This window comes from Tenrec ecaudatus, chromosome 1 (assembly GCF_050624435.1).
Source record: "Tenrec ecaudatus isolate mTenEca1 chromosome 1, mTenEca1.hap1, whole genome shotgun sequence".
Lineage (NCBI taxonomy): Eukaryota > Metazoa > Chordata > Mammalia > Afrosoricida > Tenrecidae > Tenrec > Tenrec ecaudatus.
In genome coordinates, this window is record NC_134530.1 from 166,990,699 (window position 1) to 167,062,787 (window position 72,089).

The 72,089-nt window shown below is 47.6% G+C and overlaps 1 long non-coding RNA gene across 1 annotated transcript; it reads right to left on the reverse strand.

Moving 5' to 3' along the window:
- Positions 1-18,967: 18,967 nt before the first annotated feature.
- LOC142437108 (uncharacterized) lies at positions 18,968-32,671 on the reverse strand. Its single transcript, XR_012782184.1, has 4 exons — positions 32,502-32,671; positions 32,235-32,299; positions 31,238-31,325; positions 18,968-22,248 (listed from the first exon to the last, which is right to left on the reverse strand). It is a non-coding gene; the product is annotated as an uncharacterized LOC142437108 (long non-coding RNA).
- Positions 32,672-72,089: the final 39,418 nt, after the last annotated feature.

Genomic DNA, 72,089 nt, shown 5'->3' on the forward strand with positions numbered 1-72,089 from the left:
TCCAGTGGCGGTGGAAGCCTCTCACCACTGATGCGAGTCTCCACAGGACTCCTCCAGCCCCAGGACTCTGGTTCCATCAGCGTGGCTCCATCGGTGTAGCTCCATGTGGCTTGTCAACAGGAATGTGTAGCAGAGAGAGTGTCTCTGGCCTCCAGTGAACTATTGATCTGCTTCAAGCCTCCAAATTGAGCCATCAGGCTGCGACCTGGTTGGCTAGACTACACCATTCGCAAGTTGACAGCAGGGTATGTAACTGCCACACCTGGGAAAGGCAATTGACTACAACTCACCTCACTCCTAGAAGGGTGGACTCTATGCGTCGAACTTTTGGGTCGAGGGGAGAACTTTGGAAAACCATTGAGCTTCGAAAGAGAGTGGGAGACACCAGAGCTGGAAGAACTGGGGTCAGGGACAGAGAACACAGTTTCTAGAACTTGACAGTTTCTCTGAGGACCAGCGCTGTTTGCCTTCCATCATTAGGGGACCCAAGTCACAACGAGGGTCTGGGGACATGTGGACACGGCTTCCAATACACAGAACTCCAAATCAGGAAAACCGAGTCCTGGTGAAGGGATTGGCTCAGGTCATCTGATGTGCTGGTGGTGGAAACTGAATTCAGGTCGTCCCTCCCCTAGACTCTTTTTCTGAGGTGTTTTTTAAAAAATGCTTATTGTCCATTCCTTTCCCGGTGGCTACTTCCCATCACTCTGGGAGAAAGGGCAGTACAGCAGCGTGATCTTTAGACAAAGGGGGGAAACTGGGCATGCACGGACCGCCTAGCTCTCAGAGGCAGTCTGATGGGGTGGGAGCATTTCAAAGGGATCAGGTGTCTGTCCAGGGCACTTACATTCAACAACAGATGAGGGTTTGGCATCTGCTTCCTCCAAAGTGGGTGGGGGAAGGCAGAGAGCGATGACTAAGCAGGATCTGAGCAATTCTAGCACAATGCTGTTCAAGGAACCAGCGAGACAGAGTGGAAGAGGCTTCTTGGTGGAGGTGATAGGCACGCATTGCGAAGGAGGGGTGAGAGAGGGTACCCTAGATGCAGTGTCTTATGCAAAACTTCAGAGGCAGAGACAAGCACTGTTCCTGTTCAAGGCACGATAAGAAAATGGCTGAGGAGGCCGGAGAGGTCTGATTAGGAAAGTGGAGGGAGGGAAGGTGTAATTAATAAGAGAGTCTGGCCAGACTCTCAGGGACTGTTTCCTTTTCTGAGCCTGAGTCCTCTGATCCCAGGACCAAGTCTCCAGCTCCTCCCAGTTCCACCCTTACATTATCCACTCCCATCTGCTCCTCCGGCTCCTGTAAGGATCCTCGCAGCCCTCACCATAGCTGCCATTTGCTGGTGGTTACTATGTGCCAGGAATTACACGCAGCGGTCTGTGTGCATGCTCTGGTCGGAGCTTCCAGGCAACACTAGGAGGGTGGTCTGCACTTTAAAGGCGAGCAAATTGTGAGACAGAGCCCGGGACCGGGGGCAGGTTGGAAGAGGTTTGGTCCTTGGCCCGGGGAGTCCCCCGGCCCTCCTGAGGCACCTCGGGAAGGAGGCCAGGCTGTTTGGATACCAGGCTGATGTTTTCACCCTCTTTACTGGCGGCCGCCTCGTGGAAGGGATTAGCTGCATGACTGGCAGGGCCCAGGGCCAAATGGAAGGGCGGGCCTCATGCTAGAAAAGGGATGGTGGGTTTCAAGATGGAGACCACATAGCAGGAAACCAAGGGCGGGGCCTTTCAGAGATTGGGATCATGTGTGAGCTGCACAGCTGCCCCACCACCACCCCACAGCTGGGCCTGGCTGTGGGGGCACCGCAGAGACTCGGGAAGGTCACACACCCTGAGCTTCACTGCAGCCAGCAGGCTCTCCCTTTCTGCACCTTTCCCTTCCCACTCCCCCGGGATCAATCTCTTAGGAAGCGTATTCAGGGAGGACAGGGAGGGAAAGGCAGCAGGATTGGCACTGCCAATGTGAAGGCCGGGTAAAGCTGCCCCTGGGCTAATCTATCTTCAAAGGAGCCCACCTGCCCAGCGCCCCCTAAATCCAGGGAGGAGCTCCTTGCAGGTGCAGTTTATGTGGGCCCCCTGGCTAACAGCAGGAGGCTCTACATCATCAGGACTCTTTCAGGCCTTCCTTTACTGTGTGGCCAGCACTCCGTGAGGTCCTGAGGGCAGGAAGCAGAGAAAGTCCAAGGAAAGTCAAGGTTCTTACCCTCAAGGAATTGCACTCTGGTTGGGGATCTATGATTTCGAAGCAGTAAATAACCAGAAGACAATGTCAAACCATCAATATGTCAGACACCACCAAGTGCCAAGATATTTGTCACAAATGTTGTCTGTGTCACCGGAAGGGCGCGAGGCCAATCTGGGCTGGTGTAAACCAAGTCAGAGCTTTTGTGAGATGGTCCTATCTGAGTTAGGCCTAAATCGGAGAGTCGCAATCAGAAACCAAAGCGAAACACCAGCTGCTGTCTGGGGGTGGGGGGGGTGGGGGTGGGGTTCTGACTGCTGGAGACCCCTGTAGGCCGGAGCAGAAATTTACACTGTCAGATCTTTCTTCTGAGGCACCCCTGGGTGGACTCAACCTTCAGTCCTTTGGTTAACACCTAGGTAGCACCCAGAGACCCAGGACTTGGAAACAGGGCAGCAGAAAGCAGTTCAAAGGTGCTGTGTCCTACGGAGTGGGAATGTAAGCCAAGCCAGCATGATGACCACCGTGGGAATGTGGGAGGTGGCCGGAAGGGCTGAGCCAAGGGTGGGTCCTGGGGAGAGGAGTGAATTTGGGGAGCCAGATAGGCTTAGATTCAGGTCTGGTTCTGAGGACAACTATGTAGTCTAGGGCAATGTGGACCATTTCTGAGTCAAGATTTAAAATATTTGCTATTAAAACTTTCTGCTCCGATTTAGTATTAAGGTAGCAGATGGATATTGGGCCTCCACTCAAGTACTCCCTCAATGCAAGAACACTTTGTTCTATTAAACTGGCATTCCATGATGCTCACCTTCCTCACACGATCACTGAAGACAAAGCATAAGCAAATGTGGTGAAGAAAGCTGATGGTGCCCAGCTATCAAAAGATATAGCGTCTAGGGTCTTAAAGGCTTGAAGGTAAACAAGCAGCCATCTAGCTCAGAAGCAACAAAGCACACATGGAAGAAGCATACCAGCCTATGTGATCACGAGGTGTTGAAGGAATGAGGTATCAGGCATCAAAGAACAAAACATCTTATCATTGTGAATGAGGGGGAGTGCGGAGTGGGGACCCAAAGCCCATCTGTAGGCAACTGGACATCCCCTTACGGAAGGGTCGCAGGGAGGAGACAGCCAGTCAGGGTGCAGTGTAGCAACAATGGAACATACAGCTTTCCTCTAGTTCCTGAATGCTTCCCCCACCCCCACTATCATGATCCCAATTCTACCTTGCAAGTCTGGCTAGACCAGAGGATGTACACTGGTACAGATAGGAACTGGAAACACAGGGAATCCAGGACAGATGATCCCTTCAGGACCAGTGGTGAGAGTGGCGATACCAGGAGGGTGGAGGGAAGGGGAGGTGAGAAGGGGGAACCCATTACAAGGATCTACGTATAACCTCCTCCCTGGGGGGATGGACAACAGAAAAGTGGATGAAGGGAGACATTGGACAGTGTAAGATATGACAAAATAATAATTTATAAATGATTAAGCGTTCATGAGGGAAATGGGGGCAGAGAGGGAAGGGAAAAATGAGGAGCTGATGCCAGGGGCTTGGGTGGAGAGCAAATATTTTGAGAATGACGAGGGTAACGAATGTACAAATGTGCTTTACACAATTGCTTTATGTATGGATTGTGATAAGAGTTGTATAAGCCCCCAGTAAAATGACTAAAAAACAAAAACCTACTCTATTCGAAATTCTAAAAAAAAAACAAAAGTTTCTGGTCATGTAGGTCTCCAGGTGGTCAAGTGTGTGTGCCTGACCCAGCCGTGGTGTCCTCCACCGCCTCACACACATGCGGCAGGTAGACAACTGAGTAAGGAAGACTCTGGGAGAATGGATGCCTTTGAATGGTGGTGCTGGAGAACGCTCCATGCGCTGCCAAAGGGACACACCGATCTGTCTCGGGAGAAGGAAGCCCTGAGTGCCGCTTAGTGGCAGGGATGGCAAGACTTCGTCTTACCTACTTTGGACATACTGTCAGGAGAGACCAGAACCTGGAGAAGGGCGTCATGCTTGGTGAAGAGGAGGGGTGGTGACAAAGAGAAGGTCCTCGATGAGCTAGATGGACATCCACGGCAGCATCCTTGGGCTGAGGCGTGGGAACAATCTCGAGGATGGCGCCGGAGTGGGCAGCGCTTCACTCTGTTGTGCACAGGGTTGCTGTGTGCTGGCGCTGTCTCGATGGCACCTAGCAACAACAACAGCAGCAACAATTAACATCAAGGTTGGAGGTTTGAAACCACCTCTCTGTGCCACAGAAGAAAAGTCCTGGCTTCCACTATAAGATCACTGTCGAAAAGCCCTCTGGGTCGGTTCTGCCCTGCCACTCAGGGCCGTGATGAGTTGGAATCCACTGGAAGGCAGTGAGTTTGCTCTGTTTCGGCCGGCGCAGGTTGGTTTGAAGGATTCACCGCCCGCAAAGCATTCAGTGGAAAACCTGGCATGGATCCATGCTCCCCAAAGCCAGCTATTATTCCAATGATGTAGTTTGAAGACACCATGTCATGCATGAGTAGGATTGGATTAGGAAAGCCTGCCTTCCATCAAGTCCGGGATCCGGTCCTTCTCGGGGCTCACTCAGACCATTCCCTTAACTTGCCTAAGCCTCCATTTCTTCATCTGAAAATAGGAATGCCAATGTCATGCACCCTGTAGGGATGGGGCCAGGATTACATGGCAGAAAACATAAAATACTAGAGGAGAGGACTTGGCACCTAATGAGAGCTAATACATGTTATTATCACGGAGCCTCTCAGAGGGCTTTCCATCCCCATAGCGTTGGTGAGGAGACGAAGGCTCAGGGGTTAAGAAACTCCCCCAGGGCCACCTGGAGAGCCGCCAGCTAGAGCAACATCATTTCTGTGAAGGGGAAACAGAGTCTCATCAGCCTTGCTCTCATGCTCCACGTAGAAACTCACCCGTGGTTTCTAAAGCACGGTGTGCATCTGGCATAATACTTCTTAGTCTGACTGACAGCACAGTGACTTCTTTGAGGGCGAGGCTGCTTCTTACTCATCCCGTGCGTCCTGACCCCTGACATTGGTCAGTCCCTGGAAGGTGCTCGGCAGTGTTTGTTGACTTGACAGGAAAAGACAGGAGGTGATTGGGGTCAGCGGCCTGGCCCAGGCAGGGCTTGGCGGTGGGCCTGTGTCTGGAGAGTTGGAGGAGAGCGACCAGCCGGACTCCGGTTTGGAGTCTGGGTGAGTGGAGCGAGGTGGGACGGTTAGAAAGAGGGGAAGTTGGAGGAGGTTGAGGGCTTGGGCTGGAGAAGGAAGTTGAGGTTGGGGAGCTGTAAAGGTCAGAGCCAGGCAGGTTGGGTTGAAGAGATGGGGGTCATTTGAATAGGGTTCCATGCTGTGAAAATGCACCCCTGCAGTCCCTCCATCCCTTGCAGACTGCTTTGTGACCTGAGTCCAGGTCCCTGTTCCAGAGCGGCTCCTCTCGAGAGGCCTGAGCCCCACCCAGGCACCCACAGAACGTGGAGCATGTGCATAGCCACCTCTCGCCGCCCAGAAATGAAAAGCATGTTTGGTCACGGTGGCAAGCGTGAGCTGTCCAGAGTGAGTTCGGTGGGGGTGGGGTCAGTCTAGGAAAACTTCTTGGAAGTGGAGGCTTGACCTCAACCAGGAGGGGAGCAATGAGCTGTTGGAAAGGAAAAAAAAAAAAGACTGGGCGAAGTGGGGGTGGGGTGGGGCGGACTTGCTCATTGCAGGGGTCTTTCTGCCCTTGACTGGGATCTGGGCTGGTCCCCTAATCCACTCGCCGCGGGAGTGCAGGAGGGAGAACAGACCACAGCTGTTGTGAGGGGGCTTAGAACCAGATCTCTAGGGAACCGAGGACAAGATAACCATTCGAATGCCCAGCACCAGCCCATCACTCAGCTGCCTTCTCCTTCCGCTGCGGAGGCTTCTCTTTCTGCCAGGAGGATGCCCCTCACTCCTGTTTCCTCACTCCTTCATCCTCCTCCTTACGGCCCACCCTCTGCGGGGGGTAGACCACCACCCTGCAAGTTGTCGGGAGAGAGGAGACCTGGCTACCTGCCTCCTCCCTCACCCCAGCCCGATCACAATCTGTCCTCCTGCACTGGCAGGGGCCCTGATGCTGTCACGACAGACATCTACCCATCCCCCTTGTCTCCCAACACTCTTTCCTCCCTTGAGCAGGTGCAGTGATAAGTCCCTGGCACCCAGCAAAGAGTGAAAGGGTGAATGGACCTCTGAAGTTTCTGGTCCCCAAGTGCCTTGACCTCGCGTGCTCCCCAGGATCTCCACAGCTCTTGCCCTTACATGTGTGTACTTCCTTTTAAAAACCAAGAGCCCCAGTCATTCCCCAGACTGCTACCCCCTCCCCTGTGACTCCCCTGCCTGGCCTTTTGTGGGCTCCCAGTGTGGGGAGTGGCAGGGGCAGGTCAGCCTCTGGGATTTCCCCAGCCTGCGGCCAGCAGGAAGTAGGCCTTGGAGAAGGCAAACCTTAGTCTTGGCCTGTGTCCAGCTTCCAAGGAGGACCAAGGTTCAAGGGAGGAGTCTGTTTCCCGGATCAGCTGGGGACTACTACTGACTTCTGCTCATCTGAGGGTTCAGGCCTCAGAGGTCCCCCCCACCCCACAAGGTCATGGGTTGAGGGGAAGAAGAGAGCAGGGTGGGAAGCCGGAGGGGAGTGGGGGTGAGAGAGACATGGCATGGGTGCCTGGACTCGGGCCTTTTCAAACGCTCCTGGATGGGGTGGTGAGTGGGTGGGCTCCCTGGATGCTGATCTGCTCCTGAGTGGGTGTGTGGCCCGGGCCCACCAGGGGTCTGCATCCTGGGGCCGAGAGGTGACTGGAGCAGTAGCAGCATCTGCCCACCCTCACAGGGGGTGGGGGGTGGGGAGAGCTGGAGAAGCGGGTGTTTGTGGTCATAGAGGGGACTCAGCCTGAGGCAGACAAGGGTTACAGCAGAAAGAGGCAGCAGTATCGGGAAGCCCGCCCTTTTCTCTCGTGCCTCAGTTCCCCTTCTCTGGGGCGATCACTGTGGAAAACGTGGGGCGCAGTGAGTGGGTGCGCGCGGTGGGGGGGGGGATCGTTGGCATCCGTGAGCAGCTCCCAGTCAGTGCCGCCTCTCCTCTGGCTCTCCTCTGCTCCTGCCCCCTGGTCGCCCTGTTTCCAAATGAGCCCCTGGGGGCCCCTCAGTAGCAAACACAACACAACACAACAGAGAAAGAGCAAGAGCCAGCCCCCAGAGGACCAGGCAGACAACATGGGTGACTGCGCAGGTTCCCCACCGGGTCCCCCTCCAGCCCGGGGCTGCCCCCTCCAGCCCTCTCGTCCTTCTGCCCTTCGGACCCGCGCCTGGGAATCCCTTTCTCTGGGTTCTTTGGGAGGACTGGGTTCTCCCGCCCCTCCCTCGGGGCAGGGGGAAGATAGAGAAACTGAGGCACGGGGCGGGGGAAGGGCGGGGGAGGACGGGTGGGAAGGTCCTACTGGAAGAACCGGAGTCCGGGCCAGAGAGGGAAGGGGAAGGGTAGCCCCGAAGGAGACGGAGTTTCTGAGAGCCGAGAGCAGCTGCGCGCGGATCCAGCGCCGCTTGGTGGTGAGTGAGTGTCCCCACGCGCAGCCCCAGCCGACAGCCCCGACACCCCGACATCCCGTGGGGCTGGCTGCAGGCTTGCGGGGCTCCCTGCTCTGTGCTAAACCATACAGACCCGTCTCTCAGACGGAACACGTTCCACCTGTGGTCTGCTCTGCTTCCAAACGGACCCCGCCCTTCCCCAATCCCACCTGGCTTCTATCATCCACATCCTGTGGCTGAGCTGCCCTCGTTTGGCTGATCTGCTGTCTCTCTGTGGACCCCCAGGCTGGTCTGCTGTCTCTCTGTGGACCCCCAGGCTGGGCGAAGGGCTGCTTACTTCGCCTCCCACCGCCCGCCCTTAGGCAGCTGCAGAAGATTCGGGATGAGCGGAGCCACAGAGCGAGCAGGGAGGGACACCTCACTGTGTCCCCTGGCGCTCCCTCCCCCTGTGTCCCCTGGCGCTGCCCCCAGGCCCCTGTGATAGCTAGCGCCAGTTTCTTTCCCGTGGGATCCTTCTGCCTCCTTGAAATGCCCCAGAGGCACCATCCTGAGCCACACCAGCTTCCCCAGGGATCACCCAGTGAGATACCACAGTGTCTGTAATGTGAGTTAAGAACTGGAAATAGTTCATCCTTACCAACATCTGGGAAGAGATCCTAAGGAGAAACCCCAAAACACTGGAAGCCCTTAGGCTCAGAACTTACTGCTTGTTGTTGTTTGGTGCTGAAGAGTCAGCTCCGACTCATAGTAACTCTGTGTCCAGTAGAGCCAAACACTGCCCATCCCCACCCGCCCCCATCCCTTCTCCTAGTGTGTAAAGTGTGAGCCTATTGCTGCAGCCACTGTGCTGCTTCGTCTCCTGGGGCCTTTCTCTCTTTTGGCTGATCCTCTGCTTTACCAAACATGAGATCCTTTTCCAGGGACTGGTCTCTTCTGAGAACATGTCCAAAGTACTCAAGATGAAGTCTTACCTTTCTTTCTTTAAAAAAATTTTTTTTAATAAGTCATTTTATTGGGTACTCTTATGGCTCTTAAAACAATCCATACATCAATTTTACCAAGCACATTTATACATAGATTGCCATCATCATTTCCAAAACATTTTCTTTCTACTTGAGCCCTTGGTATCAGCTCCTCTTTTTCCCCTCCCACCCTTGTGAACCCTTGATAATTCATAAATTATTTTCATTTTCATATTTTACACCATCTGCTGTCTTCCTTCACCCCTGCGGGGTGTGTGTGTGTGTGTGTATGTGTGTACGATGATCATTGCGATTGGTTCCCCCTTTCTCCCCCTTCTCCTCCTTATCTTCTTGGATAGGTATCACTACTCTCATTATTGGTCCTGAGGAGTTTATCTGTCCTGCATTCTGTGTGTGAGAGTTCTTATCTATGCTAGTGTACATGATCTGGTCTAGCCAGATTTGTAAGATAGAACTGGGGTCATGATAGTGGGGGGGGAGGGGCATTAAAGAACTGGAGGAATGTTGTGTGTTTTGTCAGTGCTATACGGCACCTTGGCTGGCTCGTTCAAGTCTTAACATTCTTGCTTCTAAGGAGCATGCTGGCTGTATTTCTTCTAAGATAGATTTGTTTGTGTTTCTAGCACAAAATATTCTTCGCCCACACCATAATTCAGAGGTATGAATTCTTCTCTGGCCTTCCAGCTTTCACATGCATATGAGGCAATGGAGAACACCGCGGTGTGGGTCAGGCGCACCTCAGTCCTCAAAGTAACGTCCGTGCTCTTCAACGCGAAAGCGTTCTTGTGCAGCAGATTTGCCCAATGCAATATGTCATTTGCTTTCTTGACTGCTGCTTCCGTGAGCGTTGATTGTGGATCCAAACAAAATGAAATCTTGAAAACTTGAAAACTTGAATCTTTCCTCTGCTTCTCACGATGTTGTGTGTCGGCGCCGCTGTAAAAGATTTTGGTTTTCTTTGCAGTGAGTTGTCCACGTGGAAGGCTGTGATCCTTGATCTTCATCAGCACCTGCTTCAAGGTCCCTTCACTCTCCTCAGGCAAGGTTATGGTCGCTTATCAGGCTTCCTCTGCTCTCGCTACGCGATCTTCTTCATACAGTCTAGCTTCTCAGATGCTTTCCTCAGCATATCGATTGAATAAGTGTGGTGACGGGATACAGCCGTGAAACGCGCCTTTCTGGATTTTAAACCACTTCGTATTCTCTTGTTCTGTTCAAGCGGCTGCCGCTCGATCCATGCACAGTGTCTGCTCGAGCACAATGTACTGCTCCGGGAGTCCCGTTTTGTTCAAGGACCATAGTTTATGTGTGGTTCACGTAATTGAATACCTTCGCAAAGTCAACAAAATGCAGGTAAACATCTGTCTGGTCTTTGATGTTAGCAATGGTAGCCCTTGTCCCAAGTCTTCTAATCTGGGTGGGATTTTGGCGGCTCCTTGTTAATGGACCACTGCAAACATTTTTTAATCATCCCCAGCAAAATTTTACTTGCATGTGATATTAGTGATAATTGTTCAAATTTTCTGCATTCCATTGGGTCACTGTTCTTGGAATGGGCACCAGTACGGATCTCTTCCAGGCGGTTGGTCAGGTAGCTGTTGTTCACGTTTCTGGGGATAGAAGACTGAGTGTCTGTAGTGCTTCACCAGCTTGGTGTAACATTTCCATGGCCATTTCGTCAAGTCCTGGAGCCTTCAGTCCGCTTGGACTTCTTCCTTCAGTAAATACCATTGGTTCTCAATCATATGTTACATCTTTTAAAAATCATTTTATTGGGGGCTCGTACAACTCTTATCACAATCCATTTTTTGCCATCATCATTCTCAAAACATTGGCTTTCTACTTGAGCCCTTGGTATCAGCTCCTCCTTCCACCACCCCCCACTTCCCCCTCCCACATGAACCCCTGAAAGCTTATAAATTATTATTATTTTGTCATATCTTACACTGTCCGATGTCTCCCTTCACCCACTGTTGTCCACCCCCCAGGTAGGTTATATGTAGATCCTTGTAATAGGTTCCCCCTTTCTACCCCACCTTGCTTCCACCCTCCAGGTATCACCACTCTCACCACTGGTCCTGAAGGGATCATCTGTCCTGGATTCCCTGTGTTTCCAATTGCTATCTGTACTAGTGTACATCCTCTGGTCTAGCCAGATTTGTAAGGTAGAATTGGATCATGATAGTGGGGGGAAGAAGCATTTAAGAAGTAGAGGAAAGTTGTATGTTTCATCGTTGCTACCCTGCAACCTGACTGGCTTGTCTCCTACCAGAGACCCTTCTGTAACAGGGTGTCTAGTTGCCTACAGATGGACTTTGGGTCTTTACTCTGCACTCACCCTCATTTACAATGATATTTTTTTTGTTCTTTGATGTCTGATACCTGATCCCTTTGACACCTTGTGGGCCACACAGGCTGATGTGTGTCTTCCATGTGGGCTTTGATGCTTCCGAGCTAGATGGCTGCTTGTTTACCTGCAAGCCTTTAAGACCCCAGACGCTATATCTTTTGATAGTCGGGCACCATCAGTTTTCTTCACCACATTTGCTTATGCACACATTTGTCTTCAGTGATTGTGTCGGGAAGGTGTGTATCATGGAATGCCAATTTAATAGAACAAAGTGTTCTTGAATTGAGTAAGTACTTGATTGGTGGTCCAATGTCCATCTGTTGCCTTAATACTAAACCTATTTATATATGTACATGCCTGTATTTAGACCTCTATAAATGCCCTTTGCCTCCTAGTTCTTTTCTCTATTTCCTTTACTTTCCTCTTGTCCCACTATCATGCTCAACCTTCATTTGAGTTTCAGTAATTTCTCTTGGTTACGTTGCCCTTACCAGGCCTCTCACACCCTCCTTGCCACTAATTTTGGATCACTTGTTGCTCCCTTGCCCCTGGGTTGGTCAACACCACCTCCTTACCCCCACGTCCCCCTCTCCCATGTCCCCCCAGAACCACCAGTCCCATTGTTTTCTCCTCCAGACTGTTCATCCAGCCTTATCTAGAGCTGCAGAGATAATAATGTGCACCCCAAAAACAAGGCACAGCAAGACACAGCGACAAAAGAGAACATAACGATGACAACAGAAAAGAAAACAATGACCCATAAAAGAATAAATTAATTAGAAAAAGAAAATTTTTTAAAGATTTAAAAAAGAAAGAAAAAACTGTAAATAGATCAAGGCCTGATTTTTGACCTCTAGGCATGTCCTCAGTCAGGTCTAACGGGGTACCACGCTCTGGCCCCAGAGTCTGTCCTTGCATTCCCATGGGAGCTCCCTGCTCTGCTCCCACGTTGCTCTGCCACACGCCTTTAGTGTTTTTGCCTCGGTGTCGTCAGGGGCAGTCCGGGCCAATCTGGACACTGAATCTCCATTGTTGTCCCCCATAGGGCCATGGGTCAGCTAGGGACGTTGTGTGTCATAGTGGGATCAGCCATATGGTCCACTCTGTGCATTGGCTGTTTGGAGTGGGGATCTCATCCTCAAGGCTGATGGGCCAGGATGTGCTCCACTCTCTCTTACTGCCCCTTCATTTGCTCCCGTGTGCTGTGGTCAGACATGTCCCTCTCCCCGAGCTGCAGCTTCAGTGCTGTGCTCTACAGTAAATTCTTCTGGGGGGAGGGGCAGTTATCCCCAATAGCTGGTATTGGGGCTGAGCCTTCAGGCCCCTCCACTGGCTCCCCTCTCCATGCAGGCTTGCTGCGTTAGCATCTGGGAACACTGGCTTTAAGTCTGGTCCCTCTTTCCCTGTGGAGACACAAACAATACCCTCCCCTTGGATGGGTCAGTGCCCTATTCCCCCACCACACATCTCTCTCTTTTTCTTTCCCCTTTCCCCCCTCCACCCCCATTTCAGTTGGCTACCATATGTACCCCTGGATTTCATCTGGCCCCTGCCATACTACCTGGTCCTCACCCCTGGAGTGTTTGTATACAGTAGCTTTTTCCCTGCGCCCCTTTTGCATTTTTCTTTTCTTGTGTTTAAGCTTACCTCAGTGGACTCATGTTGTACGTGTCCTTTTGTGCTTGGCTCACTTCACTTAGCCGCATGCTACATCTCGACGTGCCTGACGGCCGACCAGTCCGTTTTGCTGCAGTGAGTCTGTGTGTTCTTCCTCTCTTCTTTTGCTGCTTGCAGTTTGGGTCGATATTTCCCCCATAGAATCCTTCGATAATTCAATTTGAGGCTTGACTTTTTCCTCTTGGGAGATGCTGAGTGTGTTCTTGCTTCTTGGCTTTCTAACTCTGGGTTTTGCACATTGCATTGTAGCAGTTTGTCTCCTTGAGCTGGCCTCAGACATTTTCTGGGCAGCTCTTTTACTGCATTTCAGTTGCTTTAATGGCTCTATGCTCAAGAACAAGCTTCACAGTCTCTTCAGACATCCACTTTGGTCTCCTCTTTCTTTCCTGTCTTTTAAGTGAGTTTTTGCTTTCTTCATGTGTGCTGTTCTTGATGTCCCTCCTAGCTTGTCAGGTCTTCTGTCATTAGTGTTTAGTGAGTCACATCTATTACTGATGCGATATACTGACGGTTGTATTTTGGTTCTCATGGATTTGGTCTAATTGTCTTCACCTTGAATTTGAACTTCCATCTGTGTAATTGATGATCTGTTCCACAGTCAGCCTGGGGCCGCGATGTGACTGCTGAGATTGAGCTTCTCTCTCGTCTCTTCCCACAGGTGTAGTCAATCTGACTTCCATTGATTCCATCTGGCGAAGCCCATGGGGAGAGTTGCTGTTCCTTTGTTGAAAGAGGCATTTGCAATGACGAAGTTGTTGGTCCTGCAAAATTCTGTCATGAGATCCCCAGCTTTACTTTTTATCACGAAAGCAACCTTTTCCAACTATTATTTCTTCCTTTTGCATTCCAATCGCCAATGATGATCAAAACACCTTGATTGCACGTTTGAGCAATTTCAGAGGGAAGGTGCTGGTAGAATTTTTCAATTTTATCATCACCAGATTTAGTGGGTGGCAAGTAAATCTGAATCACAGTTGCGTTCACTGGTCTTCCGTGTGGATGGAGAGCTATGGTCCCATCACAGACAGCATCGTGCTTTAAGGTGTGTCAAATGTTCCTTTTGACAGGGAACGCGATGACATTCCTCTTGAAGGAGTCATGCGTGGCAGAGGAAACCATACGATTGTCTGAGTCGAAATGGCCAAACCAGTCCATTTCAGCTCCTTAAGCCTAGGGTATCAATCTTTATGAATTCCACTTCATTTCTGACAACTCCCAACATTCCTAAGTCATACTGTGTGCATTCAACGCCAATGATTAATGTATGTTTGCAGTGTTTTTCCTTTCTTTCTGTTTTCATTGATGACTCGTCAACGTCTCTTGAGGACTGCCTGGACTTGAGGAGCCCCACTCCTCCTAGTGGTATTCCGAGTGCCTTCCAGCCGAAGGGGCTCAGAGCTGACCCTGCCTCTGACAGCCCTCTGGGCCATGTGACAGGTTTCCAGGGGCTAATCCCTTAGTAGCTAAACCCATTCCTTCTTGGTCTGGCAGCTCCGCTGAAACCTTTCCATTCTGGGTGACCTTGTTGGTAATTCAAATACCAGTGATGTAGCTTCCAGCATTACCAAACTCAAACCAAACTCACGGCCATCGAGGCAATGCTGACCCATAGCGACGTCCTGTGAGTTTTCGATACTCTTAACTGTTTATGGGAGTAGGGAGCCCCGTCTTTCTCTCGAGGAGTTGCTGGTGGTTTTGAACTGCCGAACATGTGGATCGTAGTTCAGTGTGTAGCCACTACACCAGCAGCATCATGACAACTTGCAAACCAGCACAATAAGACAAATGGACAGACACATGGTGGAAACTTCTCCACAGTATACTTCTTTAAAAAGGGCCGTCTAGTCCCCACAGAGGGGCCGAGTGGGTGGGTGGGGGTGAGGAGTTCAGGCTGTGGTAGAGCACTGATGAAACATAACTATCCTCTGGTTCTTTAATGCTTCCTCTCCTTACTGTTATGGCTCATGCTTCACCTCACGAATACTGTTAGATCTACGTGTGTTCATGCGTATTATTAAGATTGTTTGATGCAGAAATGCCCGATGGATGCCCCTTCAGACACGGCAATGGGAGTAATGATTCCCTGAGGTGGGGCAGCTGATAGCAATGATGACTGTATAACCCCTGTGTTAGTCCGGTTGACTAGAGAAACACATTCATAGATACTGATATGTGGATAAGAAAAAACTTTATACAAAAAAGCAATTGTATATTGAGGAAATGCCCCAACCCAATCCAGATCAAGTCCATAAGTCCGATATTAGCCCATATGTCTGATAGTAGCCCATAAATTCATCTTTAAGCTCATGCAGCACATGCAATGATGCTGAATACAGGAAGATCACAGGCCAGTGGGTAGAAGGTCTTGTGGATCCAGTGGCAGTGGAAGAATCTCAATGCTGGCATGGGTCTCCATGGGTCTCCTCCAGCTCTCTGAGTGTCTCAATAGCAGGAAAAGGAAGGCAGAGAGACTGGGTCTGGTCTCAGTGTGCTATTTATCTCTGTCATGCCGCCAAATGAAGTCATCATGCTGTGACCTGATTGTCAGGCTAGATTCCAGTGCTTCGCTCAAATTATCAGGAGGTTATGTAACTGCCACAACCCCACTCAAGGGGAGCCTATAATAGAATTGTAGGTGAATGGATATATTGGATGGGTTAAGAGATTATATATATATATATATATATATATATATATATATATATATATATACAAACAATAACAACAAGGGTTCCTGGGGGGAAGGGTGAGGAAGGGAGGGGATAAAGGGGAGCTGATGTCTAAGAGTTCAAGATGAAAGAAAATGTTTTGAAACTGATTGTAGTAGCAATTGCACAATTGTCCTTGATCTACTTGAATTATGGAATATTATGACATCTGTAAGAGCTCCCAATAAAATGATGAATAATTTTAAAAGGGCCTTTTATTGAAAAACAAATCCATGTTCAGAAAAGTGTCTGAAGATAAATGCCCGGCTTCATAAATGGTCACAAAAGCAACAGCCCAGTGACAGCACCCAGTCAAGCAATGGAACACGACCCGCACCCGGGAAGTCTCTGAGCATCCCTGCGGATCACAGCCCGTCGTGTCCCTGAGGATAACCACTACCTTGCTTTTCTCCACAGTTTGACCACTTATCATGTTGAGTTTTGCTTGTTTATGAACTTTCCCAAATGAAGTCACAGCATACGTATGGGGGTGGGGGGGGGGAGGGTATCCTAAAACAAAAGGGATTTTTTTTTCAAAGCTATGTATTTAAACATTTTTTCATAAAACAACCTCATCACCTTCAAAGTACTCTCCATTACACTTAATACATTTGTCAAATCTGCGATTCCATGCTTGGAAACATTTTTCAGACTCATCTGTTTGGATGGCTGACAGCACCTCCCTTGTGTTTCTTTTCACCTCTTCTGCATCATCAAATCGCTGTCCCTTCCTATCCCTCTGCATTCGAGGAAACAAAAAGAAGTCGTATAGAGCAAAGTCAGGTGAGTAAGGTGCGTGGGACAAGAGAGACATGCTGTGTTTTGCCAAAAACTGGCGCACTGAGATGGCTGTGTGAGCAGGTGCATTGTCGTGGTGGCAAAACCAGTCCCGCGTCTGCCACAAATCAGGCTTTGTCGCACACTGTTAGGCAATCTTTTCAAGCCTCTAAATAGAAAGCTTGATTAACAGTCTGACCTGGTGGAACAAACTCTAATTGCACTATTCCCCCCACATAAAAAAAACAAAAAAAAATGAGCGCATCCTCTTCATCTTTGATTTCACTAGAGCAACTTTTTTTTTGGGGGGGGGCTGCGAGGTGATGATGGCATCTTCCACTGGCTTGACTGATGTTTGCTTTCAGGGTCGTAGGAAGAGCACCATGTCTCGTCCCCAGTCATGACCTTGGGAAAATCTGGTGACTGCAGAGCTGTTCCTTCAAAGCACGGCATGCTTCCACTCGACGCTCTTTCCCCGCTCAGTCAAGACCCAAGACACACATTTTGCAGAGACCCTTGCCATTCCCAAACCCTCCGTTAATATTTGACGAACCGAGCTCCAAGACAGTCCAGGTAACTCCCCATCTCTTCAAAGGTCTGTCGGCCGATCTTCGAGCGCAAGTGCCTGAATTTTGTCTACATTTTCATCTGTTCAGGAAGTTGATGGACTTTCAGAATGAGGTTTGTCATCAATCGACATTTCACCTTTTTTTGAATGAGAAAACCACTCATACACTTGAGTTTTTCCTGTAGCGCTGTCCTTGTAGGCTGTGTTCAACATCACAACAGTTTCTGCGGCATTTTTCCCAAGCAGGAAACAAAATTTCACAGCTGCACGCATTCCTCTTAAATGGGCCATCACAAAAAAATTGAGGTTCGAGCGAAACTGCTTTTACGAAAAAATTTGCTGTGAACAGAGAGAACCTTCCCAGGTTTGTGCACAGAGTGCACTAACCCAGAGTGAGCTGCTCCCTTGTGGGGAAAATGTGTATACAAAGCACCCCCCTCTACATGACCCCAGTATAGCCTTTCACTTTGGGCTAGACCTGAGCATGTGCACAGGTACAGATATATAAGAGCTCATGACACACAGAATCCAGGAACAGGAATGGGAGTAGTGATACCAGGAGGGCAGGGGAATGTGGGAGAGGGGAGAGGAGGAAGGGGGAACTGACTGCAATGATCGATGCATAACCACACCTCCCCACCGTCCAGGGGGACAAATAACAAACTGTGAGGGAAGGGAGACAGCAGTCAGTGTAAGATATGAAAATAACAATAATTCATAATTTATCAAGGGGTGGCGAGGGTGGAGGGGAAAAAAGAGGAGCTGATACCAAGGGCTCAGTAGAAAGTAAATATCTAGAAAAGGATGATGGCAACATGTGTACAAATGTGCTTGATGCAATTGATGTGTGGATTATTAGAAGAGCTGTAAGAGCCCCCAATAAAATGATCTTTCAATTAAAAAAGATAAAATGTTTTTTGTGTGGGGGTGCCCCCTTGTATTCTTTGGGTGTGGCTTCTTTCGGTCTTCATTGGGGGGGGGGCTTTTATAACATGGCTTCTTTTGCTAGGAACGTGCATTGCCTTCGGAAGCTAGCAGAATTGCCGAGCCATAGTGGGTTAAATACAGAGTGTGGACTCAGCCCTGTTCACCTGCATTATTCTGTTTACACCACTGGCCAGCACATGGTTCGTTCTTCATCCACCCATGGAGATGGTCCAGCTCCATTTCTGAAACACGATTCCCTTCTCTCTCGTCTCCGGAACGGATGCCCCTTTTCTCTACCTTCTACCACCACTTCTTACAGCCAGGCCTGATTTCCATATCTTTGCCCCCTTGGCCACTGAGGACCCACCCAGCTCAGCATCTCTTTACTCTGTATCCTGTTCACCCACCACACCCTGCTCCTTAGGGTTTTTTTCCAGGCATAAGAAAAACTTGACCACGATTCAGCTCTCAAGTCTGTCTCTCACCCCTTCCTTCTTCATGAAGACTCTTCATTGAAGGGACAGCAAACCAAAAACAACAAACAAACAAACAAACAAACAAGCAAATTAACTCATTGCCATCAAGTGGATAGAGTTAGGAAATCTTTATACAGTGACTATCAAAATTCCAAAACATTCACATCTTGGAGCACTGGGTTAAAGTCTAGTCCCTCTTTCCCTGTGGATCTATAAACAATACCCCCCTTGGGTCGATTAGTGCCTTGTTTCTCTGCTACTCGTTTCTATTTGCTTTTCTCCCTCCTTTTTATTTGGCTACCATATATATCCCTGGATTTGGTCTGGCCCAACTGAAGCTATAGTTCAGGGAAAGGGACATATCTGATCAGAGCACACAGGAGCAAGTGAAGGGGGAGGAAGAGAGAGTGGAGCACATCCTGGCCCACCAAATCCTGAGGACGATATTCTTGCTCAGAGTAGCCAATGCACAGAGAGGACCATAGGGCCGGCCCCACTATGAGACACAACATCTCTCAGTGACCCATAGCCCTACAGAGGACAACACGAGGAAAAGAGTGGGAATTGCACCTGATCTGATCCCACCACACTGAGGCAAAACACTAAGGGCGTGCAACAGAACAGCAAGGGGAGCAGAGCAAGGAAGTCCGGAGGAAATACCAAAAATAGACTTTGGGGCCAGGGTGTGGCTCCCCATCAGACTCGACTGGAAAACACTCCTAAAGGTCAACAAACAGACCTTGGACTATTTATAGGCTTTTCTTTTTTTGTCATAGTTTGTTGTTGTTGTTTTGTTTTTATTTGTTGCCATTTTGCACTGTCTTGTTTTTGTGCATATTATTATCTCTGCAGGTCTATCTAGATAAGATAGGCGGGATAAACAATCTGGAGGAGAAAACAATAGGACCAATGGTTGGGTGGGGGGCGGACATGGGAGAGAGGGAGGTGGGGGAAAGGAAGTGGGTGTTAACAAACCCAGGGACAAGGGAACAAAAAAGTGACCCAAAATCAGTGGTAGGAAGCCTGGTAGGGAGTGATCAAGGACAATGTAACTGAGAGGAATGACTGAAACCCAAATGAAGGCTGAACATGGTAGTGGGACAAAAGGAAAGTAAAAGGAAATAGAGGAAAGAACTGGGAGCCAAAGGGCATTTATAGAGGTCTAAATACAGGCATACGCACGTAAATATATTTATATATGATGATGGAGAAATAGTGCTATGTACACATATTAACTTATAAAGTATTAGAGCAGCACATGGACATTGGGCTTCCACTCAAGTACTCCCTTAACACAAGAACACTTTGTTCTACTAACACGGCACTCTGTGATGCTCACCTTCCCTGATACAATCGCTGAAGACAAATGTGTGCATAAGAAAATGTGGTGAAGAGAGCTAATGGTACCCGGCTGTCAAAAGATATACCATCTGGGGTCTTAAAGGCTTGAAGCTAAATAAGCAACCATCTAGCTCAGAAGCAACAAAGCCCACATGGAAGAAGTACACCAGCCTGTGTGACCACGAGGTGTCGAAGGGATCAGGTATCCAGCATCAGAAAACAAAAATCATATCATTATTGATGAGGGGGTGCGGAGTGGGGACTCAAAGCCCATTTGTAGGCAACTGGACATCTCCTTACAGAAGGGTCATGGGGAGGAGACGAGCCAGTCAGGGTGTAATGTAGCAACGACGAAACACAACTTTCCTCTAGTTCTTAAATGCTTCCTCCCCCTACTATCATGATCCCAATTCTACCTCACAAATCCAGCTAGACCAGAGGATGTACACAGAGGAAGTACATGGGTACAGATAGGAACCGGAAACACAGGGAATCCAGGACAGATGAACCCCTTAGGATCAGTGGTGATAGTGGCGATACCTGGAGGGTGGAGGGAAGGTGGGGTAGAAAGGGGGAACTGATTATAAGGACCTACATATAATCCCCTCCCTGAGGGACAGACAATAAATAGAAAAGTGGGTGAAGGGAGACGTTGGACAGTGTAAGACATGACAAAACAATCATAATTTATAAATTATTAAGGGTTCACAAGGGAGGGGGGCAGGGAAGAAGGGGAAAAATGAGGTGATACCAAGGGCTCAAGTAGAAAGCAAATGTTTTGAGAATGAGGATAGCAACAAATGTACAAACGTGCTTGACAGAATGGCTGGCTGAATGGATTGTGATAAGAATTGTATGAGCTCCCAATAAAATGATTTAACAAAACAAAACAAAACAAAGCAAAAACAAACCTCCAAAACAAACTTACTGCCACAGAGTCGATTCCGACTCACAGCCACCTTATAGGACAGGGTAGAACTGCCCCTGTGGATTTCTGAGACTGCAACTCTTTATGGGAGTAGAAAGCCTCTTCTTTCTCCCACGGAGCAGATGGTGGTTTTGAACTGCTAAACTTGTGGTAATCTGCACTGATGGAAATGAAAATTCAGGATTTTCGGGGGCAGTGTTTTTTGAAGAAGATGAGACAAGAGAATTACATCTGGGACACGGAGCCCAGCTCAGATCTCTGGGGTGTGAGAGAGGGGCCAGTGAGGAAGTGTGGGGTCTTCCTGGCTTAGAGAGGAGCGGTGGTGGACAGGGCTGCCGGCCTGGAGGAACGGTACCAGCTCCTTCATCGCCACTCTCTTACACTCTGTCCTTTCCAAGATCAACTCTGGCCTCAGCGCTCAATTTCCAGGGTCTTGTGCTATTTTGTGATCACCGCAGTTGTGTACCAGGTGTCAGGAAGCATGTTGACAGTTCATAGGGGTGAAGGAACAGGCGTGATTGGGAAAGTGAGAGTGATGGGCTCTTGGTGCTCCTGCCAGTGAGTAGAAAGATGGGGCGGGGTCTCGGCAATTTGCTGGACACAGGTGAGTGGGATTGTGACCCAGAGGAAGACCTTGCTCCCAAATCATCGTCCCTTGTTACAGGGCAGGGCAGGCAGAGCACTGGCCAGCAGTTCGTAAGAGCTGTCAAGGAGAGCCAGCAAGCAGCCCAGCAGCAGGGCTGAGGGGAACTTGGGGGCGATCTGCCAGCAATTTGGCCCAGGGAATATAGCTGGTGGTCTCACAGGAAGCTAATTTGGGTGCAGAGTTTCCCAGGAAGAGGAGGAGGAGGGTACCCATTACTGCCAGTTGGGGTGGTGTTCAGGAACAACCCAGATTAAGGTTGGGTTAGTCTGGGTTGACTAGAGAAACAAATTCTTAGATACTCATATGCGTGTTAAGACAGCACTTTCTATCAAGAGCAACTGTGCAATAAGAAGACAGCCCAGCCCCGTCCAGATCAAGTCCATAAGTCTGATATTATTCCATATGTCGATACTAGTCCATAAATCCTCTTTAGACTCATGCAGCCATGCAATGACAGCAAATGCAGGAAGATCATAGGCCAGTGGGTGGAAAGTCTTGTGGATCCAGTGGCTGTGGAAGCATCTCAGCACTGGTGTGGGTTTCCACGTGACTCCTCCAGCTCCAGGATTCTGTCTCCAACAGTGTGTCTCCATGTGGCTTGTCAACAGGAATGTCTCGCAGGGAGTGAGTGTATCTGGCCTCCAGTGAGCTATTTATCTCCATTCTGCCTCAAAGTGGAGTCATCAAGCTGCGACCGAAGGACAGGTTAACCTCCACCCCACTCATTCTTCCTCGTCTCGAGCTGACACCAGATGCTGTAACTCCCGCAAAGGTCCAGGATGATTTTCACTTAGCTTTAGCCCTTGCTGGGGTTTTCTGCTCCCTCCAAGATTCACAGCCTTGGAAGGCCACAGAGGAAAAGCGACTCTGTCCTCTGGGTTGCTGTGGGCCACTTCACCAGGAAAGGACGGCTGAATGCTGCTCATCACCTTTGCCACTGGGCTCCTGTCCTCAAACCCCGCCCTACTCTTAGCGCCTGGCCTCCGGAGCCAGGGCCCCTCCCAACACACCAACCCTTTGGAGACGGAATTGAAAAGCTGGGTTTCTTTGCGGGGAAGGCACGTCGGTGGGCTGTGGTGTGTGTGTATATTCTTCCTTCTGCTGCCCTGTGGTTATTTTCATTTGCTCTGTCGAGATAAAGTTTAAAAAACAAAAGAAGCAAGCCTGTTGCCCTGGAATCAACTTCAACTCATGGTGCACCCCCCCCCCCCCAGGTGTTTCAGGGCGGATGTGCACCACACAAGGTCGTGGCTGCTTTTCTGTGGGTTCGACTGGGCGTAACCGGTGTGTGGAGCAGTGTACGGTTCATAGGGAAGCGAATTGGCAGTGCTCTTTTCCAAGGTGACTCTGAGGAGATTCCAACTGCCCATCTTTTGGCTAGATGTTGAATGCTTAACTGTTTACATCACCCGGGACCTCTTTGAATGGCTGTGATGCTGTGGAATTGAAGGCCCGCAGACTGCCTTGCTACCGGAAAGTGTTATAGACACAAGCTACTTTTTGATCGAAAAAAAGGTTAAGGCCATTGTTTCGCCCAACTCCTAACCCCTCTTCAGAGCACACACACATGGACTAGGACCTTCACTGACACAACAGAAGTCCAGGGGTGGCCCCTATGGCCTGTGGCCCATGGGCCCAAACGCTGGCGATCTCTGTTCACCCAGCAATGCCGTGAACGCAAGGCCCGGCATTAGCTCCCTTAAGATAACCCCGCTCGAGGGGAGTGAACGACAGAACTTTCGGTGAATGGATATCGTAGATGGGGTAAGATACAGGCAAACAAAACCCAAACCAAAAGCAACAAATGGGGTTCCTGGGGGTTGGGGTGGGGTTCAGGGGAGCTGATATCAAAAGTTCAAGCAGAGAGAAAATGTTTTGAAACGATGGTGGCAGCAACTGTGCAACTATGCTTCATGCAATTGAATGATGGTTTGATCCTATGTCTGAAAGAGCTCCGAATGAAATGACTGAGGATAGACTGCCCTCAAGGAACCCTGTGGAGCCCTGCCACCCTGGGACACCCCGGTGGCACACCACGCTTTGGGATCAAGGGGGCAGCAACAACAATGGAAATAAAACCTCCACCACACCTTGGATCAGCCTCCTCGAGCTTCTCGGATGCTCTCAGGAGCCAGAGGGCCCGGTTCTCTTTCTCCTTGCACCCCTGCCTCTCCTGCTGGCCCGGCTTCCCCTGCCCCTCTGCAGCTCCCCACGCACGGCACTCCTTCTCCGGGATGTGGCTTGTACCAGGGTGCTTACAGCTTCTTATTTCTGAAGTGCTGCCTTCTCCTCTCTGGTCCATGGACTCCAGGAGGCTTTGCTTCCTTGTCTGAGTGTCTCCGCGGTACAGGCGCTCCTCCATGGAAGGTGGTAAGAAATCGCTCCTGCAGGCAGCGTGGTTTCCAGCCCCCCACCCCACCCCCCGTGGCACTAGAGGCCAGGTGCACCTGCAGGTGGGCCGGGGGTCGGTCGGGTTGGTGGGCACTGTCTTGGAGTCAGTGTGGTTAGACTGAGGCAGAGGAACCGGCCGGTGGAGTGCTGGTGTGGCAGCATGAGGCCTGAGATTAGACAGGACTCTGGGACAAGTCAGAGGTGAGGTTTCAGTTGGAAGTCTAAGTTTGGGATCAGAGTCCCGGGGAGAAGAATCTGGGCCCTGGATTTGAGTCCACTTGCGAGACAGGCCAGGACTGAGAGCTCCAGATGCGGTGTCTCAGATCCAAGCTCTGGATCCATAGTGGAGACTTCTGGGGTCAAACAGCCTCTGAGAGCACTGGGTGGGGGGAGTGTCCACTTTCTCTTTGAGGGAGACTGAGAAGTGAAGGCAGGTTACCCATGGAAGGGAAGGGGAAATGAGATGACAGACGTGTTTCTAGGGGCCAGAAAAGTAAGAGCAGCCTCTGCGCTTGAGAAAGGGGATGGATACTTGGCCCTGGAGAGAAGCTTGTGGTCCCTCAAAGCTGAGGCCATTTTGAAGAACTGAGAAGAAGCACTGAACCAACTGCCTCATGGAATTTATGGCTCCCCAAACTTGACCATGGCTATGTTTCCCACGGTCTCCTCTTCACCTCTCTGACCTGGTTTTCTGGCCTGTAAAGTGGGGATAGGTACCCCTGCCTCTCAGGTTGGTTGGGAGGTGACCTGAGATGTTGGCTGGGCAGTGCTTTGGAAATGAAGAAGGTGCTCCCTGGCTGGGCTGGTTAGCATCTGAATGAGCCCCAGCAGGGGCTCAGGATTAACAGGACCTCAATGGAACCTGAGGCTGGAAGCCTGGTCTCTAGTCACCTCACCTCTCAGCATCCCTGATTTTTCGTGAGCCAGTGCAGATGGTAACAGGACAGACCTCATCAAGGTCTTATAAGGGTTAAACACAGTAACATGACTCAGCGCCTTGCATATATCCTCAGTAAGTAACACTATTTTAAGCATCTAGCATTTACTTAATTAAAAAAAATACTGGCATAAAGAAAACAGGTCTTGCCATATTCTCTGGTGGATAACTCTACTGTCGAAAGTTACATGGCATACATATGATTACATTTTTGGAACAATTGTTTATAAGGAAAAAAGATTTCCACTTCCTTTTTTAGTGAATGCAGTTTCTCTCCTCTTATTGTCTCATATTAATAGTACTACAGCGTTTTAAAAAGAAAAAGAGGAAGGCCCTGAATAAGACGGGCTGGCGCGTGAGAACAAGGGTGAGGGTGGTGCAGGACTGGGTGGCTCTTCACTTTGTTGGGCACAGGGCCCCTCTGAGTAGGACTGACTGCCTGGCAAACATCAACAGTGCCCTCCCACGTCTACGTGCCTATGCATTGCTCTGGTAGGGGCCATCGAGTCGAAAGATCGGAAGAAAAAATTCAAGGCTTGTGCTGCAATGTTGAAAGACTCTACGGGCAAAATATTGAACAATGCAGCAACCACCAAAAGAGATAGAAGGAATACATGGAGTCATCGTACCAGAAAAGAACTAGTCCGCCTTGACCGATTTCTAGAGGCAGCATATCAACAAGAACCAATGGTATTGCAGGGAGAGGCGCAAGCTACCCTGAACGCGCTTACGTCAGCATCTTCTTCTTCATCATCATCTTCTTCAGTTTTCTCATTCCAGGTCTTGGCACATTTCACTACAATACTTCACTGTATCTTCTTGAGTTATCCTTTGGGATTTCCTGTTCAGGTTATTTTTTTACTTCATTTCTTCCATGGGACTTAGCTACCCTGTGGTCAAGAGCAGGTCTCAGAATCTCTTCTGACATCACTTTGGTCTTTTCTTTCTATTCTGTTTTTTAATGACTTTTTCCTGTTTTCATGTAGGACGTTCCTGGAGGTCACCCCACAGCTCATTAGGTCTTCTGTCATTAGCATTAAATGAATCAAATATAATCTTGAGGGTTTTTGCAATTCTGGTAAGATAGACTCAAGGTCGTATATTTGGCTCTTGTGGACTTGTTTGTATTTTCTTCAACTCCAACTTGAACTTATGAGCAATTGATGGTCTGTTCCGCAGTCAGCCCCTGGCCTCATAGGGGCTGCTGATATTAAGCTTCTCCGTCGTGCTTTCCTACAGACGTAGCCAAGTTGGTCTCTGGACAGTCTGTCTGGTGAAGTTTGTGTGTATTGTGGGAGTTTGAGTTGCTGAAAAAAAGTATTTGCACTGAAAAAAAATCTGTTGGTCTTGCAAAATTCTATCATGTGATCTCCAACATCATTTCTATCACCAAGGCCATAGTTGCTGACTACTCTTCAACTGAAGTGTATGTTCAGATATATCAAGATTTGATGTATCATATTCAGTAACATTGAGTCAACAAAGTATCCCAAGTTCACAACTGCTCAGTGTAAAAGCCAGGGGTCCCTATCAGTTCTTGATAAACACCATCACTTCACTTCCCTGATTCTTGGGCAGACTACAGGCTGTGACAGGTCACTAGATTAGGGACAAAGCGGGGCTGTCCCCAGCGAATGCCTGTGCAAATGAAAATTAGCTGTCTATGCCACAATAAAGGGATTGCAGGGAAATCAGGCACACTAATTAGAGACCTATGGGGAAAATCCAATCTGGGCCCACACACATTGCCAGGCACCAGTGACGTTACATCACACAGGTGTGCTTAAATGTAGCCAATAAGATGTAGCCAGTCCCCTCTACGAGGGCTCCCAGCCAGTGTGGACAGGAGGGGTGGATAACACAGGCCGCGGGCAGGGCTCTTTTCCAGGTGTGCTCAGCAGGCAGAGGGTGGGAATCTCTCCCACGTGGGCAGCGAGTAAGCCCCTCCGGGTCCTTTTGGGGCCACATCTCTTGACCTCTGGGGGTTTTCCCGCCCTCATGGCTTCACGCTCCTGTTCCGGCTTTCTTTCCACATGGGTTTTTGCGCTCTCCTGAAGTGGTCATCTTCAGCCACAAGCTCCTGTGTGGTCCCCCAGGGGCCTTGTACCCTTTCCAGAAATAGCGTGTACTTTCTGAGGCTGTAATACCCGAAACTCTCCCTTCCCTCATAAAAGTCACTTGGATTTGCAGAAGGGCTTCTGCTATGTGAATTCTTTACGCATTGTGAAGCAAGAACCGAGGTAAGCAACCCCAGAAACCTAACATTGACCACAGACCCTGCACCCTGCCTTTGGACTTCCTTTCATTTTAGTTTTGGTCTTTCTTCTTCTTGGGGGGTTGGGGTGAGGGGAGGCTCTCCCATTTCTCCCAAATCTGCCTGTTGAAACAATGCCCCTAACCAAAGTCAAAGTCACTGCCATTGAGTTGATGACGACACCATAGGGTAGGGTAGAACTTCCCTGTGAGTTTCTGAGATGGTAACTCTTTGTGGGAGTAGAGAGGCTCACTTGTTCTCAGATCCTGCCCTCCCGACCCCAACTCCCATAGTTAATGAGATTGTCACTATCCCTTTGATGGCATCTCCTGTGACTGAGCTGGCTGGGACCTGTGCGGTGGTGCAGGTGTTGACACTTCTGTTCTTGGCCATGGACCCTTTTGAGCTTCTGATGGAAGCCCAGGAATCCCTTCCTAGAAAAACCGCACACAACTACCAAAGCAGTGCAAGAAAAAAACAGAATGTTCCCTTAGAAATGGTCAAAGACTCAAAGCAGAAGGAAGACATTGCTGAAAGGCCCACCTCTGGAGCGTGATCGAGGTCAACATGAACAGTGATGACTCAAGTTGATTGGTATGTGCCCTGGAGGCGATAAGATAAGAGTGGCCATGCTTATCTCTGTGGTCTTCCTCCTCAAAACCCACAGCCATGTGCAAACAAACAAACAAACAAACAAGCAGGCAAATTCCAACTGAGAGACACTTAGAAATTACCTAAGTAGTTCTCCTCAAAATGGTCAAGGTTAAAAAAAAAAAAAAAGGAAGACTGTCTGAGAGACGATCATAGCTAAGAGGCAGCTAAGGAGATACGACATGGACATCAGGCAGTGTCCTGTGGGGCCCTGGTTCACAAGGAAGCCGACAGGTAACAGTGGAAGAAATGTGAATAAAGTGTGAACTCCAGTTGATCATAATGCACTGGTATTGGTACACTAGTTGTAAGAATCTATGTCACTAATGTATGAATATGAGTAATATGATGGGGATATATGAGAACTCTATATTGTCTTTCCAATTTTTCTGTCAACCTAAAACTGCTAAAATGATAAGGTTTATTCTCTCTCTCCATCTATATATCTAGATAAAGATATACACACATATATAATGGACTTATAAACCATTCTCTCTCCCTGTATGCACACACACACAAATATTATAAAGTAAGTCTGGGAAAATACTTCCATAAAATAAAATAAGAAAAGTATCATTATTTGGAGGTCTAAGTGGGATATGGGTCAGCAGAATCTTCACACCCTTTGCCTCAGCCTGGCCCTGAGGTGGACATGCTCAGAGTGCTCAGGTGTGTTTAGCCTGGAGGGGGTTTAGAACAAATCAGGGAGACTCTTGCTGAGAGCAACTAATTTCCTTCAGGTCTCCCCGAGTCATCCTGTTAGCATCTGTTACCATCTTATTGGCTGTGCGTAGAGATCTTGAATATATTGATTGAAGATACTGATTGTAAAAATAGGTACCTTTCCCGGATCCAGGGAAGTCCCAGAAGATCAAAGATACCAAAGAGACGAAGGGGTTGGAGCCTCTTCAGGCCACAAGTGGTTCTGGTTACAGGAAAAGTGTCAGACACCTTTGAAGAGGCTCCTTAAGACAGCCGTCACAGACTGCGTGTACTTCAAAGGGTCCTGATCTTGCTTTCATGGAAGGGTGAGAGTGTGAGTTCTGGGACTGACCAGTGTCATCTCTATGCCTGCACCAGTGATGGAGCCTCCGGTGAATCCCCTCTGTCTGTAGCTGAGGAATGTGAGAGTGTTGTAAAAGTCAATCAGGGCAGGTGTAGTTAGGTTGAAATGAAATATCTTATAATTTTGGTCTCCCTTTTGACCCATTCTAAAGTGGTCTAAAAAAAAAAAAAAGCAAAGGGGAAATACACATGATTAAGCTTCTGGTGAATTCTCACTGACCAAAGACCAGGATGTGAATCGCCTTGCTATCATGCAGGATGGATGCATTGGAGAGTGGATTGTTGCAGATGCAGTTAGGTTAAAATTTAACACCTTATCATTTGATTGCTCTTTTGACTTATTTGAAATTTATTCTAGTTGTGTTAGTCCGGGTTGACTAGAGAAACAAATTCATCGACACTTGTGTATAAGAAAGAGCTTTATACACAAGAGCAATTGAATATTGACAAAACACCCCAGCCCAGTCCAGATCAAGTCCATAAGTCCGATATTAGCCCATATGTCTGTTACTGGTCTATACTGAGCCCTCTTCAGACTCACGAAACACATGCAATGATGCCAAACGTGGGGAGATCACAGGCCAGTGGGTGGAAAGTCTTGTGGATCCAGTGGTGATGTAAGTATCTCAGCTCTGGCAGGGGTCTCCACATAACTCCTTTAGTTCCAGGGCTCTAGTGTAGCTCCATGTGTCTTGTCAAAGGGAATGTCTCGAAAGAAATGATCATCTGTCCCTCCACCAAATGTCCCTTAGTGCCTCCAAATGAGGTCATCAAGCTGTGACCTGACTGACAGGCTAAACTCCACCCCTTCACTCTTAAGTCTCAAATTGACAACAGATAACTACCACACTAGCTTTTAACATTTTCTGATTTTTTTTCAATTCAGGTTTTCTTCTGTTATTTTGTGAGTTTTTTTAAAAAACAAAACTGATTTTCTGTATATGAAATTCAGGTTAGATCAATCTATAGATCCAGGAACTGGATTAATGGTTCCTTTGGGGTCTTGCAGAGGAGACTGGGGGAAATGAGGAGCTAATAACAACAATTACAAGAAGGAAGACAGTGTTCTCAAATTGATTATGGTGATTGTACAATGAACTCTTCTTAATATGGCTGAACTATTGAATCACATGATTTGTGAATCATCTGCAAGCCAATAAAACTGTTTGAAAAAAAGAAATTATACTTGAAATACATGTTCTTGAAAGTGCTGTTCTATCCCCACACATGGTCATGGAACACATTCAGTCTACTGGTCTGAATTTGGCGGTGTGTGTTTGTGTGGGCGGGTGGGGGGCGTCTGAGGTTGCTTGCACTGAATGGAATGAGAGACAGCAAAGGGTGCGTCAGCGAGCTTGCTGGGCTCGGGGAAGCACTGGGGGCAGCACCAGGAGTTGAGAACCACTCATGGCACCCCTTGTAGTATCTGACACTTAGCCATGGGAGGGGGCATTCCAGCTCAGGGAGGGGCTGTGCCATCTGCTGGACTCAGCAGCTCTCTGGTCCTGTCTCTGGGGAGGTGGGCTGAAACTGGCTGTCCTGGCCAGTGGACTCCCTGAGTTAACCTTGAAGTACTCTGAAATATGTTGGTTGCTCATCTTTCAATGCTTCCTGAACAACAGGGCCATGAATAAGTGTGTGTGCATTCGTGTGTGTGTTGGAAGGACTTGTTTAAATCCTGAATTCTCCTGGTGTTCAGCTTCATTTGTTTGCTATTGATTTTCTAATGGGATTGGCCTGACTTGTATTGCAGATCCTGAATGCTTCCTGGGCCTCCTCACCCACATGGCTCCTGACTCCCATCCACCCGAAACTCAATGTGTCCACAGGTGAACTCACTGATTCTCAAACTTATTCCTTGGTTTAAAAAACAAAACAAAACTCAGTCATGATCTCATGACTAGACATCTGGAAGTTCTTCAGACAACTGATCTACTCAGGAGTCACCCTGTCTCCGCCTCCTCCCTCCCATCTGTTTTATTTCCAAAATACTGATTGAAACCACCAGCCACTATATTCCTGCTCTCACCACCCTACCTCAGCCATCATCATCCATGTCTGGATGGTCGGAGTGGCTGCCCTGTTCGCCTCTCTGACATCTTCTTGCCTGCCCTTCCCTTCTCAAGCACCAGAGGGATCTCAGACACACACCCAGTCCAACCGTTCTTTAGTGGAGAAACATCTTTCACTGACTCTCTCCTCTTCGCATGGTGCAGAGCGGTGTTGCTCTAGAGTGGATCAATGACTTGTGCAGATAAGTTGTTGTTCAGTGCCATTCAATGGGTTCCCCCCAGAGTGACCCCGTGCACAACGGAACGAAACAGTGCAGTCCGGCGCCAGCCTCACAAGTGTTGATTGAGCCCATTGATGCAGCCTCTGTGCCAGGCCGTCTCGCTGAGGGCCTTCCTCGTTTCCACTGCCCCTCTGCTGTGCCACGCGTGATGTCCTTCTCCAGGCACTGGGGCTCGTACAGCTCTTATCACAATCCATACATGCTTCCATTGTGTCAAGCACACTTGTGCATGTGTTGCCATCATCATTCTCAAAACATTTGCTTTCTACTTGAGCCCTTGGTATCAGTTCCTCATTTTCCCTCTCCCTCCCCACCCACCCATGAACCTTTTATAATTTATAAATTATTATTTTGTCGTGTCCCACACTGCCTGATGTCTCCCATCACCCACTTTTCTGTTGTCCATCACCCAGGGAGGGGTTTATATGTAGATCCCTGTAGTTGGTTCCCCCTTTCTACTCCACCTTCCCTCCCTCCACCTTCTTCTCCACCTTCCCTCCACCCTCTCAGTATCGCCATTCTCACCTCTGATCCTGAAGGGATCCTCTGTCCTGGATTCCCTGTGTTTCCAGTTACCATCTGTACCACTGTACATCCTCTGGTCTAGCCATATCTGTAAGGTAGAATTGGGGTCATGATAGTTGGCGGGGAGGAAGCATTTAAGAACTAGAGGAAAGCTGTATGTTCCACTGTTGCTACCTGCACCCTGACTGGCTGTCTCCTCCCTGTGGCCCTTCTGTAAAGGGATGTCCAGTTGCCTACAGATGGGCTTTGGGTCCCAAATCTGCACCCCCCGCCCCCATTCACATCAGTATGATTTTTTGTTTGTTTATTTTGTTTTGTTTCAGGTCTTTGATGCTGTATACCTGATCCCTTTGACACCTTGTAAACACATAGGCTGGTGTCCTTCTTCCATGTGGGCTTTGCTACTTCTCAGACAGATGGCTGCTTGTTTATCTTTCAGCCTTTAAGACCCCAGATGCTATATCTTTTGATAGCTGGGCATTATCAGCTTTCTTCACCACATTTGCTTATGCACCCGCTTTGTCTTCAGTGATCATGTAGGGAATGTGAGAACCACAGAGTGCCCTGTTAGTAGAACAAAGTGTTCTTGCATTAAAGGAGTACTTGGTTGGAAGCCCAATGTCAGTCTGCTGCCTTACTACTTTATAAATTAATACATGTACATTGATCTATTCCCCTGTCATTATATATAAATATATTTACATATGTACGTGCCTGTATTTAGACCTCTATAACTGTCCTTTGCCTCCCAGTTCTTTCCTCTATTTCCTTGTACTTTCCTCTTGTCCCACTCTCATGTCCGGCCTTCCTTCGGGTTTTGGTAATTCCTCTCGGCTACATTGAGACTCTAACTCTTTATGGGAGTAGGAAGCCCCGTCTTCTCCTGCAGAGCAGCTGGTGGCAAGGTTAGCAGCCTAATGCATAACCACTATGGCACCAGGCTCCTCTCAGCACTGTCACGGTCGTCAAAAACAAGCGAAAGCCTGAGAAACTGTACCAGTCAAAAGGAGCCTCCGCAGCCCGAGGTCTCAGTGCGATGCCACCGGTGTTGTGGATGGGATCCTGGAACAAAAGGAAATGAGGTTAAAGACGACTGCAATGCGCCAGCGTTCATTCCTGAGTTGGAACAAAGGTATCATGTTAATGGCAACTGTTAATAACAGAAGGAGCTCCATCTGGCAGGCGAGGGGCTTCTTGGTACTGTTGTCTCAATTTTTCTGTAAAGCTAAAACTGTTCTTAAAAATAAGAAAATAAAAGTGCTACCATTCCAGAGTTCACATCCCTTCTTGTCATCGAGGGCTCATTTGAGATATCCAGACACGTCCAGTCACCATGTCCACACACACTGGCAAGGTCTGTGTATGGATCTTCCTCCTCTTACAACGGAATGACCGGCTCTGAACGCCCAGCCATCAGAGCGGGTGGAATTAGAATGGCTTCATCCTGGGTCGGAGGCTGTCCCCAGGAATCTGGCCCAGACAGCAGCTGATTCAGCAGGACCGCTCCTGGACCCGTGTCAGCTGAGTTCTCCAGTGGTGAGTCACTTACAGCCCTTCAGCCCTGTTCAAGCAAAATGATGAGCCAGGCACGGGGTGAACAATGCCAGAAACACAAAGAAACGTGTAGTCATCGCTGATTATCAGGGGCTCACACAAAAAGGACTGGTGAAGGTCCAAAAAGCTTACTTCCTATTTTCGTACTTACCTATCTGCACAACCAGAAGAGCTGGATTATATAAAGAAGAATTGTGGGGGGAGGTCAGATGTTTACAGACATCTTCCCTGAAGGCAATTGCTGCCAGACTGCTGTCTCCCCACACCACAGGGGTGGGCCTGCTCCCTGCTGCTGGAGACAATGGATTACTTCTCCCTGAAGCTTGCAACCACTAGCTTGGTTCCTGTAGGTGGGGTTTACACACTACTGATAATGGTTCTTGTGGAGATCCAGCTGCCATCCTGACTCTAGGATCCGCCCATCTTGCCACCTGTATACCCCCAATCCCTCCTCTTCCTATTGTGTGGATATCCCTAGATCACCCCTCCCATTACTGTATTACCTATAGCACAACCCCTTCCTGTGACGTAGGTCTTCACCTGTTAATTAGGGGACTTGCATGTCCCCAGAGAATATAAAAGCCTGGGCTAGCATTAAAGACTCTCTCTCTCCCTCCACATGGACCACCAAGCGGGGCTGAGGTGAGCATGCTACCATGAATCGTGTCTGACTCCATTTATTTCAATATTTCTCTTCTATCTCTCATGCTCTCTATGACTTTACTATAATCTTTACTTATTATCGCTGTACAATTGCACCTACTGGACCCATAATGATGTGTTAGGGCCTGGCTTCCCCTGGCAAAGAATGGGGTATCAGGATTGGAGGAAGGCTCATTAACAACCTGAGATAAGCAGATGGTACACCCCCGCTTGCCGAAAGTGCGGAAGACCTGAACCACTGGCTGATGGAGACCAAGGACTACAGCCTTCAATGTGGATGACAACTCAATGGAAAGAAGACCTAACTCCTCACAACGGCACCAACAGGTAACATCACGATAAATGGAGAAGAGATCGAACTTGTCAAGGACTGTGTCTTGCTTGAGTCCACACCAATTCTTATGGAAGCAGCAGTTGTTGAGATCAAAGGATGCGTCGCAGTAGGTAAATGCTGCACACGATCTCTTTAGAGAGTTGCAGAGCAGAGAGGCAACTTTGAGGGCTACGGTGGGCCTGACCTAGTCATGGTATTTTCAGTTGCCTCCTATGAATGTGAAAGACAGGAAACACGGAAGATCAAAGAAGAATTCATGCATTTAAATGATGGTGCTGATAAAGGCTCGTGAATGTACCATGGTCTGCCAGAAGAACAAACGCATCTGTCTTGGAAGGAGAATGGGCAGAATACTCCTGAGAGGCAAGGATGGTGAGATGTCATCTCACGGATTTTGGACATGTTGCCAGGAGAGACCAGTGCCTGGAGAAGGACATCACGCATGGCACAGCAGAGGGGCAGTGAAAACGAGGAAGGCCCTCAGCGAGACGGCCTGGCACAGAGGCTGCATCAATGAGCTCAATCAACAATTGTGAGGCTGGCGCCGGACTGGACTGTTTCGTTCCGTTGTGCGCGGCCTGCACACTATTTTTGTCACTGGTGTGGATTCACTGATACCTATTTGATACTTTGGGATATAATTTAATGTTTACTTATTTATTTTTGCTCAAACGGTTTCTATTTTGGCTGTTGGATACTTTTGGGTTGGCTTCCCCATTCCTTTGACATGCTCCAATGTCATTGGGTTTTCTTTCTTTCATTCCTGACAATACAATACCCCTGGCTCATCTTGTGTATCTCCTGCCTGGTGCTACCACCAGCTCTCTCCAAGTGGCTCTCTGGGTTTTTACTCAGCAGCACTGGGTTGCTCGGTTTCTCCTGGCGGTGCTGCATCTTTGACAAGTGTAAGGGATCGAGAGAGGGCTTCCGCATCTATGAGCAGAGATTGCAGCCAGTCTTGTAAAGCAGCTGTCTTCTTTCCCTGCTTGGTTGGACTTCAGTAGACTTAATGGGTACAGATGTATCACAGCCATCTTTGGAAGTGACTGAGAGTGGACAAGAAAAAAGTCACTGAGGGACATGGTGTGCCCCTCCCCACCCCATGGGAGAAAGTTGATGTATCAGAGAAAGAAAACATTATGAAAGTCTTGCTTGTTGCTGGAGTATCTCACGAGTGGATTCCAGAGTGGGTTACTCCTTGGACTGCTAATCGCAAAGTCATCAGTCCAAAACCACCAGCTGTTCTTTGAGAGAAAGATGAGACTTTCTTCTCCCATAAAGAGTTACAACCTTGGAAACCCACAGGGGCAGTTCTACTCTGTCGACAGGGGCCGCTCTGAGTCAGAAACCACTCAATGGTAGTGAGATGTTTTTTGGGTAGAATTTTAAAATTATTGTTAATCATTTTATTTGGGGGCTCTTAAAAATCTTATAACGATCCATCCTTCAGTAGTATTAAGCACACTTGTACATATGTGCTGTCAACATCCCCCAAACAATTTCTTTCTACGTGAACCCTTGGTATCAGCTCCTCTTTCCCCTCCTCCCTCCTGAGATTTAGTTTTGAGTGATGAGATAATCAAAATGCATCTGAGGCCTCGGATAAACCTGGGTTGAAGCTCATGCTCCTTTACTGAATCGTCTGGGATTTTGGAGAAGCTGCTTCCCTCCTGGCAGCCTCGTTTCCTCCTCTGTAACGCGGGCATTATGACCATCCCTACCTTGTTTCTGTAGACGGCTGGGATAATGCAGACGGAGTGCATGTCCGGGAACTCCTGGCCAGGGCTAAGCACAGAGTGGACACACTGGGCTCTCAAGCCCTCTGCAGACACTTGTAAAGAAACTTGGTTATTTGAGCAAATTTGGAGTAGGGCAAGCTTTAGTAAGTGGCCAAAGCCGTTTCAACGCAACACACAGGCCGACTGTTAGTGAATATTTTTTCCAGGGTCGGGGTGGGACACTGCTCTGCTGCTCAGATAGAGTCTCCTCCGAGATGTGCTGACCGACGGAGCACTAGGGCGGTGCCTGCTTCCCTGCAACACACATTCTCTGGACAAAGGGCCAGAGGAAAGGAAGGGTGAAGAGAGCAGACGAATATGGGACCCGCAGAGGCCCACTCCCATGGGTGTCCTGGTGGGAATCAGAGGTAGACCTAAGTGCCGGGCAGGGTCCAGTTTAGAGGACAGCTGTCCTTGGGAGGGAGACGTTCTTCCATCATGTGTAAGAGGAGTTTGGACGGTCCTCTGGGCTCTGAAGCCAGTGGGAGAGAAGGCATCCCTTCCTTGCTGGGACTGGCGATCCATCTCAGGGGCTGGCCGTGGCAGGAAGGGAGCTGTGATCTCTAAAGGAACCCCAGGCAGGGTGGCCGGTTCTCTGTTGCTGACACCGTCAGTCCTGATTCACGCCAGATGAGGGCACCTTAGAAGGAAATGCTGCCCGGGTCTGCGCCAAGCCAGGACTGGACTGGTCTACCGTTTGGTTCCTATGTTGGCTGCTCAGGTGACATGGGAGCAGACCACACACTTCAAACTCTGCCTCGGGGATCGCCAACCCTAGGGACACTTACTCAGTTATGCCAGTTACTCAGTTTCTTTTTTAAAAAAAATTCTATGGAACAAGTGAAATCATGACCGTCCTTAGCTTTGACCCGTTTTTTCTCATCCGCGATCGATGGGCAATTCACCTTTCTTACCCATCTACCTGAGGAGCCCTGACGGCACAGTGGGTAATGCGTGGGGCTGCTCACTACAAGGTCAGCAGTTTGAAAGCTGCCCCAGGAGTCAGGTGAGGCTTTCTACTCCTGTAAAGAGGAAACCCTTAAGGGTCAGTTCTACTTCGTCCTGTCTGGTTGCTGTGAGTCAGAATTGACCTAAAGGCACTGAGGGTGCATTGATAATGGCACTTCTTTCTGAGTTGGTGAGTGTGGAGCAAGTCTGGAATAGACAAACCAGCTAAAATGACCACAGCCTTCAGGTTGATGCCCCAGGGAACAGGGGCAAACTGCCCCTTGGGGCTTTCTGAGAGAGTAAGTGTTTACAGGACTAGAAAGCCCCGTCTTTCTCCCACGGAGCTGCTAGTGGTTTTGAACTGCTGACCTTTTGTATGGCAGCCCACTGTGTAATCACGGAGCTACCAGGGCAACATGATGCAATAGAGATCCAATTCTTCATGTTGTTCTTGGATTGTAAATGGATTTCAATGGCTCATCTTTAAGAAGATAGAAATGAGCTGGCCAAATGTGCTCAGGTGTTTTCTAGCTCCAAAGACTGTTTTATGAAACAAACAAACAAACATACAAACAAACAAGGGAAAATGAAGTACCACCAGAGGGCACTCCTGGAGTGCTGGTCTAGTCACAACCTCCAACACGTTCATAATGGAGGGAGAAGTATCGCCTCAAACCGAACCCAAACCAAGTGTACTGCCACCCAGTAGATTCCAACTCGTATGACCCTATAGCCCAGAGCACACTGTCCATCCTTACGGAGCAGAAAGCCCAATCCCTTCTGGGAAGGACGGGTGGTTTCAGACTGTGGACCTTGTAAACCACTACGCTGTCAGGGTTCAGTATCTCCTAGAAACCCCCAGACCCACTGTCAGGGACTCACTCGGTGACCTTCTAGGGCCAAGAAAGAACAGTTCTCTAGCGCTTCTGAGGCCGTGAATCTTTATGGGAGCACAAAGCCCTTTCTCCGGTGAAGGGGCTGGTGGATTTGAGCCACTGACCTTGTCATATGGCTAACAACCCAGTGCATAACCAGCCAGGCCACCAGGGCACCGTCTCCTAGAACAGGGATTTGGAATAAAGCAGGTGTAGAAGTCGAATGTCTTTGCACTGTGTTAACGGCTAACGTACTCAGCTGCTAACGGCAGGTATGGAGTTTTGAGCCCATCTAGAGGCCCGTTGGGAGAAAGCCCTGGGGATCTCCTGGGAAATCAGCCAGTGGGAGCCCCACGGAGCACAGCTCTGCTCTGATGCGCACCCTGTCGCCATGAACCAGAACTGACGTGGTGCGAACTGACCGGTGACTTGACGGGGCTCACGCACGGGAGTCACGGCATGTAATCTGGGACTCCCTGGCAGCAGGGCATAGTTAGAGTTTTTGTGATGAGCTTAGGTAAGTTCAACAATTTACCTGGTGTCACTCAAGTAATAAGGGGAAATGTGCGCTTCATATCTAATTCCTCCTCCTTCTACAGGACACAACAGCAAATGTTGTATTAAAACAGCAACAGCAACAACCACCAAACAAATCCCCACTCACGGCCGCCGGGTCCCTGCTGGCTCATGGTGACCCTCTAGGACAGAGCGCACCTGCCTCATGGACTGACTGTAACTCGCTGTGGGGATGGAAAGCCTTGTCTCACCTTTACAGAGCAGCTGGTGGCTCTTCGGTGGTGCTTTTAGGGGGCGATTATATCCTGCAGGACGGCGGTCAGCACTTCGGAAGTGTCCCGGGACCGGGGTCCTGAGAAATCTTGCACAGAGCGATGTTTCCGGTCGGGGTCAGTGTGTTTCATGACGTTCCCTGGTGGGGATGGAAGAGTCCCCCCTGTGGAGCGTGTCAGAGTCTGTGCCCGGCAGGCCGTCTTGTTAATGAGGGGCTTGGCTCACAGGAAGGACATATCTTGGGTTGCTGCCTGGTTCCCAACCCCAGACTGGGGTGTGTTTTATTATAAATGAATAACTTGGCGATCTACTTTATCTATTATTCCTAAAAATTAATTTTGTCAGCATGAGTGTATTTCCAAGAGTCTGGCTGCCACTGGGTATTTTAAGAATTTGTAGTTTGGGGACATGAAGTACTGAGACAAGACTATGAATTGTGACATTCTTTGTCTGAAGTCTGGGGGGGGTCTTGGGGGAAATTATTCAGCACCCCTGAAACCAGGATTGAGATGATGTAGTCACAGAGAAACAAGAGGAAGGAAGATGATTTTTAGGGAAGAAAGGTCAAGAGCAAGGACAAGACCACACCCACATAAGGAATGTTTAATCCACGGAGGTGGAACTCATGAAGCCCATTATGAGTGTAATACTAGGCAAAGCTAGAAGGTGAATTCGGATCTGTGAGACGTCAGCACCTTCTCTTTCCCCACAATGCTATTTGGTCTCTCAGGCACTGTGGACTCCAGTCTTGTCAGAAACCCAATACTCCCTTTCCTCTCGAACGTCCCGCAAGAATTGTAGGCCTCTGTGCAAATCTGACTGCAGCCACTGAGTGGCGACATTGTCTGACTAGGGCTTAGCCCTGTCTCTCCTGGGACAAAAGGGAAGAGAAGCCGGCTGTGTGTTCCAAGGTGCTAGGTGCTTTTAACACGGCGTTTTATTAATCGAGTCCTCCCAACAACCCAGAAATCCAATTTTGAGGCTCTTGAGCCTCTGCGCATAATTATACAGCTAAGTGGCAGATAGAATCAAAGTCTACCTGACTCCGTAACCCGGGCTCCCAAACAAAGCCTCTAGAATACCAGTTTCGTGGAGGAGGTAAGCGGGAGGGATTGTGCTCGAACCTGAGTGGGGACTGTCTCATGAAAGAAGGCGGCAGGTGAAAAGTAATGCCTTAACTGTGGTTACTGAAGGGGGAAAATAGGCTTAACGGTGAAAATCATATATAGTTAAAGGGACTCGTGAATTCCTTAGGATGTTGGGATCAACGTGCTGTTTTCCAGGAAGTTTCCCCTCTGTTTTTGAAGAGACTGCTCCGATAGCTAAGCTTCTGTGTCATGCGGCTGGGCCGGGATCCTCGGTTGATTGGAGTTAAGGTGTAGGAGTTCTCCATGACGAGATCTAACACGATGTGATCGTGTCTCCATGGTGGGATCTGCTAGGAGCAGCCAATCAGTTGAAAGGCAGTTTCATCAGGAGTGTGGCTACTTCCAATATATGTGGACGCGATGCAAAATACTGCTTGCTTTCTCCTGGGTCTGGAGCTTGCAGCTCATCGATTCATCATCTGACCAGTTCTTTGGACTGAGCCAGTGGACTCTCTCTAAACTCACAGCCATCAAGTCCATTCTGACTCATTGTGACCCTATAGGACAGGGTAGAACTGCCCCCTGAGAGTTTCCAAGACTGCAACTCTTAACGGGACTAGAAAGCCTCGTCTTCTTCCAGAGGAAGTGGTTTTGAAGGGCAGACCTTATGGTTAGCAGCCCAATGTGTGACCGCTGTACCACAAGGACTGCCATATTGCCTGCCAGTTCTGGGAGTCACCAGCAGCTTACCATCTCACCTGCGGCCCTTGGATTCATTGGTCTCTGCAGCTGGAAACTTGCACTCTTGGGTTTATTAGCCCAAGCCCTGGCGATTTTGCACTGGGCCGCTAACCACAAGGTCAGCAGTTTGAAACCAACATTTCTCTGAGGGAGAAAGATAGCACTTTCTGTTCCCATAGTTAAAGTCCTGGAAATCCACAGGAACAATTCCCCCCTGTCTTATAGGATTGCCTATGAGTCGGCATCGACCCAATCATAGTGACGTCTTTTCTCCCCCTTGTGGTGGGGACCTCTGTGAGTCAGGAGAAGCCTGATATTTGACCCATGGTCTTAGAACTTGCTCACCTCTGCAACTACATGAGCCATTTCCCTGAAATAAATCTCTCTGTCTCTGTTTCTGTCTCTGTCTGTCTCTCTATCTATAGATATATATACATTTGGTTCCCCGGCTGAGGCATTTGGTCCTGGGAGCAGCCCTAGAGAAGGCTGGGCTTTCTATGTCTCTTGGTTCCCCAGCGTAGCTCATTGTGAAGGCGTTGCCGGCACTGCCTAACTCAGTCAGAGGGTGCTGCTAACCCAGGCATGAGGTGGCAATATGTATGTGCAAAATGTCACCACCAATAGAGTAAGTATTGGAGAGAAGTGACGCTCTAGACCAGGGGTCCTCAAACTTTTTAAACAGGGGGCCAGTTTACTGTCCCTCAGACCCGTTGGAGGACCTGACTATAGTTAAAAAAAAACAAACAAACTATGAACAAATTCCTATACACACTGCACATATCTGATTTTGAAGTAAACAAACAAATGGAGCAAAACCACCTGGCGGGGCAGATAAATGTCCTTGGCGGGCCTCATGTGGCCCGTGGGCCATAGTTTGAGGACCCCTGCTCTAGACGATCGATTGTTTGTTGGACGATTTCTAACAGTTTTGTCAGGATGAGAGGTACTGGGAAGCTGGTTGGTGGGTCCAGCTCACAACAGACAAGGTGGTCAAGGTAAGAGAGAAGCTCGGGGCTCTGGAGTCACTGCCTAAAGGACCGGAGCGTTTCCCTTTGTGCTCTGAAAGAAAGCCTTCTTGTGATGCCACAGTTGACCTTGCTGAAAACCAGACCCAGAGTCTTACATCCACAGCCACGGAGTTAATTCCGGCTCACAGCCACCCTCTAGGACGGAGACAGCAAGTTCACAGGGGTAGAGAGTCTCGTCTTCCGCTCAGAGTGGCTGGTGGTTTCAGACCGTGGACTTTGCTGCTAGCCATGCAGTGCGGCACTCACAAGGGCAGCTGACCCATAATCGTGCCAAGTTCCCAACCTCAAATGGTGTCTGCTGTTAAGGTGATTTCTTCTCTTCCCATTTATTGAGAAGAAATGGGATCCTGAAACTAGGGATAGAAGACATTTGGGAAGATGACCAGGAAGCAGGGGACACTGAGCCCCTAAATCCCATAGAATCACTTCTGCCAACAGAACCGACCTTGTATGGTGCCTGGCTATCAAAAGATATAGCATCTGGGGTCTTAAAGGCTTGAAGGTAAACAAGCAGCCAGCTAGCTCAGAAGCAACAAAGCCCACATGGAAGAAGCACACCAGCCTGTATGATAACAGGTGACAAAGGGATCAGGTATCAGGCATCTTCATAACAAAAAAATCTTATCATAGTGAATCAGGCGGGAAGTGCAAAGTGGAGACCCAAAGCCCATTTGTAGGCCACTGTTTTGCCCCTTAAAGAAGGGTATCGGGGAGGAGACAAGCCAGCCAGGGTGTGATGTAGCACCAATGAAAAATACAACTTTCTTCTAGTTCCTAAATGCTCCCCACCCCCACCCACCCCCCGCAGCACCACTATCATGATCCGAATTCTACCTTGCAAGTCTGGCTAGACCAGAGGAGGTACATTGGTGCAGATAGGAGCTGGAAACACAGGGAATCCAGGGTGGATGATCCCTTCAGGACCAGTGGTGTGAGTGGCGATACTGGGAGGGTAGAGGGAGGGTGGGTTGGAAAGGGGGAACCAATTTCAAGGATCTACATGTGACCTCCTCCCTGGGGGACAGACAACAGAAAAGGGGGTGAAGGGAGATGTCGGACAAGGCAAGATATGACAAAATAATAATTTATAAATTATCAAGGGTTCATGAGGGAGGGGGAGTGGGGAGGGAGGGGAAAATGAAGAGCTGATGCCAAGGGTTTAAGTGGAGAGCAAATATTTTGACAATGATGAGGGCAATCAATGTACAGATGTGCTTTACACAATTGATGTATGTATAGATCGTGATAAGAGTTGTATGAGCCCCTAATAAAATGATTAAAAAAAAGAGGAGCTGACACCAAGGGCTCAAGTAGAAAGAAAATGTTTGGAAATGTTGATGGCAACACATGTACAAGTGTGCTTGATACAATTGAATGATGGATTGCCATAAGATTTGTAAGAGCCCCCCAATAAAATGATTAAAAATAATAATTAAAAAACCTTCACAAAGAAAGAAAAAAAAAAAGAACCGACCCCGTACCATCATGCGTCCGATGAGCCCAGTGTGCCCGAGGAGCCACATTCTGAGTTATTGACTGGGGCATTGCTTGAGGTACATGTCCACTGCAACAGGCATGAATGTTCCCAGGAAAACCCCCTCCACACATTACTTTGTATCTGAAAAGGTTTTTTGGTGTGTGAATTAGGGGAAGGTTTATAGAGCAGATCATAGTTTTATACTGAACAGTTCCCACACATTCGGATTCAGCTCACCCCCTACAGCCCCTCGATGTCCCGGTGCTTAGCCCCCTTCATTCCCGATCAGCCCCTTTCCATCCTCCCCTCCTTCCCAACCCTCTGGAGCTGTGTGTCTGGGCGAATGCTGCCCTGTTGACCAGAGCGGTTTATTATCCTAATTTGGAGCTGGGTTTCGTTCGAGACCTGAAGGCTAAGGACCATTGGAGGACCACGATCTGACCAATAAGCCTGTTCTCTTTTATGATGATCTTGAGTTCTTTTCTACATTTTCCTCTCATTCTAGCCAGGACCTTCTAATGGGGTACTTATCTGAGCAGTTGGTATCGGCCACTCATGATGGCTTCTAGACCTATAACTGGACTTAAGTTCCAGGGATCCCCGAAGTACAGATTGTGACCCGTGGAGTGGTGTGCCCCATTCCAAGAGACCGGCTTGAATTTCCTGAGAGGCACAGACAGAAACCTGGAGGTGATCGGAGGAAAGGGCATGGAGCTCGGTGTGACGGATGCGAAGAAGGATCAGCCGGAGCTTATTGACATGGGCCCACACAGCACAGATTCTTCATTCAGTGCTTCAGTTGGAGAAATTAGGAAAAAGGTCTAATAGCTTATTTGGTTGGTGCGCCGAAGCATGGATTGTGTAGTGGCTTACAATCAATCAAATTGAAATATCAGACTTGCCTTGGTACACTGTAGAGCAGTGATTCTCAAGCTTCCTGATGCCACGGCCCTTTCATACAGTTCCTCATGTGGTGGTGATCCACCCTCAACCATGAAATTATTTTTGCTGCTACTTCATCACTGTAATTTTGCTGTCATGAATCGTCATGTAAATATCTGATATTCAGGATGTATTTTCACTGTTACAAATTGAACATAATTAAAGCACAGTGATTAATCACAAAACAATATGCAATTATATATTGTGAAATATTTATTTCTAATGACAAATAAATGAAATTTTGTCTTGAAGCGTGGTTTAGCATGGGTCACAGTCTTCATGCCGGGGACTCATATGTGGGCATCTCTGCATGTGGGCGGACCCACCTGGAGATGGATGGAGGAGCGGTGTCTTGGTTCCTAAGACTATCGGAAAGATATGTTATCCGATGGTCTTAGGTAACCCTGGTGAAAGGGTTGTTTGACCCCCAAAGGAGTCACTGCCCACAGGTTGAGACCCGCTGCTGCAGAGGCAGCTATCTCCAAGCTTAGGGAAATCGGGATGTTAGAGTGGATCTATCAGGCGAGACTCACGGGCAACACAAGGAGCCAGAGTACACACCTTGAACCCCAAGGGTAAGGAACAGATCTGTGAAGGGTGTCCCTGTCTGTCCTCCCCTGCAGGACGGAAGAGATATGAGAACCCAATCCAGTCAAGCGCTGTGAGGGAAGTCTCAGAGAAAGGAAACCCAGAGGGGAACGTGGCTGACCTATGTGTGAGTGTTACTAACAAACTGTGACTGGTGGGGCATTGTCTCCAGGTCCCCAGAGATCATTTAGTTGGTAGGAGGGGTGGGAGGGTGATTGAGACGAAAAGACACTGGGAAGCTGTACGGAGACCCCAGGTAGATAGAATTTATGCTCTGAGAAGGATTGCAACTTTATGAGAGGTGAGGGTCCTGTAGCCAGGTTGGGAGACCAGTCAAGTTTCTTGGGGGTGAGGGTAGGTGCAGGATGTTCACAAAGCAAAGGGAGGTGGCTGTGGTTGCCTGAGGACCACTTGTGACCCAGAGACTGCAGAGAGGTGGCTCCTCTTTCTAGCAGGGCTTCTCTGTCTGGAGTGGGGTGAGGAGGCCAGATGCAGCCCGGAGCCAGCCTATTTCTCCACCGCAGGTTGGCTTCTTCTCTCAATGTGGGTGATGCACTTCACCCAGAGGGTAGCTTGGCTTTGGGTTTCTGAAAGACCACTAAGCTGGGAGGCTTGAGATTTGGCCCAGTCCTGATTTTGCCATAGATCAACTTTCCAGATGGGATTTTCAGCTAACTGCTCTGGAATCTAAGAGATCTGTATTTGACCCATTCCAAAGAAAGATGACCCAACAGAATGCTCAAAACATAGAACAATATCATTCATATCACATGCAAGTAAAATTTTGCTGAGGATTGTCCAACAATGGTTACAGCAGTGCATTGACAGGGTGTTGTAAGAGATGTGGAATGAGGGCTATCATTGTGGATGTCAGCTGGATCTTGGCTCAGAGCAAAGAATACCAGAAAGAGGTTTACACACATGTTTCTGTGTCAAAACATTCAACTGTGTGGATCATAACAGACTGTGGCTAACCTTGAGAAGAATGGGAATTCCACAACATGGTGCTTCTGTGAACTCATACATGAACCCAGAAGCTGTCCTGCTAACAGAACAAGGGAATCCTGCATGTTTTAAAATCCAGGAAAGGGGTGCCTCAGGGTGCATCCTCTCTTACATCTGTCGGCTGAGCAAGCAATTGAAGAAGCTGGGTTATATGAAGAAGAATATGACATCAGGATTGGAGGAAGGCTTATTAATAAACTCCAACAAACAGATGACCCAGCCTTGCTGGCTGAAAGCCAGGAGGACTTGAAGCCCTTGCTGATGAAGATCAAGGATTACAGCCTTCAGTGTGGATGACCACTCAAGACCAAAATCCTCACAACTGGACCAATAGGTAAAGTCATGATACCTGCAGAAAAGATTGAAGTTGTCAAGGATTTTATCCTGCTTGGACTCGCAATCAATGCTCATGGAAGCAGTGATCAAGAGATCAAAGGATGCATTGCATTGGGTAAACCTACAACACACGATCTCTTAAAACTGTTGTACAAAAACCAAGCACCTTATTTTGAGGATGAAAGGTCACCTGACCCAAGGCATGGTCTTTTCAATGGCCTCATGTGCACATAAAAGTTGGACATGGAGTAAGGAAGACAGAAGAATGCATTTGAATGACAGTGCTGGCGAGGATTCTTGAACGCCCCACGGACTGCCAAAAGAACCAACCCATCTGTCGTGGAAGATGTGCAGCCAGATGGCTCCTGAGAAGCAAGGGTAGAGAGACTGTCTCCCGTCCTGTGGGCGTGTTGTCAGGAGAGGCAAGTCCTTGGACCAGGGCGTCATGCTTGGTACAGCAGAGGGGCAGCAGAAAAGAAGAAGGAAGGCCCTCACCAAGATGGATGGACACCATCGCTGCGACAGTGGCCTCGGACGTACGAAAAATGGTGAGAACGGTGCAGGACCGGGCGGCACATCCTTCTGCTGTCCACGGGGCTGCCAGGAGTCGGAATGGACTGGCTGGCCCCTACTGACCAGCTCTGGAATCTCAGGGTCCCCATCTGCAGAGTGGGAGGGTAATCACAGAGACGATCTCTCTTACAGAGGACAGAGCATTGCAAACGGCAAAGTGTCAGATGGGCGGCAGGCACTGATGACGACTGGCTTCTCTGTCTCTGATGGACTGGAGCCACACAGGAACTGTCTGTCATGTAGACTCAGCAAGGTTCTTCCATCCTTCCCCGCTTAGAACGGAGCCCCGGGCGGGTTCTGTCGCATCAGCATGGGGCTCAGGAGCCTCTTTCCATAACTGAGCACAGGGCCTCATCGCCCCCAGAATGGTTTCTCTCAGGCTGTCCTGCTGCAGAGTGGAGGCGCTTTGCCAAACGTTGTCTCCCAGAGGACAGAACGCCGCCAATGTTTCCTCCTTGGATGTGATGGCAAGTCATCTTACAGACAAACATCCCACGGTACAAGCGCCCATCTTTAAGGAACAGTTAACCCGTGTAGCACGTCTTGGACTTCCCAGTGGTAGAGAGAGACCTCGTGCATGTTTAGTGCTTCATATGAGCTCCATAAAAATGAGGTCAGCCCTGAGCAGAAGTTTCACAGGGGCAGAAATCCGAATGGCCAACAAACGTATGAGAAATTGTTCCAGATTCCTAGCCATGAGAGAGATGCAAATTAAAACAACTGTGAGGTACCACCTGACACCCTCAAAGATAGCTCAGTTCAAAAAATCAGAAAGCAACAAGTGTTGGAGGGGCTGTGGGGAGACAGGAACTCTCATCCACTGCTGGTGGACCTGTAGGTACGTACAGCCGTTATGGAAATCGATTTGACAATATCTAAAACAGATGGAAATTGAGCTACCATATGACCCAGCAACCCCCTACTTGGCACATACCCAGAAGAGGCAAGAAACAAACCACGGCCAGACATCTGTGCTCCAATGTTCATCGCAGCACAGTTCACAATTGCAAGGAGTTGAAACAACCCAAATTTCCATCAACTGATGAGTGGATTAAAAACTGTGGTACATACATACAATGGAGTACTACGCATCGTTAAAAAGCAGCGATGACCGCATGAAGCACATCGCCATGGGAAGAACTGGAGCAAATCATGCTAAGCGAAGTTAGCCAAGCACAAAAGGACAAGTACAACATGAGTCCACTGAGGTAAGATTAAAAAATGCAAAAGGGGCACGGGGAAAGATCTACTGTATACAAATATTCCTGTGGTAAGGTCCAGGTAGTATGGCAGGGGCCAGACCAAATCCAGGGGTACATATGGTAGCCACCTGAAAAGGAGGGGGTAAAGAAAAAGAAATGGGTAGTGGGGGAACAGGGCACTAATCCATCCAAGGGGAGGGTATTGTTTATGTCTCCACAGGGAAAGAGGGGCCAGACTTCAACCTGGTGCTTTAAGATGTAAATGCAACATACCAGCATGAAGCAGGGAACCAGTGGAGAGGTCTGAGGGGCTGCCCCAATCCCAGCTACATGGACAGACACCCCTCTCCCAAGACAAATTTACTTCAGAGGACAGCACTGAAGCTACAGCTCAGGGAGAGGGACATCTCTGATCAGAGAACACAGGAGCAAATGAAGGGGGAGGAAAAGAGAGTGGAGCACATTCTGGCTGACCAAGCCTTGAGAATGATATTCCCTCTCAGAGCAGCCAATCCACAGAAAAGACGATATGGCCGGCCCCACTATGAGATACGACATCCCTCACTGACCCATAGACCTACAGGGGACAACACTGGAGACACTGTGGGAATTCCACCAGATCTGATCCCACCACACCGAGGTAAGACACTAAGGGCATGCAACAGAGCAGCAAGGGGAACAGAGCAACGAAATCCCAAGGGAATACCAAAAATTGACTTTGGGGCCAGGGCTTGGCACCCCCTCAGACTTGACCGGAAAACACTTCTGAAGGCCAACAAGCAATCCTTGAACTAACTACAAACTTTTCTTTTTTGGTTGCTGCTGTGTTTTTGTTTTGTTTTGTCATTGGCTTTTTGCTGTTGTTGTTTTGTGTTCTTTTGTTGCTTGGCTTGCTCTGTCTTGTTTTTGTGCATGTTATTATCTCCGCAGGTCTGTCTAAATAAAATAAGCTGGATTAACAATCTGGAGGAGAAAGCAATGGGGCCGACAGTTCCCGGGGGACATGGGAGAGGAGGAGGGGAGGGGAAAGGAAGTGGTGTTAATAAACCCAGGGACAAGGGAACAACAAGTGATCCAAGTTGGTGGTGAAGAGGGTGTAGGAGGCCTCGTAGGGCTTGATCAAGGGTAATGTGACCGAGAGGAATTACTGAAACCCAAATGAAGGCTGAGCATGATAGTGGGACAACAGGAAAATAAAAGGAAATAGAGGAAAGAGCTAGGAGGCAAAGGGCATTTATAGAGGTCTAAATACAGGTATGTACATATGTAAATAAATTTATATATGATGGGGAAATAGATTTATGTGCATATATTTATAGGTTTAATATTAAGGTAGCAGATGGACATCGAGCCTCCACTCAAGTACTCCCTCAATGCAAGATTACTTTGTTTTATTAAACTGGCATTCCATTATGCTTACCTTCCTCACACGATCACTGAAGACAAAGTGGGTGCTAAGCAATGTGGTGAAGAAAGCTGATGGAGCCTGGCTATAAAAAGACATAGCATCTAGGGTCTTAAAGACTTGAAGGTAAATAAGTGGCCATCTAGTGCAGAATCAACAAAGCCCACTGGAAGAAGCACACCAGCCTGTGTGGCCATGAGGTGTTGAAGGGATGAGGATCAGACATAAAAGAACAAAAATTCATATCATTGTCAATGAGGATGAGTGTGGAGTGGGGATCCAAAGCCCATCTGTAGGCAACTGGACATCCCCTTACAGAAGCGTCTTGGGGAGATGAGCCAGTCAGAGTGCAGTATAGCAATGATGAAACATACAACTTTCCTCTAGTTACTAAATGCTTCCTTCCCACCCACTATCATGATCCCAGTTCTACCTTACAAATCTGGCTAAACCAGTGGATGTACACTGGTACAGATAGGAACTGGAAACACAGGGGATCCAGGGCGGATGATCGCTTCAGGACCAGTGGTGAGACTGGTGATACTGAGAGGGTGGAGCGAGGGTGGGTTGGTAAGGGGGAACTGATTACAAGGATCTACATATAACCTCCTCCCTGGGGGACGGACAACAGAAAAGTGGGTGTGGGGAGACGTTGGACAGTGTAAGATGTGACAAAACAATGATTTATGAATTATCAAGGGTCCATGAGGGAGGGGAGAGCAGGGAGGGAGGGGGAAAATGAAGAGCTGATGCCAGGGGCTTAAGTGGAGAGCAAATGTTTTGAGAATGATGAGGGTATGAATGTACAAATGTGCTTTACACAACTGATGTATGTATGGATTGTGATAAGAGTAAGTATGCGCCCCTAATAAAATTATTTTATAAAGTTATATGATCCCCCAATAAAATGATTTAAAAAAAGAAAAAGGAAAATAAGGGGGGGATGCCAGTAAATAAATGAATAATTTTAAGACAAAAAAAAATGAGGTCAGCCCAACCCAGTGGAGGTGACCCCGGCTATGTCGCGTCCCTGCCCTGCGCCCTCCTCAGACCCATATGTGAGGAAGGGAGGGGCTCTTCCACAGAGCCAGGGCAGTGTCTCCTGACACTGAGGCTTCTCACTGGCCAGCGGAGGTGTCCTGGCTGCACGGTCAGCCTCAGTCCATGGGTTTGCCCAGGTGATGGTAGAGGGTGGAGGAAGGAGCCGGAGAGCGGAGAAGGAGCTTCAGGGAAGGCGGACGCTGTGGCCTTCTTGGGACCTGACGCTGGAACTCAGTTTGATGCAGTCCTTGGGTGCTCCTCCAGCCCAGGATGGCCTTTGGGGTTCATGAGTGAACAAGTCCTGCCTGCGGGGCCCTTCCCACCACTTTCCATTTCTCCTGGGTTCCTTAAGGGCCCGCAACATTCAGTCCCTCAGATGGGACCCGCTTTCTCCCCAAGGTCCTCTGTCTGCTGGATGGCAGGATGTCCTTCCCCGATTCGTCCTTGAGGACCAGGCTGCCAAGGGGTTCTACTCGATTCTGCCTCTCTGCCTCTGGTCACCTTGCTCTCCCTGAGTGCCCTGCAGTTCCTCCGCTGTGGCTGGGTACTGAGGTTTCCTGAGAGCCCTGTGGTCCGGAGTGTCAACAGGGCCCCTCTTGTTCTCCCCTCCCCTGCTCAGAGCACTTTATGATTTCTGATCAGCCACACCATTTCTTCCTAGGGCCTCAGGCTGGGATCAGCCTTGATACTCAGAGGGTGGGCAGGAGCAGCTGGCACTGCTTCACCTGGGGGCTTTGCAAACACAGCCTTGACTCCCAGACCTGCTAATCAGTCTGCTGCTTAACCAGATCGTCAGGCGAACCACAGGTGAGAAGCCCTTGATATCTTTAAAAGACGTGTGTATAAATGCACCATGTATTATTTCTTATATATGAATCTGTTTGCCCCTTTCCCTCTTCCCCCACTCCCTCCCTCTTCTCCTATGGCTTAAAAAAATGTACTAAAGCCCCTCAGTTCTCTGCAGGGGTCATCCCTTTCCACACCTAGTTCTGGTTTGACTTCTGTGGTTACTGCTTATCTCTAGGCAACGCCTGGGAGGCCATCATTTCAAAGGGAGCATCACCTGCTGGCTTCCTGCTGCAGGGGTGGGGCGGCTCAGCGCATTTCTCCCACCCCTGCCTCTCCTTTTCCTTGCCTAGGGCTGGGGCTGCTCCTTCCTGCTGCCAGTTTTCCTAGTGTGTCTGGGGATCCTCTTCTGCTTAAAGAATGCAGGGAGTTTTGAGGGCACCAGAGTCCATTTTTTTTTGGGGGGGGGCAGAGAGCTGCTTCTACCCTGGGAATCCCTAGATATCACTTGGAGGCAGGCTCTCCTCTGAGACCCCATCACTCACACCATTCTAGACTCTGCTTTGTGCTGATTTTAGAAGAGCCCTCCCCTGCTGGAGGGCCAGTGCCTAGGGGAGGGACTGAAGGTTATGCAGTCAGACCTCCCAGGAACCCCTTTCAGCCTTTTCCCTTCCCTCTGGTTCTGGGTTCAGAGTCCCATGGGCTCCTCTGGGCAGGTGACTCTGTCACTTGCTGGGCCTGTCTGTACTTCAACTTGTGTCTAGAGCTCTGTCCCCCCAAATCTCTAATGGGCGTTTGTTTAAAAGCACTCTGTTAGCAGCCAGCTCTGACATCCAACATCCTTCTCAGTGCCTTTTCCTCCCGAACCTCATAATTTTGAATGCTTTTGTTGGTTTCTCCATTTTTGGTGCATTTGGTTCAATGAAAGATACTTGTAACATGATTTTGTTTTTCTAATAACTAATTGTGTAGTAATAATAACTAAAGAAAAATTTGTATCCTTTTGAATGGTTTTCCTTCATGCTTTCCTGTGCATTTAGACCTTTTAAACATTTTAACTACTTTTTCCTGAGATTTAATCTTAAATTTTATATTTTACATTTAGATATCAGAACCCAAACCCAAACCTAAGCCCAAACTCACTGCCATCAAGTTAATGACCAATAGCAACTGACTCTACAGGTTTTCTGAGATTGTAAATCTTTTCTTTTTTATTGGGAGCTATTACAGATATCATAACTCTCCAAGTTCAATCACAGTATTGAACTTTCCTAACACAGTATTGTACAATTTCTAACACAATCAATTTCAAAACATTTTCTTTCTTCTTGAACTCTTTGATTTCACCTCCCCTTTATCCACCCCACCCCAGGAACCCATATTTATTTTCCCTTATAATAGTCTATTTACTAATTTTTTGCCATATCTTATACAACCCAATACAATTTGAGATTGTAAATCTTAATCGGAGCAGGTAGTCTCACTTTTCTCCCTCAAGGTGGCTGGTTGGTTTGAACTGCTGACCTTGTGGAGATTAGAAGAGACAAGAAGTTCTAAAAGAAGGCTGTGCTTTGGGAAGGGACTATAGAAAGCTTATGGATACAATCCCAAGTCTGTTCCGTCTCGTCACTAACACTACCTGTACATGTAGTGTTTTGTCACACTGTGCCAATTAAAGGGTTTAATCCTCCAAATGTTCAAGTTTGTGTAAGACTTAAGACGTCAGCCGCAAATCTGGGGCCTCCAGGCCACCCTCCTTTCTGAGTTGCTGGCTACAAATTCCGGGGTGCCCTCTATCCTTCTAGGTCCTAGAAATGATTCTCAACCTGTGGGTCACGACCTCTTTAGGGCTCAAACAACACTTTCACAGGGGTCACCCGATTCATAACAGTAGCAAAATAACAGTGATGAAGTAGCAACGAAAATAATGTCATGGTTGGGGGATCACCACAACATGAGGCAATGTATGAAAGGGTTGTGGCCTGAGGAAGGTTGAGAACCATTGCTCTATGACATTAACCATAAGCGTAGGGAGGGGTCACCAGGCCCCCTTCACTTCTGATCTGTTAGCTTCCACTAATCTCTCAGGTTTGTCAATTCACTAGAATGACTCTCAGAACTTAGGCAAGGGTGCAGAATCATAGCTTGACTACAGCTAAAAGGATGCACCTCAAGAGATGACTAGGGCGTAGTCTGGGAAGACTCAAAGATGAAGGTCCCATGTCCCAGAAGGGATGTGCTGCCCTGCCACCACATCAAACTCCATCGTCAGCCAGGAAGCCCACGGAACTTCCATGTCCAGAGCTTCTTATTGGAGCCTCATTCCGGAAACACAGGGGACAGATGTCAACTCTCAGTCCCCTCCCGTGCCTGGGCTCATGTCACAAGCGGGTCTTTATCCTGGCCAGCACCCACCCAAGAGTCACCTTCGTAGCTTCATCTCTTAGGCCAGGGATGGGCTGCTGGTCTCATCAAAGACACTTTTATCAGCTGGGAAATTCCAAGGATGTCATCTGTCTGGAATCAAGGACGGAGACCAAATCTCTGGGGGAAATGTAATTGTTAATCATATCCTGGGTTTAAGCTGATTTTAGATAAAGGTGGAATCAGAATAGCCCCACACCTTATTGTACACACAGTCTTAAGACAGCTCCTAGATATCCCTGAGTGGAATTTGATACTCACTGCATATACTCCACCCATTTTCACAGCGAAACTCCTGATGCTCAAGAGTGGATTCTGTCAGGTAAAATCTGTGCTTGACTTTATCTTCAAAGTCATACCAACGAGGACTAATAGGGTGAGGCACTAACAGATTTTTGTCACCCCAGGGTGCCAGCTGCCTTCAGTTTCTTGTTCATCAGGGAACATGGGAAGCTCCTTTGTAGCTTGGCAAATTCCCTCCTCAAAGTGTAGGAGGGGCCAGGGCCTCTCACGGGTTCACCTGGGAAAGGGAGAACCTTTTTCTTTTTAATTCATAGAGGCCAAGCTGCTGAGCTCAATTGACGTATTTTGATCATGCCAGTCACAGGGCATTGATCTTCATTAGGGCGATTTAGATTCCAGTCCATGTCTGTCACCATCCAGGCCTTTTGGAAATTGTACCCATCATGGCCCATGATACGATTTCGGGAAAAGGAAAATATGAACGTTCATAAATAACACTCTGATTTTCCCCATTTGGTTGTATATTAGCGGGTACATTCCGGAGCACTTCGTTTGTGGAAGGTTTAGCACCATTTGGAATTTGCCTAAATCCTTCCTGACCATTCAGCCAACAACGTGGATAAAGCTCAGAGAGGTCTGCGGCACGCCCAAGGAGGGGCAGTTTTGTTCTTAGGATTTCATGGAGACCTGAACTGGGAAGCTTGCGAGGGCATGTGATCGATGATTTGCCAAGAACAGTTGAAGGTTGTCTAGGTGGGGTCCTGATGGCCATGGCATAGGACTGCTGGGGCGTGAGCATCATGTGGCCACGTGGCCTACGACCCAGAACAAATCCTGTATGTCTTTTAGAGCTGCAATTGTGCACACACCTCAGTTGTGATCCCTTTCCCACTTAAGTGGTCCTAGGTGCTGAAGTACTGAAGTGACCTGCCACCAACCATGATTTTGTGTGGACCTCCCCAGATTTCCATCATCTGTAATTGATCCTCTGGCCATGATTCAGGGTCTGTGCTTCAGTCATGTGGTGATGGTTTCCCTCAGCCCGATGAGGGTCATTTTCCTGTTTCAAGCTTAATAAAAGGATGTCTGAATTTGGGATCTGTTTCCCCCTGGCACAAGCTAGTAATGAGGCTGGACTCCAAAGCTGTCTTGCCCAGCAGAACCTGTGGGAGACAGGTGCCAAAGGGAACAGGTGCTGGGGACCCATCAGAAAGACACTCGTGGGTTTTGGACCTCGTGGTTCAGTGTGGCTCGCTGAGATCTTTATTAAGGCTGGCTGTGTGTTTTTCATCGGACAAAGCTTAACTCGTTCTTTTTGTCTGTTGCTGTCAATTGTTATCTCCAGGTATACATAGAATGCCTTCAATAATCTGTTAAACCATCTGAGGAAAAATAGCAGTTGGACTTGCAAGGAACCGAAATTAGATTCTAGGATACAGCTCGTGCATACAGCCCCTTGAGGTGCAGGACTAGGCGGTGTTTCATGACGCTGTACGTAAGGTCATCATGAATCAGAACAGATTAAATGAGCACCTAATACCAACAACAATCGTAGGCATGTGTAGTTGTATCTGTAGATTTATAAATTTCAAGAGAGATTGTCCATGCTGATAAGCTCTTATTTGCTTCTTCTATCCCCCCACCTCTTGCTCTCTCACCGTCTGTTGCCCCTAGTCTTGTCCTGCCCCCCACTGGCAGCATTGCTGTGGCCTTCTGGGTCCCTCTTGCAAAGGTTTTTGAGCATCTCTGCCGATGAGAGCTGGATGAGGTGCTTTCTGGGCAAATTATTGTCCTTGCAGATTTTGAGCCTGTGGAATCTTGAGCTCTCTAAGTCCCTAAACAAAGAGCACACGATGTCGGCAAAAGGCACCAGCTGTGAAGGATGGTTAGAGTCCCAAGTCGTGGTAAGCTGGTTCAGAGAATGGACAAGGAACGTGGGTGGCTGCTGGTTTCAAGACCCTCCCACTGCCATGGAGTGAAGGCCAACACCCGGGGACCGATGCCTCCGCAGTGCTTAGGCACACATGGTTTTAATGATATTGTAAAAATTGTATAGCGTTTTCCCGTCAGGGTTTTATTGAGCCCCCAAGTCCTGAACTTTGAACAACCCTGAACCTTCTCTCAAGTTGGGAAATGCCACATCTGGGACAGCACAGAGTCTCCTCATGGGACTCCAACCTGATATCTCGACAGGCACCTAGGCTGTCCCGTGCGTGTACCTGTCTGCTTGGCAGGCTCTTGGGAGGAGTAATAATAATAAAAAAATGGTGAAGGGAGACAGCAGTCAGTGTAAGACATGAAAAAAATTTTGTTTTATAAATTATCAAGAGTTCATGAGGGAGGGAGGGTGGGGAAATGAGGAAATGAGCTGATACCAAGGGCTCAAGTAGAAAGAAAAGGTTTTGAAAATGATGATGGAAACCTGTGAACAAAGGTGCTTGACACAATGAATGCATGGATTGTGATAAGAGCTGTACGAGTCCCCAATAAAATGATAAAAAAAATGAAAGTGGTCATTTTGGGATTCTGTAGATTAGGATTTCAGAAATTGACTACCTGTTAGGAATCTTATTTGACCCCGGGAAACCAAAGTTTCAACTTAATCCTTAATATCCTTGCTAAATGAGCCTGGGGGTTTCTGTCCTTTCAGGATACTGCTTTGGGGTGTGGACTGAGTACTCTAGAGCTAATAGAGGTTTTTGGTGATCACTTTGAGGAAAGGCATTTCCATTTGTGTCTTTTCTTTCCCCTAAGCTGTCTTGCTTAACATTTGTCTGTGTGGCTAAGCCAGGAGAATTTCCTGTCAGTTTGTTCTATTTGCAAATGCTCTGGCCTGCTCTCTTGCAGACAGCTGGCTCGATTCTGGGTTTGTGCACACTTAGTCGTGGTGGTTGCTGCCAGAGATCTCGCCTCTGGGCAGAGACTATGTTACTGCGCTCAGTGCCTCCCTGTGGCCAGGTGGTACTCTGACTTTTCATGTGCGCGCTTCAGGTGGAATCACCGAATCTTGCAAGGGAATTGCTGGGGTAAGAGACAGTGGTTCCTGGCCTGTTTTGTGAAATTCACATGGAGAACTGGCACTTTCTGGCCCGTTTTGCAACACAGGGAAACACATGCTGCTTGCTGGACAGATGGGGGATGCCGATCTACAGGTCAGGCTGGGCATCTCTGGAGAACGCAGTACAGACGTAAATGTCATCGTCGTCATCCCCGTTGGCTGTTTTTGCACAGTGATACTGGCACGTGATTGCCAAGAAGTCTTTTAGAAAATCAATGGCCACCTTTGGGGCTGGGGTTAACTCATCCCAGGTGTGCACCAGACCTGGGGGAGAGCTCTGACCATTGTAAGCTAGGTCTACCTAACTGAAAGATGACAGTACTTGTCTCCGTGTGTGCTGCCTTGCCTCGGGCTGTGCTCTGTTAACAAATGTGCTGCTGTTGGTCATCATACAACAGGGGGTCAGAAGGTAAAACCCGGGCAGAGACTTTGTAAGCCTGGAATTTTAACTGATTTCAGAGGCCCAGTAAGCGTGTGACTTTCACCTCAAAAAGCGGATGAGATTCTGTTTTAAGGACTTCTGGTTTATGTCTGAGGAACATTCAGTCTTGGTTTCATGTTTTTTCCTTCAGGCAGAGGCAAGATGAAATAAGAATTTTATTGCTCAGTTGTGATAAAGAAAACAAAAACAACAACAAAAAACCCGTTAGCATGAGAATAATACAATGGAAAGTCATTGGTTGTTGTTTTTCAAGATACACAGGTCCATTTAAACAAACAGCAACGACTAATCCTTATCTTTGAATGGGAGCCCAAGACAAGGAGAGCAAGATAGAAATCTAGCTCCTGGGGCCCTGTCTATGAGACCAGACAGCCCCAGGGAACTTTCTAGGAAGTTCTCCCAACCAGGTGTAGACATTTGAAGAAATGGAACAAGGCTAACTTAGATTTGGAAAAATAGGGGAGCTGGATGGTAAAAGTTTGAACGAGCACTTAGAATATTTAAACAAATTTTATTTCGGCCCCAATTGTTTTGTGCGATATAGATCATTTCAAGATGGTTAGGTAATGTTCTGGTATTACATTGAAGGAATAAATGTTATAAAGGTCATATGATTTTGACCCACGGGTCGAGAATCGCTGCCTTAGATAAATCAGTCCCTTCTTCAGTTTTTTTTCAAAGTTTTTTTTTTTTTTTTTAACCTAATTCACACCAACTCAAAGTGCCATTCGTGTGCTTTGGTAACTTTGGATAGCCCACAAAACACTTCTCCCTAGAGTCCAGGGCCTAGACGGATGCTCCTCTTCTTCCTCTGTCTGGAGAGGGTCTAAAGCCATTGTAGCTTGAGCCCACAGAGACCATGTTTCCATGGAATGCTCTCCCGCCTCTGTTCGCTTTCTTTAAGTTTGTGCCGACTTCTTCCCCAGGCTCTAGATCTGAAGTTCCTTCCTCTGGGAACCATGGTTTGTGGGTGTTTACTACTTGGAGAAAACCTGGCGTCTCCCTCTTTGTTACTGCTACACCCTGTTTCTTCAGCAAGTGCGCTTTTAGCAACCTACGCAGAGGCTTCAACGAGTTCGTGGGAAATGGCATTTCCCCAAGAACTTTTTGAGGACCCTTCCCTACCCCCTTCATTCAGGCCTGTGAATGAGAGTGCTCACTGGTTCACGCCTCTTCCAGCTTGTGTTATAAGAAATATGCTGCAAGGACAATGTCTTAAAGATTTATTAAAAGCAATGGATATGGCAATAGAGGTTAATCGTTTACTGTCAGAGTTTTAGGAGCCTTTATGTTATGCAGCTCAGGCTGTAAACTGTATTTCTTGTCTTGTTGCCAGTGAGGTAACGGGACTGCCTTGAGTTATGAGCTGAGGAGCTAATTCATTCCTTGTGCGATTGGTTCGAGGGTAAGGGTAGATTTCTGGGTCAGAGCAGTTGCACGATTTTGGAAGACGCTAAGGCTTTTTTTTTTTCTTCAAACTTTAAGATTTTCAGTTAAAGTAATTCAGGCGTTCTTTCTCAGTGACCTGGGATAAACTCCTGAAAATCCGAAACTTCATGTAGTCACAAAATATTCATTTCATAAGGAAAGTGCTAAACAGTTCTATTTAGTAGGTTTACATTCCTATGAAGAGAAGTGGCGATATGCTCATGCTTCATCTTATGTTTTGCCTGCTATGGATGCTGCGCTGGGCCTGCGCCCTGCTGGGATCCGTCCATTCTGCTTGCCTTGGAGCCTGGCTTCGTGGATTTGGTCGGCGTTTCTGGTAAATTAACTTGCTGTTGTTGGTTTCTTTTGGAAGTTAGAGATGAAGGTAATTTCTTTCTTTTTTAAAAATCACTTTATTGGAGGCATATGATTTAGAGATTAAGGTAATTTCCGTTGAAATGCTTTAAGCCGGAAGGGAATGAAATAGACTCCTAGTAAAAGAAATGAGGAGTGGGTTCGGCCTGATTAGGTTTTCTGTGATTTGAATATAATTAGCTGTTGTTTCTTTACGAGCAAGAATGGAAATAAATGGCTAGTTTGCACTTTTCAGCCAGAAGAGCGGACTGTTGGTGAAAGAGCAACCGACGGAAGCGTGCTGTTGAGTCCCAGAGAAAAAGGTGCGAGGTTCCTCTGTGCCGTCTCTACCCCAGTACGATGCCGCCGACAGCCGAGAACCGGAGTAGAAATCTGCACAGGGAAGAACACCAAGTATTTACCAACCAGTAATTGGTCAACCATTGTGGTGCGAACAATATTAAGGCATTCTAGGAAGCAGCATAAGAAAGCGTAAGGTAGAAGACCTGGCATTTACTGATAACTGGTCACCCATTATCAGCTCTGCTGGAGAAAGGCAGAGTTAGTCAGAAACCCACCGAGCCGTTCTCCCCTCTCGGAGAGGGTCTCTATGCGCTGCAATTGACTTGATGGTTGTGAGGGTTTTTAAAATTTATTTTAGTGTAGAAGGTGACAGGATTCGCGTAGTATTTATTAACCAGTAATTGGTTAATAAATGTTTCTCTTCCAGACTCCCTTCTTTTCCAAGATATCAATACGTCCTCCTCTCTCCATTTGGTGAGACAGGTTTTGTGTGTGTGTGTGTGTGTGTGTGTGTGTGTGTGTGTGTGTGGAATTAGATCCATTCTGTCTCCCTGCATATTGATATTCAATAAGGCTCTCAATCTTCCCACAACCCGTCTCATGAATTGGCTGGCTTCCGGCAGGCAACTTGAATCACTAGTGCTGTGGAAATGATATTAGGTAACAAACACATGATGCTATGTCATAATTTTAGTTATTTTAATTGCTAATTATTTGCATGTGGTTTCCTTTGAATCTAGCAACACAAAGACCAGTGGAGCTGACTGGGGGAATTACTCCACAAACCTACAATGCTTAATTCAGACGTTTAGAAATGTCCTAGTCTTGGTGCCCGGTATTATGTTTCAAGACTATTATATAGTGTATCTAAAGCTATTAAAACTACGGATAATCATCATGTTTAGAGAAATGCTTGCTTCTAGCACCCGTCCTCCCGATATTGGCCTCCTTACCGGATTTATTCTTTTCCGATCTAACAGCGGGAGTGCCGGCGGGGATTCTACCTGAACGCCATCGTGAGGCCTCCCTCTGTTCCTCTTACAGGTTTGCTGACATTGCGTGTGACTTTAATGGACTTTATTTGACTTTGTACCAGTTCGGTGTCTTTGTTCCCATCCCATCTTTCACTTAACAATGACTCTGTTAACCACAGCCATATTTAATTTTGTTATCTTGTGCTTTCCTGATTTACTCAAATGTTTGACCAAAATATTCCAACAGAAAGATACTGGGCTTATGCTGTTGAGCTTATGAAGAATATCGGAGCCCTGTTGGCATAGTGGTTATCCGTTGCGTGGCAATCAGCAGTTCAGAACCACCAGTGGCTCTTAGGGAGAAAGATGAGGCTTTCTCTCCCTAGAAAGCAGCGCTTCGCAACCTGTGGGTTACAACCCCTTTGGGGGTCGAACGACCTTTTCACAGGGGTCGCCTGATTCATAACAGTAGCAAATTTACAGTTATGAAGTAACAACAAAAATAATTTTATGGTAGGGGGTCACCATAACATGCGACACGGTATTAAAGGGTTGTGGCATCAGGAAGGTTGAGAACCACTGCTGTAGAGAGTGACAGTCTCAGAAACCCCAGGGGGCGGTTCCCCCCTGTCCTAGAGGGTCACCAGGAGTTGGAACCCACTTGATGGCGGTGAGTTTTTTGAGGACTGTCATATGGATCCTACTAGACGGAATCAAGATTTCAAGGACTCGTACAGGAGCCCTTTAAACAGAGATTATGTGTTAGGCTGCTACTTCGAGGTCTGCAGTTCAAAACCACCAGCTGAGCCAGTAGCTGCCTATCTCTTAAAGAGTTTCAGAGACCCCTTGGACAATTCTACCCTGACAGCATTGACTTGAAGGCAGAGAAGTTGGTTTTTGTTTTTTTTTTTTTGAGTGTTGAAGATAACAGGGCTTACAGACCACAGCTGACCCCAAATCATGAGGAACAGAATTAAGACTGAGTAGACTAAAACATTACTATGGGTTTATAAGGGGCTATTGCTAGTGTCTAAGGATTCATTTTCTGGTTATAAGAAACCCTTTCCCCCCCTTCATTCTCCTAAATTATCTAAGAATAGATTTATTTAAAAATTTCCCCCCCTATAGATTTGGACTGGTGCTTGTTAGGCTATTAAATATGAGAACAATGTAGAATTGAGACCTGGAAAGAAATCTTAAAAAACATTAGAAAGGAATAGTAAGCGATGAGAAAAAACAAAAAACAAAAAACAAAAACTCCTTCCATAGGTTGGTTTACAGTTAATATTAATCATCAGTCAATCAATTCATTGTTACCAAAATAGCTGGTTCTTACATTAATGGGAATATCCTCGAATGGCATTAGATATGTAACTTTCAGAAGAGGAATTTTTGTGGCTTAGCTTAGCAAAATTATAAATACTGTAACCAATGCAGTATCTGAAGTTCAAACTATGGTTTTCCCAATTGGGTTGACATTATGATTTATATTAATGTACAATGAGGTTTATAGGATGCAGTTGCTGCTAAGGCACTGCTTATGTATAAATAAATGCTTTATGGGCCTTGTTTTCTTGGTACCAGAACTTAAGGTTATGGTTTTGTGGGTTATTTCAGATAAGTATTTTAATATTTTGTTAATATTTCTCTTCTACTTCTTAGTTTACTGTCTAGATTTCTGGTTTTCATGGAAATTGGGGTAACCCACACAAACCATTGCCCTTGGATGGCCTTTAAATCATATATATATATATATATATATATATATATATATATATATATATATATATATATATGGAAAATGGTGCCTGAAAGCCATTTTTAGGAAACCTTTTTTTGTGAACTGGGTGAATGAAGGTTTACGGAGCCAACAATTCAGACACATTATATATCATGTCCTTAATTGATGGCCGTCTCCACAAGGTCACATCAATTTCCCCACTTCTTCTCTGTACTTTCTGTTTCCATTCAGCCTTTCTTAACCCTTGCTGCCTTCTGATCTAAGTCTTTGGGTCAATGCTGCCTTTTTGGACACCTCAAAGGGTTAATTACTGAAGGATTATACACCTTCCTAGTGTCATGGTCCCCTATAGAGAACTGCTTATGGCTTGGATGAAAGGTGAGCCATGTGGGTGAGTTCAGTTTCAGGCCTGAATAATGAGTCAAGGCCAAAGTTTCAGTATTCCACCAAGCCGTATCTGACCAAGAAACCTGGTTATTTTTTTTAGGAGTTTGAGTTTCATTTCACATTTTTCTTCCACTCTATCCAAGACCTTCTGAAGCGATCTCTTTCAGAGAAGACGATGGTGGTGGTGGGGCACCACCTAGTTGCTCTGGTCTTAGAACAGCTTAGCTGAGGTGTGTGTGGTGCGTTAGGCCACTGGACTGATTGTTCCCACGTGCCTTTGCTTTTCTTCTTTGTTCTGGATGGGGGGAGAGCAGGAGCTACACCTGGAGTGGCCTTTTAAAGCTTTGACGACTCCAGTTGGTACTCATCAAAGCAGGACGTAGCACATTCTTTTTATGGACTCTGTGATGCTGGTTAACTTCAGTGTCCTCTGAGGCTGTGGTCCTGAGCCCACAGGCCACATGACTCATTCCTTCAAGGCATTTGTTTATAGATAAGACATTTTAATCACTCTGTGGCTCCCTGCCCTATGCTCCACTTTATTCATGGATGTATGAGGGTAAGTAAAATAGGATTGCTACAAAACACATCATGTAACAAAAGTATCCACAGGCGATGTCTTCAGTGGGAGGACAAGGGAGCACTGTTTAGGGTCAAGGAGAGGGCGCTCTGTGATGTTGTGGGGCGTCCAGTTGGGAGAGGAAAAGCCAGGGAGTTTGAGGGAGCTGGGGAGAGGATGAGGGAGCTGGGGAGAGGGTGAGGGAGCTGGGGAGAGGGTGAGGGAGCTGGGGAGAGGGTGAGGGAGCTGGGGAGAGGGTGAGGGAGCTGGGGAGAGGGTGAGGGAGCTGGGGAGAGGGTGAGGGAGCTGCGGTGGCTTGTGAGGCACGTTGTAGTTCTCCAACCCTGGTCCCCTGAGAAAGGAGGGGAGCCTGTAGCTTCTGTGGGGGTTAACCTTTGCCATAGGTGGATAGAAATTCCCAGGGAGACTCCAACAGTTCAGTGCTGGGCAAATTCACCCAGAGGCGCCTCAGAGGAAAGGCCCGGCTTGACTTTTGTCAACAAGTCATAGCCATTGAAGAGTAGATTCTGAAATACATGAGGTTTGCCACAAGCAGAAAACGAATCGGTGGCAATTGGCTTGTCTGTGTTTGAGAACGCTGTAAAGAGAGCCGTCTCTAACCCTTGCCCCAAGAAAGTCTGACTGCCAGAAAGCTGTTGGCAATAGTTTCATTGGTGAGGTGGGTGGAGAGTTGACACTTTTCACAAAGAACCCACAGGTTGTTACGGGGGCCCTTGAGAGCTGATGGTTGGAGAGAATCAGAAAGGACATTTGGCTCATTTTAGATCATGTAGGGAAAGGGGAAAGCCACTGAATCCAGTGGAGCCCCGCTCAACGATGCTGTCGAAGCTTAGATGTGTGTATTCTTGTGGGCTGGTGTTGTGAGCAGAATGATCTGGGCCCGAACTGTGAGCTCAGAGCATCACTTGAGTGTGTACGTGTGTGTACTGAGCAGCTGTCAAATTAAATCCACCAAGGGAGCAAGCAAGGTGAGGGAAGCCTAGCAGTCATATAGAACATTCATAGGAGCACGCCAGACAGGGTGACTTTGTAACCATAGCCCGTGAAACCAATGCCTCCATTGTTTTTCAGATTCCCCAATTCCCCTCTTGAAACATGGGGGCCAATTGCCTCAAGATCCATGCACAGTAAGGACACCTGTGACCATGAGGTAAACTGAAAGGCAGTTCCAGCACTCGCCCCGAATTTGAACTAAGAATGATGAAGCTGTGTGTGTTCCCAACTCGTTATGTACGTATCCCAGATTCCCTTGCTACGGACTCCATTTTGAATTTCTTGACTGCGTCTTGGCCCAAGGCTGCACACGTACTCCCTGGAAAGAGAAGCCAATAAAATAAAGAGCTCATAAAACCACATGACTGCCTGAACAGGAAACTTTGCCCCAAGAAAATATACTGACTCTTGACTCAGCTAATAGCCCTGCAAAAACCCGTCAGTTTATGAGCGTGACATAAAGACACTGTTGCCTATGGCACGCCCCCCTTGCAGGTGTTTATTCTTTCACAAGTGCCTTAACACAATTCTGACTCTCTAGCCTTCTGTCCACACTTGTCTCCCCACACAGAAGCTGCCAACTCCACGAGGACTCTTGCCACTTCCCTCCGAGGCTCCTCGTGCCAAGGGAACCCTCCCTCCCCTTGTGAGTGACAGAGACCCACTGAGACTCGAGGGTCAAGTCCCCACCCCCCCCCAGCAGCTCGACTCTCACCAGGGTGGCTTCTAGTGGAGAAAGACCTACAGTTTTGTTGAAGGCCCATTTCCTTCTTTTATATCCCCCTTCTCTTTGTTTTTTGACAACTTGACTACTTTTATATGACTTTGAAACGGGAAAATAAGCATTGGTGAATGAAAGTGAAAGTCTTGATCTACCACAAGATTTGAGGCGGTCAAAGCCCAGGACTGATCATCCTAGGATGATCCGGGGGCCCCATAGGTCAGTCCTTTAAATGTGTACAACTTCCAATCTTTTATGGTTTCAATGAGGTTGAAATCCTCACCCTTGTGCTTGACTGAGGTTTGAGTCCACAGCTCTTCAGAATCCTTGTCTCTTTACAGATGTAACCCTGGAGTCCCTGCTGGCTCTCCCTCACCTGTCTTTCTCCCCATCCTTCATAGATGGAGACTTTTGCCACCTGATTCCTCTTTTCTTTGCCATCTCCATTTCCCATCACATTGGCGATCTCTCTGTTCCTGCTGTGGCCTTGGCTTTCTGCGTTCCAAACCTTCCTCTTTTATCTGTGGATTTATTCTGGAGGCCTTTTTAATCACCACCCCCCACCTTGTCTTCCATCTTGTTGCCTGTCCTGAGCCCTCCTGCCCAAAGTAGATCCTTCTGGATGCTTTTCACTCTCTTGTAAACAGTGCCCTTCCAACTGGAGCAAATCCTTAAGCCCTCCGAGACATAGCCACCCATTGTTTGCTCTCCACCCTCCACGGTCAAGGCCAGTGGGCACAATTTAAATTTGAAAATCTCACACAGGCTAGATTTTCCCTGGAAATTTTTACTTTTGGACACCAAATTGACGCTCCGTTCAGAGGTGGACCACCCCCTTGTATTGGGCTGGACTCTGTTGGGAAATCACACCTGTGGCCCTTGCATGAGGATGCACACGGGAGAGATGGATGTCAAGGAATGCCCCCCTGGGTGTCGAATTGGCACGCCCGTTCAAGTCCATGGTCAGATGGTAAGTGGGAGGCCTCTCCCGAGCCATGGGTACAAGCACCAAATCAGAAAGCAGGACAATGAAGCTGAAAGACCACAGGCAGGTGGATGTGGAGTTGAATAAATCTGAGATCAGTCGAAAGAATCCAAGGGAGCAGTCTGCTGATGGCTGCTGGGACCAGCAGCTGATATCACAGGGCGCTGACTAAGCAGATGCAGGATTCTGTTCTGGTAGGAGTGAAGAAGCTTCTGGACAGGGTCGTCTGTACTGAGTAGGCCATACCCTGAATGAGCTCCCTCAATGGTATCAAGGCTGGGACCTGATTCAGGAGATGGTATGCTAACCTGTCCTTCCCACAACTACTCGGCTGCTCCATACAAGACGCCAGCATGGAGCTGATCATACCAGGTCGGATCCTATCACAGGAACATCCTGGCCCACCCAAGTTGATAAAAACCTAACCATCACACCCCACTTGGATGGCTGAGAGCTCAATTAATGAAGGCTACTTTTTTTTTTGGTTTTAACAAAGGACATTTATTCTCTCATGGGTTGCTGCTGTTGTCAGAAGCCGTTGGGTCCGGCTGTCCTGCCTCAGGCAACCCTGTGCACAAACGAACAAACACCACCCAGTCCTGCGCCATGCCCACCATCTTTCTGCCCGAGCCCATTGTTACGACCACCGCGCCCATCCATCTCATTGAAGGCCTTCCTCATTTTCTCTATCCCTCTACGTAAGGAAGCATGATGTCTTTATCCTGAGACTGGTCTCTCCTGACAACATGCCCACAGTATGTGAGATGAAGGCTCACCATCAATGAAGGCTACTTTTGACCCATTTATTTTCATGTGTCCAAGTTGCTCCTCACACTTTATAGGGCCACTTACAATTCCTATCTTCTCTTACTCTTTGAGAAAAATTTTGAGACCGACTTTATCCATTTCCTCACTGCTGGGATCTGCCCTGCCCTTTATGTGAAGTTAGCCTTGCAGATAGATGAAAGTCTATAGTAGAGAAATAAGCAGCTTCTTTTCTTTTAAATAATTTTACTGGGGTCTCGTACAACTCTTATCACAAACCATATATCCATCCGTTGTGTCAAGCACATTTGTACATTTGTTGCTCTCATCATTCTCAAAACATTTGCTTTCTACTTAAGCCCCTGGTATCAGCTCCTCGTTCCCCCCGCCACCACCCACTCTTTCATAAATGCTTGATAATTTATAAATTATTATTTTGTCATGTCTTACACTGTCCGACGTCTCCCATCACTCACTTTTCTGTTGTCCGTCCCCCAGGGAGGGGGTTATATGTAGATCCTTGTAATCGGTTCCCCCTTTCCACCCCACCTAACCTCCACCCTCCTGGTATCACCACTTTTACCACTGATCCTGAGGGTTCATTTGTCCTGGATTCCCTGTGTTTCCAGTTGTTATCTGTACCAGTGTATATCCTGTGGTCTAGCTGGATTCGTAAGGTAGAATTGGGATCATGATAGTGGGGGGGGGGGTAGGAAGCATTTAAGAACTAGAGGAAAGTTATGTGTTTCATCGTTGCTACCCTGCACCCTGACTGGCTCATCTCCTCCCTGCGACCCTTCTATAAGGAGATGTCCAGTTGCCTACAGATGACCCTGGGTCCCCATTCCACACCCCCCTTCATTCACAATAATATGATTTATTTTTGGTTTTTGATGCCTTTTCTTAAAACTAGAATAGATGAGGAGAAGTCTCTTTATTGGTATTTGGGTTCCTTACTGTTCCATGGTAAATCCCGTGACTCGCTGTTCCTGACACAGTCACCTGGGCCAGCTCTGCCTCTGCGGCAGGGAGGTGGGGTCACCAGAGTTCTCCCTCAGCACTTGTGGATCCAAATGCTCTGCAAGGTGTCCGAGGCTGTTGAGCTTAAAGTGAGCCATTACTGTACCCTAGGGTTTGATTCTGAAAGTCCCTGAGATTACACCCTTCCTCTTGTGGCTACTTCAGTTGGGGACCAAGATGGAGGGGAGTCAGAGCATCCCTAAGACTCCCCCTTGGGATAGCTTTTGTTCCATTGGAGTGACCTCCCTACAGGGACGTCAAAGGGAAAGACATTTATTGTTATTTTTTCTGCCACCAGTCTGACCCCTGTACGGACTCAGGGATCAGAAACAGTAGCTGTTCAATGCCCTTTTCTCTTCCAGCCGCATTTTGCAAGCAGACCTGTGTTTCCAGAGAAATAGAAAAGGGGGAGAAATCCCCCATGTCCAGTGCTTCTGGACCCTGGACAAACATTCTGATCGGGAGGAGGGATGCTGCTATGAAGTGGCAGAAAAGGGACCTCTCCAAACTTTGGTTTGCAAACCAGAAGCAGCTGGACCTCTGAAAGACATAAGGATCTTGCTTATAGTGAGGGAAAGAAACAGGAGACTTCTCCTTGTGAGTCCCAACCCCAACCTTCCTGGAGGACCTCCTTTGAGTGGTGTTCAAACTCAGATTCGAGTTCTCAAAACTGTCCTTCCATTCCACTGCCCTATGAGAGCCTATCCTCTCCCGCTGTCTCAACCGTCTCTAAAATCGACCTTCCCCTGCCTTCTCAAGACCCACAGACTGACCACGGAACTCACACATGAGAATGAGGGTGGGCATTGAGGCAGGCCTCATGAAGGTTATGGGTCCCCCAGTGTCCCAGGTGTAGGTCGAACGTACCTCTTAAGAGACGTGCCAGGAGCTACTGGAAATAGGCGATATCCCTTTTTTCTATGCCAGATTTAAGCCACTGTAAGGAGAACTTGGGAAGTGTGTCTGTGAACCCAGAAAAGTTTAGGGATGAATTTCAAAAACCAGCCTTTAATTTTACTCTCCCCTGGAGAGAGAGTGAGAGAATCCTGACCTTTTTGTTGCTACACTGATGAGAACGACAGGATTAAAGCCAAAGCGGGGATGTGGGGGGTGTGTAGGGGTGTGCAGATGAAGGGCACACAGCGAATTCCACATGAGACATATTCGCACCAGGACTGGCTGCAGTGACGGATAATAACCCGGAGTGGGAATATGACATCGGCGAGGACTCTGATAAGGGCAAGCCCCTACTAATATGCATACTTGAAGGTACTTGAAAATGTGTTTCAAAAGCTATTAATTATGGTAAAGTTAAAGAAGTTACTCAGGGGAGAAAATGAAAACCCGTTAACCTTTTAAAGCAGGCTGACAGAAGGATTAAGGGAGAAGTCCTTGAATCGTACTCAGGGAAATCCGTTTAGGGCTTGGACTTTTTGACCCAAGCATACCCGCACAGTAAGAGAATTGATGAAGTCTGAGTTGGGAAGTGATGCTCCATTGGCCAAACGGATAGGAAAGAATAATAAGGTTTGCGGGAACAGACACCCGGCAAAAGGAGAGGAGGACAGGAAGAGAGAAAAACAAGTCCACCTGCTGGCGGTTGCTGTACTCTGACCGGGAAAGCTCAGCCTTTCCCATCTTGAGACGCGGCTCTCTGGCTTTCACGGCAGACGAAGAGGGAGAGGATATGAGCGGCCACAGCCCCTCTGCTGGGTTTATGTTGTTCGGTGCCATTCAGTCTGTTCTGACTCAGCACAGCAGAAGGAAACACCGCCGGTCCTGCACAAGCAGGTCTTATCTATCCTATTTGGTCCATTGTTCTTAATAGAACATCAGGTTGTCTGGGTGGAGGGTAAGCCCCAGTCAGAGTTCCTGAGCTTTTACCTTGAAAATTCCAAGAAAAAAAAAAAGCTTCCTCCATGCCCTTGTTTATATGTCTGAGTGTCCTACCCCTTGTTGTGAAAAGACTCACTGTCCCAACTGGTAGCAGAAGTTTTATTTAATAGAAAAAATGTACATGACTCAGATGCAGTAATGCACAAAGATGATTCATTCTGTTATTGAGAAGAAAGTGAATGAGGTAAGATCCTAGAATTACCCAGGATTCTGATTGAGGTTTAGAGGTCTCCTATCCTGGGCATGTAAAGAAGTAGAGCCAGTCAGAGTATTAAGAAAACCAGGAGCTGACTTAGCACACAAAAGATAGTATCCTTTGAAAGTAGAAGCAGTAGGAAGAATCAGACCAGTGATCAACCAATTGTTGGCACTGGACAAATTAGACCGTGTTACTTCCCATGTGAAACCCCAAACCTAGCAGTTAAAAAACCCAGTGGAACCTACTGATCTGTTCAGGTCTTAATGGCAGTAATGATCTTACTATTGCGGTATATCCCATGGAATTCAAACTATACATCTTGTTAGCTTACATTTTGGTAGATGCAGCCCACTTTACAGTATTGCATTTAAAGGATGCCTTCAATGGCAACCCCCTCTATTCCTCCAGTCAATTGTTATTTGCCTTTGGGTGGAGGGATCCATAATCTGAAAAATGGCAAATTTTGCCTTAGAGGTTACAAGACAACCCTACCTGTTTGAATATATCTTAGGAAAACAACTGTGAGAATTGCCACTAGAATACAGTATCTGGAGAGCAAATGCTTTGAAAATGATGAGGGCAAATAATGTAAAGATGTGCTTTATAAATTGATGTATGTATACGTATGGATTGTGATAAGAGTTGTATGAGTCCCTAATAAAAGATTAAAAAAAGAACACAGTATCTTCCTATAAAAGTCAATATCACTCTTATTATTTGCTTATCAAAAGAAATGTCTGATTTGAACACTGTCAAATACCTATAATATCTATACAAACTAGGTTATCAAATATCACTAAGAAAACTCAACTATCTCAGAGACAAGTATAATTCTTGGGATTAATTTTAATACAAGGTAGTAGAGCCTTCACCCTGAGCCAAAAAACTTGATCACCAGCTAACTCCACATGGTAGAAGAACACCAGCTTGTGTGATCCAAGGATTGTAAATAATAAAATCCAAGACAGGAGGAGGTTAGATTGAATTCTGAGCACCTGGCTTGCAGATGAGTCTGAATGACAGTGAAAGCCCCAAATCCATTTGGGGAGCCCCCTTGTGGATTATGTGCCTCTGGTGAAGACCCTCCAGGGATGTGAATAGTCTTGCTCTCAGACAGTGCATTGGGAAGTGGATTAATGTGGATGTAGGTAGGTTAAAATTTAACACCTTATCGTTTGTTTTCCATTTTGACCCATTTTGTTCTTGTTTATTATTTTCTGGTTTCTTTTGGAGTGAAGGTTTTATGTGTTTTTTTTTGTGATAGATAAATCTATAGCGACAGTAACTAGACTAATAGATTTTGAGGGTTATGGCTGGAGAGCTTTGGGGGAAACGAGGAAGTAATAATAATGAGTACAAGAATAAGGAAGACATTCTAAAGTTGATTGTGGTGATGATAACACAACTCTTTAAAATATATTTAAACCATTGAATTGTATGGTATGTGAATTTTGTGTTCATTAAAAACAAACAAACAAACAAACAAACACTTTATTACTGATTTAAAAACTCCTGCCCAAAGTGACATTAGAGAACTCTTGGGTACAGCAGGTTTGTGCAGGATTTGGAGTCCCAACCTGGGGTTAATAGCAAACATTTATATGAAACCTTCAAGGGAGAGAAAAGGATGCCCCTAACATTGAGCTGCAATATGTGGAAAAGCTTTTACTTAGTTAAAGGAATACCTCAGTTGTGCCCCAGCATTGGCTTACCAGAGCTACAAAATCCCATTAAGCCGGATTTGCACTTGAAGTACTAACTCAATAGCAGAAACTCAAGGAGATAACGACTCTCCTGCAGAGCCAAAGACAGAGAAAGTTCTCCCCTGGAGCCAGCACTCTGAATTCAGACTCTTTGATGGTTGTCTTCTGCCCTGGCACCCTTCTTCCCCCATTGGTACCTCTTCTGTTTGGTTGTTTGATCTCTGTGATAGGTAGGTTTATTGTGTCAATCAGACCAATAGGAACATGTGGGATTAATCAGGTTGCAGTTTGATTGGAGGGCAAAGAGATAAATGGCTCTGGGAGGCCCATCCTCCCCCTCTCTCTTGCTGTCTGGTGACTGTAGTGTGCTGCTGTTTTAGCTAGTTCTCTGTATCAATCTGTGAGCTACACTACCTGTGGACCATGCCAACCCATGGATCCTGTCATTAGAGCACGAGACTCCTTTGAGATCTGCTTCACCACACTGCTGGTGCATACATGGCTTGAGCTTGAGGCCGGTGGATCTGTCACCTTGCATTGCTTAAATTCTATATCCCATCCTGGGCTGCTTTGCTAAGCTTCTGAGCTACTGACTATTGGTGACCCACCCTGCTGCTTGCTGCCTGCAGGCAAACTCTGCTTGTCTTGCCCGAGGGAGGACTCTGCTGTCTGCTTCCTTGACCTTGGACCCGGCATCCAAGTGTGTTAGACTTCCAGGATATTAGCTGTTTCATGGAAGTGAGTTGAACTGACCCTCTGTACTGCTGTGTGGACTAATTAGCTGTTATATTCCTTCTCGCTGTATACATATATACATATATACATATATTTATATATTTTCAGAAGTGTCCTGGTTTTGTTTCTCTAGAGAACCCTGCCTAACACAATCTCTTTTATATCTCAAAAGAGATGAACTAAAGGCACACCCTCGAGTAATCCTGTCTCATTAATAGAACAAAGACAACCCATTCCCGTATGGGGTTTAACAATAGACAGAGGTTAGAAGTTACAACATATAATTTTTTAGAGGAATATTTCAATCTATGGAGCCCTGATGGCATAGTGACTATGTATTGGGCTGCTAACCTCAAGATCAGTGGTTCAAAACCACCAGTTGCTCCAAGGATGGGGCTTCCCACTCCTGTAAAGAATTTCAGTCTTGGAGACTCACAGGGGGCAGTTCTACCCTGCCCCATAGGATCACTATGCATCGGCATTGACTCAATGGTGCTGAATTAATTTTTTTGGTTCTTTTCCACCCCCTAATCTTTAACAATAGGAAGAAGAGGACAGGAGAAAGAAGAAACAATGAGGGAAGAGGCAGGGGTGATAGGGAGTTAAGGATATAAATAGGAACTAAAAGAAAGGCCGTATAATATCACATTTATGAATTTATGGGAGATTACATGTTTACATCTATAAAGAAGTTAAGTGAAATATAATGAAGAAAATTGTTGTTAGGTAGCGTTGAGCTGGTTCTGAC